The sequence below is a fragment of the Xyrauchen texanus genome, chromosome 33, assembly GCF_025860055.1.
Source record: "Xyrauchen texanus isolate HMW12.3.18 chromosome 33, RBS_HiC_50CHRs, whole genome shotgun sequence".
Taxonomy (NCBI): domain Eukaryota; kingdom Metazoa; phylum Chordata; class Actinopteri; order Cypriniformes; family Catostomidae; genus Xyrauchen; species Xyrauchen texanus.
Genome location: NC_068308.1, coordinates 28,648,639 through 28,720,727, shown reverse-complemented (window position 1 = coordinate 28,720,727; position 72,089 = coordinate 28,648,639). Strand labels below are relative to the sequence as shown.

At 37.0% G+C, this 72,089-nt stretch overlaps 2 protein-coding genes across 2 annotated transcripts in view; both read left to right on the top strand.

The window, feature by feature from the left end:
* LOC127626826 (ras-related protein Rab-40B) overlaps positions 1–811 on the top strand; it is a 16,692-nt gene extending 15,881 nt beyond the window's left edge. The window contains exon 6 of the mRNA XM_052102892.1: positions 1–811. This exon is cut by the window's left edge and continues 246 nt beyond it. Coding sequence (XP_051958852.1) covers positions 1–26 — 26 coding nt within the window. The 3' untranslated portion in view covers positions 27–811.
* A 27,031-nt stretch (positions 812–27,842) lies between these two features.
* Positions 27,843–66,170, top strand: LOC127626985 (glutamate receptor ionotropic, NMDA 2C-like). The gene is made up of 12 exons (XM_052103164.1): positions 27,843–28,265; positions 35,386–35,981; positions 40,373–40,487; positions 48,654–48,865; positions 55,193–55,361; positions 57,767–57,920; positions 58,431–58,556; positions 59,071–59,300; positions 60,753–60,913; positions 61,571–61,758; positions 62,676–62,908; positions 64,776–66,170. Exons 1-12 carry the CDS (start codon positions 27,843–27,845, stop codon positions 66,168–66,170), a joined length of 4,002 nt encoding a protein of 1,333 aa, XP_051959124.1.
* The last annotated feature ends 5,919 nt before the right edge of the window (positions 66,171–72,089 follow it).

Sequence of the window (72,089 nt, the reverse complement as noted above, 5' to 3'; positions counted from 1 at the left end):
CACGGACAAGCTGCAAGATTTCATAGTTCAATGCCGTTTCTGTACTTAGAAATACGCATTCAAAATGCAGTTTAAACAAGGAGCTAGTGTTCAAAGCCACCACAGTCTTACAATAAATATGAACAAGCTAGAGAATTGTGGCTTATGATGTCTTCGATCTATCAAGGTGATTGATCAGCCATGTTAGTTTGTTTAAAAAAGATGCTCTTGGCCATATCCAATAGCAACTGCTGAAAGAGACTGGGCAGACTGACAAGTGAGGATCTGTTTCTAAGTGTTGCCAAGCCTTTATAATGCTCTGCATTGTTTAAATATATGTACAGTTCAAGTTCTTTTGTCTTGTAAATGTATTGAAACTTGATGGTACTGCATTTTCTTGTGGTGGACTCTTTTGCTACCGAACTTGGACCAAGCCAACAGGAGAAACACAGGTGGCTTTTCTGCTTTGTAATCACTTTACTTTCAAAATGGACATTACTAATAATGCCAGCTTAATTTCTTTCACTACTTTTATTCACACATTTTTCAGGGGCAAAGAGAGAAAAGTCAAGGTTGAGACGCACAGCTCTTTTATTGTGTGTATATATAATTTGTTTTGTATGATACTACATTGCTAGAATTCTTAATTATTGTGATACACTTGATTGGTGACCAATATTGTAAGTTTATCTGGGAAACACACCAAAGACATTGAAGATTACAATGTGACTTAATTTGTCACATTGAAAACAAATACATTTCAGATTTACACTGCAAGCGAACACAAATTTCTAACATGCTGTCATATCTTGTATAAATAAAGATAAAACCATGTGATAAAACTGGTGTAATTGTCAGATATTCACCATATGTCCACTAGAGGGCATATATATATATATATATATATATATATATATATATATATATATATATATATATATATATATATATATATATATGCCCTCTAGTATATATATATATATAGTCCACTTTAAAGTCACAACTAGGTTTGCTTATAATAGTTTATTCATGTGGTGGAGTTATATAAGAGGCAGTGGTAAGTTTATAATCTGTAACAACTGAATTATATATACATACCCATATGTTTGCCATAGAAAATCATTTTGACTCTAAAACCAAACCAAAATTGTGTATGAAGTCGCAATGGAAGTCTATGGGGCAATGATTTCTGGAGGGTTAAAAGCAGACATGTGATGCTCATATTTAGTTAAAACACTAATATTCATTTGTCCGCACGAACAAATGTAAGCTGTATAGTTGTTCTATAAATCGTTGTTTTAGCGATGGGACATCAACAACAACAAAAAAAAGATGACGAGGGAGCATTTTACCTCACACTTGTGATGGTGATATTGTGTAAATAGTTATTTAATTATAGGGCAAAATTGGTCAACTTAGGCAAATACATTTGAGATAGCAAGATGCATTTTTTTTATATAAATTAAAATAATGCTTACTCAAAATAACTACTTCAGAAAATGGTAAACGATTTCTTCTTAATTTCAAACACATTTGGCATTTCATAACATCTCATGTATTCTATGATTAAAATAATTTCCATTTTGATTGGACAAGTTAATATGAGCCCACTTTATGACATTGAACATTCTTCATAACAAACCTATTTGCCCCACTTAAAGGGATAGTTCACCCCAAAAATGAAAATTCTCTCATCCAAGATGTGCATGTCTTTCTTTCTTCTGCTGAAAACAAACTAAGATTTTTAGAATAATATCTCAGCTCTGTCCATTCTCACAATGCAAGCAAATGTACCAAAAATTTGAAGCTTCAACGAGCGCATAAATGGACCGTAAAAGTAATCCATAAGAATTGATTTGTTAAATCTATATCTTCAGTAGAAATATGATAGGTGTGGGTGAGAAACAGATCAATATTTAAGTACGTTTTTATTATAAATTGTACTCCGTACCCAGTAGGTGGCGATATGCACAAATAATGCAAATCACCAAAAACCAAGAAGAAGAATGTGAATATGAAAGTGGAGATGGTTTGTACAAAGGGACTTAAATATTTTTAAATTACCCACACCTATCATATCACTTCTAAAGATATTGATTTGACAATTGGAGTCGTATGGATTACTTATACACTGCCTTTATGTGCTTTTGGTACCCATTCACTTGCATAGTATGGACCTACAGAGCAGAGATATTATTCTAAAAATCTTTGTTTGTGTTCAGCAGAAGAAAGTAAGTCATACACATCTGGGATGGCATGAGTAAATAATGAGAGCATTTTCATTTTTGGGTGAACTATCTCTTTAAGTAAACAATGTGTTTAATGTGGGCCTATAGCCCTTGCAACAGGGGGTCTTTTACCCCAAATGCTTTCCATTAATAATTGGACAGTTATTTAAAAACCTTTAATTTAATCACCTTGAACAAAACAAGAATAAATAAGTATTTTTTCTCAAAATAAATGTGATTATTTCAGTGATTCTCATTAGATACATGAATAAAAAACATTTTAAAAATGATTAAATATTAGATAAAATGTCCCAGAGGAAAGAGGTTCCACATTACACAGATCCATAGACACCATACAACCTGCAGAGGGCATACGTCTCACATCTAAGAGATTAGGGCAGTACCAGTATAATTTTTCAAAGCTTCTGAACAGTTTCAGTCTGTACAATCTGTTGTCGGTAACTCACCAGTGTTTGACTATTCTGTGAGGATGTAATTTGTTTTGTTCGAGATGTGTCCAATTCCATTTCCAATCCCAGGCATTTTCTTGTTCAAGCTGTATTGTCTTGTTGTTTCCTTACATTCAGTGGTTGCCTATTTGACATGTTTTCTCTCTAAAAATGTGTAGGCCATCCTCACACAGATGCAATTAATTTTCCATCTATTTTGCACAGTCATTTGTCAAAATGTTGTTATGCAATATGAAATGGAGTATCATGAGGGATGTACATGGTGTCTACTAATGACAGTGTCAGGCATGTTCAGGTATTGGCTTTATAACATCATATTGAGAGAGAATGATAAGGACATGCCTTTCTTCAAGGCATAGGGCGAATTACCCTTCCACTGTAAGACAAATGGCTGACCAGCAGGACTAATGGAAGGCTGAGAACAGGCATGTACACATGTATATGCTCTTATACAGTGACATATTGGATTAGTGGACCTGTCAGATGGGAGTTATGAGGGGCTTTCTTAATGCATGCGCAATAGAAAGCTCCCTATGGACTGGTCGTTGGCCTTCAATTGTGTCCTGCCTCATAGTAATAAGCTTAAACAGGGTCAACTGTCAAAAAGATGGAAAAGATATTAAATTATCTGTGCCAAGATGTATGTTGTGGTATAAACATGTATAGCAAGGACATTATTGTGACCCCACATAATGTACAAAAACACACAAAGGGAACACACACACACACACACACACACACACACACACACACACCTACTTCCTGCTATTAAAGGGATAGTTAATCCAAAAATAAAAGCATAATACTCATCATGTTTTCTGAGAATCAGTAAATTTTTTACCATAAATGTACACTTTTGCTTTCACAATATTCGTGCATATCGCCACCTACTGGTCGGGGCTGGTCAAATGTGGAGATTTATAGAAAATAATTACTTAAATATTGATCTGTTTCTCACCCACATTTATCATATCTAGGGCTGCCCCCGACCAAAGATTTTCCTAGTCGACTAGTAGTCGTTAGTTTAAGCCATTAGGGCATTTTAGGGGTCATCCTTTACCCTCTTGAAATGATCCCACTCTTTGGATTTTCTGCCCAAAATAATTAATTACCACATGGACCAGCCATGTAAAGCGATCATGTCTGTCTGTCACTGACTGCGTGGCTTTGCCACTTCCTGTGGAGTTTTTTATTCTGCGACCAACCGACCAATCAAAACATAGTCGACCAAGACTCTTCTCATCGACTCACATTTGGTCAACTATTAGGGAGCAGTACTAATCATATTGCTTCAGAAGATAGGGATATAACCAATGGAGACTTATGGATTACTTTTATTGTTCCTCTTCCATGATTTGTAAAGATTCAAAGTTGTATGGGCCCACAGAGTTGATATATTCTTCTAAAAGTCTTTGTGTTCTGCAACAGAAAGTAAGTCATAGACATGAGTAGATTATTTTTGCGGTTGTTGTTATAACGTCATGTTTTCAGGCCACGGGTCAATATCTATGTCCCCAGATTAAGTATATATGGAATCTATTAATACTACTCAAATGCATACATAAAGAACTTATTGTTTTACCGACTGAGAAGTGCGTCCTTCATCAAATACAGTACATACTCTGTCAGTACGCAATTACGGATGCAGGGAACTATCAAAACTTTGCTGTTTTTGTTTGTGCATCTCAATAAGCCATAGCAACATTGGCCCAAACAATGGTGTGAGTTTGGGGTAGGACTATCTGCTTTGCATAACCAATGGAAATCGGGAGGAGTATTTAGGATATCTGTTTGAAAGTGGTTAATTTCTTAAATTTTTAGTCATGCAAGTGGCACAAAAAATACACACCTTTAATGTTACATTTCCACACAAACTTCAAGATTCTTCTAACTGTAATGAAAGCTGGAATTGGCCATTATTTTAGTAACTGTGTTCTCACATGTTTAATAGATAATGTTTGCACTCCGATTAAATACTCATGGCAAGTTTCTCTCTTTCTATTAAATGGTACTTCAACATGGCTCATGTCAAAACCATAATTTGCCTCCTTTGATAAATACTAGGTCTAGTCTTGTTGTGATTATATCAGACAAATTTGCATAGCCCTTCACCCTGGGCTGTTACCCAAATGGTTAGATAAGACGTGCCTCACTGAGCCCCAGTGTTTGTGTACTCTATCTCTCACAATTCTCTGGCTGAGAGCATGTTGAATGAAAAAACAAACTGATAGTCCACAGGTGTGGTTGTGCATATGGAGTCAAAACTCATCCCACCTTGCAGACAGCATCTGGTCAGCACAAAAAGCCACTTAATATTTTATGATCATTAAGCTCATCCAGTTGTCTATTCCTCTGTCCTTCCAATCCCTGTGAAAACCTCTGTCCTTGTTAAAGTGAGATTATCAACTCTTTTACAGTTAGCTGTTAATAATTCATTTGCAATTAATTCACCTGCGCTTTAATGGACTTGTCAAACCATGTTAATGGTCTATTTTTGGAAACTAGATCACCAAGTAGTGCATGTGTACCTACAGAGTACAGAGCACTCATGACTTTGAAATATTTGAAGGGACAAAAGACACATGCATTCTTATTTTTCAGATCAGGGTTATACAAAACCCTGTTTGTTTCTTCATTTCATGGGGGATCTTGGTTTATTTGCATTACACACCATCTGAGGATTGGTTTAATATTCATCTTTCTGCAAATTTGAATATTGCTCTTCCCTCTTTTTTACAACCATCTCAGAACAGCAGTACGGTGTGTGCAAACTCTTTCACAAATGAGGATCATGTATTGTGTGCTTGTGGTCTCCAGAGAAACTTATAAAAGCTGAACCAGAATTGAAATAAGATGCCTCTCTCAGACAGAACAGCACTTGTCCTTGTTAAATGTGAACCCTTTCTTCACAAACCTACAAGTGCATAAACATAGTAATATTGTATATAATGTACAGTATATAAACTGTTTTGCCGCAGATCTGGAGTGCCCTTTAACAAATAAGAACAAAACAAAAACATGTGGGACAATTTTACATATTTTCTAATACTTACTAATGGAAATCAGGTAGGGCCAGAAGAAAAATGGTTTGTAGCTAAATGTAGCTACAAACTGTTATAATCTGATATAATACAAAATGATATGACATGATTTATTACACGTATTCAAGCAGTTCTGAGGGGAAATGTCAATTCCGTGGTGCTAAAAGCAAATGAAAGCTTCTGGTTTTTAAGGCTATTGCTCTATCAAGTTTTAAAGGAGACCTATTATGCCCCTTTTTACAAGATGTAATATAAGTCTCAAGTGTCCCCAGAATGTGTCTGTGAAGTTTCAGCTCAAAATACCCCACGGATCATTTATTATACCATGTTATAAATGCCTCTTTTTGGGTGGAATCAAAAACACGCTGATTTGGTGTGTGTCTCTTTAAATGCAAATGAGCTCCTGCTCCCCTCCCCCTTTCTGTAAGAGGGCTGTGCATTTACAGCTCTGCTTTGGAAATCAGAACCAATATGACTGAAAGTGTAAATACCGGAGATCAGGTTCAGCCATATATGTATGAATATATATATGTATATCTGGTCTCCGCGAACTACAATGAGAGACAATAACTACGTTTCCATCCAAGGATTTTTTACGCAAAAATTTTAGCACATCAAAATAAAGCTGATGGAAACACACATTATAGCTAAAATGTCACAAATGTCAACATAATATTTTTCCATTTAATTCAAATGCATAAACTCTTTATCGATACATCAAATGCCACGAAAAATGTTTTGGAAACACTTTTTGTCGATAAAATTGGCATTAACGCAAAATGTAGTGTCACATGACAGAGTTTGCCCCAATCGTTAGCCTTTGTTAATCATGACAACAGTATTGAAAGCCATTTTATTGTTTGATTATGGACTGATCTTTACGGCATATACTGTAGAGCCAATCTACAAATGTGACACTTCCAGGAGTGCCAACACAAATATCTTGTGCACACTGTTTGCGATTAATTTAATCGCAGTATCCATCCATTTATTTATTAAAGTTTCTTTTCCACACTATTCAAAATAATAGACAGCAGTCACGGAATTAGCCCACAAAACATAAACATATAATTTCTGTGCACAATGATGTTTTAAATTAATTAAAAAATTTAATTTTTTAAATTAATTTCTATTCATTTAATTTAATTAATAATTTAATTCCTGTTCTGTAGATGAATAAAGTCGGCTGAATGACGTTCTCAGAATGTTCTGCACTTTTTTCAAGACTATAAACTATCAGAACTATTTTTCCAATGCTGAGTTCGCTTTCAGAAAATGAGCTTTTGAACATGTTAAAACGTTTGTTTAAATTAACCCTCTTTAAAGAAAATATAAATTTGCATTTTGAAGCTAAAATACATTTTAGATGATAATCAAGTTCAGTTGGTCATTAAAAGTTGCTGGAGAAATATGCGGGGCATAATGCAGATGTTATGGTGATGCTTTTGATTAGACGATTGTTCAAAATATTGAATATCAGGAATGTATCTTAAATGTAGGGAAACGGTTCCTTTTTGATTGCAATTCCTCCTCTTCTGATTGCTTTTATTTGTTAATTAAAATGATAGTTAACTGGCTAATTTTAATGAATTGTCATTTTATGTAATGACAATTTTAATGGAAAATATTAGGGACATCTGGGAGGCGAATTAGCGATAAACACACATTTCTGAATGGAAATGGCTTCAGGGCAGATTTATTTTGCGCTAAACCAAACTTAATGCAACAAAGTGTTTTTTAAGGCATGACGTCATCACTCACACCTTTTTTATCGATAAAAGGCCATTTGAATGGAAACGGGCAGAAGGCATTTTCACTTTGTCGATAACAAAATAGCGCGAAAGGTGGATGAAAACTAGGCTGATGGTAACTTTGGCTGCAATAGCCATGGAATCAGCTAACAAGCATATTCAGAAAGGCGATTTGCAAACATTCACAAAATATAAAGTACGCTACTTACATCTTCAGGATATAAAGCTGGAACACGAACAGTTGGTACTGACTATGCTTGACAATCAAATGTTTTGAAAATCCTGCTTTATATTGACACTCATTCATAAAGCAGTTCCGGTGTAAAATGATTTGCACAAACATACACACATTTTTGTATGTTTTGGGGAACATTTCCTTCAAAAACTAAACTTGTCCACTGTGTCTTCAGTGGCTGTGATGCCGGGAGTACATGAAGACTCTTATGTTCACTTTTACAGCCAACAACAGATCATTTATGACGCCTACGAAGCTGAGACATCATTCTTCTCACTGTATTTGGTCCGGCTCGGAGAAAATTGCAGACTGTGTGTAGATCACTCAGGTGAGGAGGATGGAGTCCGTCACCAGTCGTGGGCGAGGCCTTTTATAATTGTGACGTCATTTTAGAGCAGAAATTAAAACCGTTCATTTTGACACACTGTTGATTAATAGAAATATAAGAAATAGGAGTGGGTGTGCTGAGGGACTCCAGCCAGGTCTCCTAAGCAACCACATTGGCCCGGTTGCTAGGGTGGGTAGAGTCACATGGGGTAACCTCCTCATGGACGCTATAATGTGGTTCGCTCTCGGTGGGGCACATGATAAGGTGTGTGTGGATGCCACAGAGAATAGTGTGAAGCCTCCACATGTCTCTGCGGTAATGTGCTCAACAAGCCACGTGATAAGATGCGTGGACTAGGGCTGCACGATTTGGGGAAAATGTCATATTGCGATTATTGAGGTTAATATTGCGATTGCGATTTCGATATAATAAACAAATTGTATCATGAGTCAACTTGCTTGGTTATCAAGGAAAATGCAAAAATAGATTACTTATAATGCTGAAATGTGTATTTTTCAACTCAAACATACAAACTAGCAACAACAACAACTATAACTGCAGTGTTTTCAAATTAAAATATTAAAAAAAATAATAATAATAAGCATTACTGCAAACTTGTTATTTTCTCAATATTATACATAAATAAAATAGAACAATAAATAAGAACATACACATTTTCATGAAAATAAGATTGACCAAACAAACAGGGACATTTAAGCAGGATGTACTTTGTATAAACTTTTTTGCTAAATTATATTGCATGGGGTTCCTTTTATGTCTCATGGCAGTTCTGAGATTAAATATCCACTGTGTAGCGCTAGAAGCAAGTAAAATGTTGGTGCTACTATGACACTTTATTTGACGATTTGTGTGCTCTTCAGGACTCATAACACAGTTTCTGCATCGCAAATGCAACACTCTATCAGTTGAGTTACTGCGCAATTGATTGCATTCGAACAGGCTTTTAAATGTAGTGGATTCTGAAATGCAAATGTTAAAATATATTTCCTTACAAGTCATGCACTATAGTAAAAGTGTTTGATGTCATGAGATAGCATTGTATGAGGAACAGGGCGAAAAGTACGTGTTTATGAACTGATAATCTGCCGGTTTTCTTGTGATTTGTGTGAAAAGGAATACAAGTCGTTTTGTTGCACCTCTAGTGTTAATTTCACCAGGAAACTGCCATGATTCGTACAACGAGCCACGTAAAAATGATTTAACAAAAATGTACTGTATATATTTAGAAGATTTTATAGAACCAGGGTTTCTTGAAATGGGAAAACAGGAACTTAATTAAAGTAAGTCACTCAAAAATTTTATTTTTTGGTAAAGCATGAAATGTTTAATGTGTTAATTTGTCATGCAATACATATTTCTATTTTCAGTCTAATGCACTATAGCTGTCCTCTCTCCTCTAGACCAGCACGGACTACACCACCCAGCCCCTGGCTGTCTGACATCCTTCGTGAACATCGGACTGTTCTCAGGGCAGCTGAGAGGAGATGGCGGAAATCTAAAGATCCAGCTGATCTAGGTAAATATCAGCTTCTGCTCGCAACTTTTTCAAATAACGTTAAAACTGCAAAAACTTCATATTACCAGACCAAAATCAACAGCACCACAGACACTCGTAGCTTGTTTAGAACATTTAACACACTTCTCTGCCCTCCCCTCCACCACCTGACACATCACTGACAGCAGATATATTCGCCACATTTTTTACTGATAAGGTTACAGCCATCAGCAATACATTCACAGCACCACACCCTGTCAAACACCTGGCTCCTGTATGCAACCCTTCTTTCACTATGTTCTCTCCTTTAACTGACACTGAGGTCTCTAAACTCCTCCTCTCCAACCACCCCACAACCTGTTCCCTTGACCCCATTCCATCACACCTTCTCCAGGCCATCTCTCCGTCCATCCTACCGGCACTTACACACATAATTAACACATCCCTTCTTGCAGGCACTTTTCCCACTACATTTAAGCAGGCTCGAGTAACCCCACTGCTGAAAAAACCTGCACTTAACCCCACACAGATAGAACACTACAGACCAGTCTCTCTCATCCCATTCATGGCAAAAACACTTGAAAGGGCAGTTTTCAATCAGATCTCCGCCTATCTCTCACAGAACAAGCTGCTGGATGACAATCAGTCGGGCTTCAAAAGTGGACACTCCACTGAGACTGCCCTGCTGTCTGTCATCGAGTCGCTGAGACTGGCGAGAGCTGAATCGAGATCATCCGTTCTGATTTTGCTGGACCTTTCTGCTGCCTTTGACACAGTCAACCATCAGATCCTACTCTCCACCCTCTCTAAACTGGGTATCACTGGAACTGTGCTTGACTGGTTCAACTCTTATCTCTCAGAAAGGTCCTTTGAGGTAGCATGGAGAGGGAAGTATCCAAGCCACACCAGTTACTTACTGGGGTACCTCAGGGATCAGTGCTTGGGCCACTTCTCTTCTCCATATACACAACATCACTGGGACCCATCATCCAGTCACATGGTTTCTCTTACCACTGCTACGCTGATGACACGCAACTCTACTTGTCTTTCCAGCCCAACGACACCACAGTGACCGTTCGAATCGCTGCCTGTCTGGCAGACATCTCGGCCTGGATGAAGGAACACCACCTTCAACTCAACCCTGCCAAGACAGAACTCCTTGTCTTTCCAGCCAACCCTGCTGTTGAACACAACATCACCGTGCAGCTGGGTCCAACTACAGTTTCGCCTTCCAAAACGGTCAGAAATCTAGGGGTAACCATTGATGATGAGCTAAATTTCACAGACCACATTTCAAAACTGCAAGATCTTGTAGATTTACACTCTACAATATCAGGAAGATAAGACCCTTCCTCTCTGTACATGCCACACAACTGCTCGTTCAGTCCCTTGTCATAACTAGACTGGACTACTGTAATGCTCTCATTGCAGGCCTTCCTGCATGTGCTATTAGACCTCTCCAAATGATCCAGAATGCAGCAGCATGTCTGGTCTTTAATGAACCTAAGAGAGCACATGTTACACCACTCTTTGTCTCTCTCCACTGGCTGCCGGTTCATGCACGTATTAAATTCAAGGCCCTGATGCTGGCATATAAAACAGTCACTGGGTCTGCTCCAGCATACCTAAAAACATTTATGCAGAGCTACGTTCCCACCAGAAGCCTGCGGTCGGCTAAGGAACGTCGCCTTGTCGTACCAAAACAAAGAGGCACCAAAACACTTTCCCGGACTTTCAGTTTCATCATACCACGGTGGTGGAATGACCTTCCCAACTCAATCCGGAAGCTAACTCACTCTCTATCTTCAAAAAACGGCTAAAAACACATCTTTTCCAAAAGCACTTAACCGGTCAATAAAAAAATAAAAAATAAAATAAAAATAAAATATATATATATATTTACATTTCTTGTTGCACTTAAATCTGTTTTGTATACTATTATGATGATAGTGAAACTTTGTAATATGGCACTTTTTGTACCACTGTCTCCCTAAGATGATTCGCTGATGTTCTTCCTCTTTTGTAAGTCGCTTTGGATAAAAGCGTCTGCCAAATGAATAAATGTAAATGTAAATGTAAATGTCTATAGCTGTCAAAGAACATTATGCATCAGGTACTATTTTGTCAGGCATATGTTTGAATTCAGTTGCTGCGCTTGAACAAATGGTACATCATGTGTTGTGAGTGACTTCCAATGTATTGAATGCACAATAGGTTTTTGCACAGTTTAGCTTGAGCATATTTAATTAAATAGTCACACTGGTTTCCACTCCTGTCAGTATGCCTCATCACCTGGCACACTTGAAAATAGTACCACAGTATTTCAAGTTTCTTAAAAGCTGCTATGTGCACAAACCAATTCATGGAGTTCCTTTTGAGTAGACGTAAAATGAAAGGAGTCAGAAAATCTTTCAAGCCGGCTCAAAGAACTGGGAGCAGTGTGTAGTTTATTGCACTGATTTAACAATCATTATTAATAGTTTCAAAGTAATGCATTTTTTTGTGAATCTTCTGAATTACAGTAGTGATGAGACATTTGGAAACGTTCTTTATTCAAAGATGGAAGTTTTAATTTGCAGTGTCAGCTGAACAAAACTAGGCTAGATTTTTTTTCTTCATATTTCTAATTAAATTACATTTGATCATAAAATTAACTTTTCACTTTGATCTATCATTTAATTTAAAGTTTAGAAAGAACCTCTTCTATTTAAGCATTTTGTTCTTTAAAAATATAGACACAAACACAAACCTAGTGAAACCTATATTAAATCACCCACACTGTGGGTATCAGACAACGTTCCCACGAGAAAAATATGTTAATAAATATACTAATAATCAAAAAAAAAAAAAAAAAGGTTTTGGGGTAGGTGTAGTGTTAGGGGATGGAACATATAATTAGTTCAGCATATAAAGTAAAGTCCGGCAATGGAAAGTCTGACCATGATAGAAAAAACAACTGTGTGTGTGTGTTTGTGTGTGTGTGTGTGTGTGTGTGTGTGTGAGCGTGTATTTATCACTTTGTGGGGACCAAATGTCCCCATAAGGATAGTAAAACCCGAAATTTTTGACCTTGTGGGGACATTTTGTCGGTCCCCATGAAGAAAACAGCTTATAAATCATACTAAATTATGTTTTTTGAAAATGTAAAAATGCAGAAAGTTTTCTGTGAGGGTTAGGTTTAGGGATAGGGTTAGGGTCATGGGATAGAATATATAGTTTGTACAGTATAAAAACCATTATGTCTATGGAAAGTCCCCATAAAACATGGAAACACTACAAGCGTGTGTGTGTGTGTGTGTGTGTGTGTGTGTGTGTGTGTGTGTGTGTGTGTGTGTGTGTGTGTGTGTGTGTGTGTGTGTGTGTGTGTGTGTTGATTTCACAAATGTCTTGAGAACGTGGATAGATTTGATAATACACTTCCGAATAAAAAGGACAAAATTGCATTCATGACTAACTCAGATCTAAAGGACAGGCAAAGCTGAAGGATGTGGAAGGACAACTAGAGGTGTCAGAGACCGAGAGAGAGACAGAGAGAGAGAGAGAGAGATAGAGAGAGAGAGACAACAGGACAAGACAGCTTGAAGTATCCTGCATGTCATGCTTTGCTCATCTCAAAAAGAATGACAAGAAAGCAGAAAGCTTGAAATGAACAGACAAAGTTTAAATTGCAGGAGGATAAGGACAATAACGTTCAGAAAGACAAATATAGATACAAAAATAACAGAGGTAGAGAGAACAAACAGGACAGGAGAGTGAAGTAAAGAACAGACAGTTTGAAAAAAATGTGTGGAGAGAAAGGTCTCAGGAAGGAGAGAAAGAGAGAGAATAAAAGCACGAGGGGGGTAGAAAGGAGAGGGGAGGATAAATCTATACAGCATCATGATTAGGTATCAAAAGCTTATTCTGTGGTCTGCAGAGCAGGAGGCAGATCATATCAAACAGATGAGGAGCTCAGGACATCTGCTCTACAAACTGGACACATGCCATTCCTGAATATTCATTTATGTATTTGTTTTGGATTTCTCTCATGAATGTCTCAGTCCACAAACTTTTTTGATATCGAACTAAATCCAAAAATTTACCAGAGTGGCACCTGTGGATATAAAAGATACTGAAGAAGCAAGCATCTTAATGGACTTCCTTCTCAAAATCAGGAGACTCCACCTCCACAGAAGGAAAGGTCAGACACACAGCTCCAGTCTTCCATTCAAATATATTTTAATCAGCTCTGCTATCTCCCCAGCATCCTCCTCATTTTATCATGATTATTCCCAAAGGTTGGAGAACTAGGTTGGTTGCAATGGAGCGAGCAGAGGCTATGGATGAGCGGTTTGATTGAGGGTGAAGGATCCATGCCAGAATCCTCTCACATACACAGCATCTGTCCACACTTACTCGTTCTACTGGACTCACATACTAACACGTTTATAAGCTCAGACTTACTTTGAAGGGGACTTTGGCACATATCTGTCCTCTTGTTGGTTAGGATAGGTAAACAAGACCCATGTGAGATACAAGATTAATAGAGTAAGATATACACACACATGCAGGGAAGGAGTCATCACACGCTCTTCAACGCAACTCCCCACCTGCTCTCACACCTTTCCTTAGTCAGAGATCACAACTGCAATTCTCCAGCTGCCTCTCATCGCAAGCAAAGCTGCTAACAGCTGCTTTCTACGCTTTTTTTGGACACTTGTCTCTCTATTTTCTCACTAATTCCCTCCATCGCTTTCCTCACTTTGTCACTGACACCATCTACAGTTTGACCCTCTTTGCCAGGAAGAGAGAGAGAGGGAGAAAAAAAGATGGCATCAACGCAGCAGTGTCTTCATCTGCCACACAAGTAGACTTGCACAATTGGTGAGAGAGAGAGAGAGAGAGAGAGAGAGAGAGAGAGAGAGAGAGAGAGAGAGAGAGAGAGAGAGAGTGAAAAGGCCAAAAGGAAGTGAGAGGACAAAGAGGGAAGAGGAAATCAGCACAGCTGAAGAATGTACTGCTTGGGGTCGGGCTCGGATGCATCCTGCCGGTACAGGTAAGGAAACTTCCTTTCATTGAATCAATCTGCCTGTGTGTTGTAACTAACTCTGTGGGAAAAGTGGATTCGCATTCACTGGACCTATGTGCTCTGGTTCAGTGATATGTGTCCACAGAGAGCGGTTTCATGTTTGTGGGCTCAGTGAAAATGCCTGTGGGGCAAAAGCTTCCATAGTTAACAGGTGGAATGCTGCTCTCTCTCGTGGATGCTGGCTCGCGTAGTGCAGAGTCAGTCCTCGAAAGCGTAACAGGCAGAGTGAATGGTGTTCTGGAGATCTAAATGCTTTCTGACACATGGAGTCCAGACACATACCTGCAGCGGGACTTTTTGTCATTGGGAATGTCAGAAGCATGCATAGTATATAAGCTCACTGTCTGAATCTCTGTCTGACTGACACGCTGGTGTTATTTCCATGCAATTAAAACAGGAGAGAGAGGAAAACTGCGGTTATGTAGTATTTGTGGCAAATGGGATAACAAAAGTCTTAGTAAATTCTTGTATAGTCTGTAAATGATGGTATAGGGGGATATATTTAGATTTTAATCAAGCAATAATTTCACTGGCAATTAAACATCAGAGATACATTGATACAGAGATACAGAACAGTAGACTGTCTCAAGAGGAAATCTGCCCAAGGTCAAAGAAGGAAAATTTTGTCTCTTGCTTTTGTAAATCATCTTTATGTTTTCCTTATGATTTATTTCACTCTCAAATGGAATTTAAGTCACTGTAATATATGTGTATGATTGTGAATGTGTATTTATGTGTGAGAGAGAGTGATTAACATATTTATGTGCGTATGCCTATACCAAGTTTAATTTATAATTTTATACTATTGATTTATTTATTCATCCATTTAAAATTGTCATAATAACATAAACAGATTAAAAGTGATAATGATGTAATGAAAGTACATAAATTCATAGACATGTTAATACACAAGTGTCTCATTCTCAGATAATCCTTTAATATGTATGCTGTTTGTGTATGTTTGTGTATTCCTGTGTCTCAAAAGATAATTAGAGCCCCCTAGACAGGTCTTACATGTTATTGTGATTTATTATGACAGACACTCCAGCCCCTTCTTAGCATTCATAAGACTGAAACACTGATTGTTGCTAAAAACCTGATCAGTTAATGTCCAGTCACAATTGATTGCATTATGACTAATTCATCATAATTAAAGCCAGATTCTGCACCACACAGGTTGCAAACATTGGCAATGGCAATACTATTCCATTGAGGCTGCTGTTCTATATTATAATGTGAATCATTGTCATTATGTCATAATCTGTTTTTGTTTAATAGCAGAATAATTGAAACCTGTGACACTTGATGAGATTGATGAGATTGAACAGATGAGATTGTTTTCAAAGAGTAGCTAATAGCAAAGAACAGACAGAACTATCACAGCTGAGATCTGATACATACAGGTTTGTTGGGAAACATAATTTGTGCTCTGACCATGACATAACACAGCTCTCTTACCTTGGATCACTGTTAAAAACGTATAGAGCACACTGCAGTTTTTTGTTGAATACTAAATATGCACTGACCATGTGATCTGTGTTTAAAGGAGTCGCACTATGGCCACACAGTAACTATGAGTCTTTGCTTTTAATTCTAATCTTGTGGTTCTCAACTGGTTTTGCTTTGGGGCTGAGATTTTACTTTTGAAATTAAGATTTGGTCACCAACATAGGACCAAAATTTTTTCACAAAAGTGAATTAAAATATAGTGTATTAATGTTTCTATTAACTGCATAGCATAGGCTCAACAATATGATAAACAAGATATAGGCTGAATTAGAAAATTGCATTTTTGGTAATTGCCTAAACAGCAGAATTGTGATTTGTTTGACCCTACATAGTTTTGTTCATGGTTTTCAAGGGTGAGAGCATGTCAAATAACCTGTACGTGACTGCATCTGCCTAATTTTACTATGAATTTGCAGCAAAAAAGTGTGTTTGGACCAAAACAAGTGTTTTGTTACTTCCTTTTAGGAATTGATAAGCCAATTTATTTTTCTGTCCTAACTATGCATTATTGTTTGGTTGGTTGCATTTTATTATTTGAATCTAGCATTGTTTTTTTCTGATGTACGTGACCTATCAGGACAGACCTTCGATTCATTTTTGGGTCACAACTTTTTTGGTTGAGAATCATCGTTTTAAACAAAGAATATGTGCTTATTCAGTGTACCTAAACAATCTATAATAAGCTTTACGTGTGGTGACACTCAAATCAATTGATGTGCTTCTTTCTATTAAAATAGACAAAGACTGTGTTTTTATGTGTGTGGTCGTGCGTATCCGTGTATGTGCATCTATGGTTTGGTGGGTTTGTTGTCAGCAAGCATGTGGTTGCTCACACAGTGGCTAAAGCAGTCTATAACATCTGGACGGTGGGATCCTGTCGTAACCTTTGTGTCCGAAGCTTAAAAGTGAGACTTAACATGATCCTGCTCTTCGCCTATGAGATTGAAGACCAATGCAATCCCATATCTGACATGACGGAAAGTAGGCAGATCATTCATCGAAAGCTACAGTGAGTCTAGGAATTTGCTTTGTGCGAGTTAACATCACTCGAGTGAGAAAATCTTTAAATAGCAGCAAAAGCATAACTCTGAATGAGATTCAGCCTTAGAACGTGCTAAAACTCATTTGTGGTAGCATTTTACCTCAGAGACACATACGTTGACTGAACGCACAAGATGTTAATTCAGTGCTAATGTAGCACGCCAACTTCCGTAATTTTCCCTCCATCTGGTCACTGAGTAAGAAACTCCATGTATGTTTAACAGCTCTTGATTGTCATTTTAGATTGCCACAGATGTCATTCATCTAATTTGACCATAAATTAAATTCAATAAATGCAGCAAATGTTCATTTTTATAGTTGGAGTAGAGCCCAATCTATAACCTTTCAAAGTTCTGCCATGGATGGGACATAAACCTTAAAAACTTATATTTTTATGTATTGATAATGAATTTAAATGATTTGCATTAAAAAATGCAACTTTGAATAGATTTTTAACAGAGCTTTTTAGCAGTAAGAATGCAATAAATAACCTTGTTTACTTTGCAGTTTTTGACATGACTGACATAAATAGTGTGGAAGATATTTTGTCTTTCAATTACACAACTTTTTCTGTTTCTTTTTCTGCCATTAAAACTATATTTTTGTTTATGGTCCAAACTGAATTGCTCATCTGGAGGTTGTAGTTAGAAATGCAAAATATACTAAAAGCTATTGTGCTTTAATCATCTTCACCCATCAGATAGCACGTGGACAGCTGGCACCCACAGCTGGTGTTTTACTTTGAAAATATTTCTATCTGCGATTATCTACATTGTAGGTGAAGATTAAATTTGGTGATGATTCGTGTTTGTGTGTAATGCTGCTGTGAATCCAGGGAAGTGCCTTTCAGTTGTTTAACAGAATGCAGGCTCCCCCTGTGGATTTATCTAAGACTTGTGCAATAACTATTATGATAAATATTGTCTCTTTCCATAATGTCACAACAGAATGCAGAAAGCTTAAAGGGAAAGTTCAACCAAAAATTCAAATTAAGTAATTATTCACTCAACCTCTGTGGAGAATACTGGCGGAACAAAGGATGAGTTTAGTTGAATGTCCAAGCTGCTCTCTTCCACACAATGAATTCATAAAGGACCACAATTGAATAAAAGTGGACTCATCCACTATATTCCAAGCCTTCTGAAGACTTGCCTAACAAGAATGGTCACAGTTCACTTTGACAGAATGGAAAAGAGAAACTTGGAAATTTTGCTATGAATAACTTATTTTTAACTTTTGTGTTCCACAGAAGGACATAAGTCATACAGATTTGAAAAGTAAATGATGACAGAATTTTCATTTTTGGGTAAACTATTCCTGTAAGACATTTTTGGTCCCACTTTATCCACCTTTTTCCTGACTTCTCTATGTGCAGCGCCACTACGGTCAGAGACTTCCTCTCGGATGCTCTGAACTTCTACTTAATTGTTGTTATCATCTAGGCAAACGTTACTAGTAATGTCGAGCAGCAGAGGCTCTGAAGGAATATGTGCCGTTCAAGGGTGTTATACTTGCCCATTTTTTTTTAAACATTGACAGAGAATTCCAAATGCTGTCTGCCATTTTGGCAAATAACAAAGATGAATAACATTTAAACCGAGCTCCTCATTTATCTATTTTAATCATCTTCACGAGGTTTGTATCTCATGTCACACTGTGAGTGTATGTGACAGCATTTTCTCAGCAGTCTGTGTGAGAAGGCGGCCCTTGTTAATGCAGATATAATGCAAAGGTACATCCCTCAAATCTGAAGATATTTAAATTGAAACTATTATGGCCATACGTCCCCTTTTCATGGACATGTCCTCTTTTTCGAACCTTAAAAAGTGTCCGGTCGGGATTTCTAGATTCCCTAAATGTCTGGGATTTGGCTATTTTCATATTGAAGGGCTTAACAAGCAACCCAATGAAGTGTAGAGCATCATAAACGTAGATTCTCTCTCTCTCTCTCTCTCTCTCTCTCTGCATGCTGTATGTCTGTCTCTCTAGCTCTCTCTCTCTCTTTCACTAACACACATATAGGGCATGTGCAGAGAGCGCTGGAGCCCAGTGGAGTAACTTTACCAAGCAATGTGTGTGATTCATGTTAAGTAAACGCAGACTGTTACGCTATTCTTTTTTTATTATTGATATTTCAGTGCTTGGTAATGTAAATAAGCTTTGATCTGGTAGTATCTGTAAATCTGTAGCAGAATGCATAATGGGTAGTTTCGCTGCCTGTGAAAATTGTGCATATTAGGTGTCTTTAACTACTATGAACCAACATTAAAATACATACAATACAACGTACCTATTGTGTAACTACATGTTGTTTTAAGATTCACATTTGCTGCTATTGTTGTAAAGGTATGGGTAAGATTAGGGGTAGGGTTTGGATTTAGATTAGGGTCAGATTTGGGTTAGGGTTAGGTTTAAAATTAGGGGTAAGGCTAGCAGTGTAACCACAGATGTAATTAAATGCAGGTACTATAAATGTAAGTACAATGCAACAACACATATGTAAATAAAAAAACACATCGTATCAAATGCTTAAGTACAAAGTAGTTAAAGACACCTTATATAATGTTTGTCTGCATTTTCTTTTTGAATTTATGCAAGGGTTTATATTCAATGCAATGATGGCATAAAACAGAATGAATGGTCGCTGTTATTTGCTTGTAATTTCCTTTGTTGCTTTGTTTGATTACGGTATAATAAGAACACATGCACTAGCTATATCTGGTGATTGCCCATAGGATCTATGGTCAAACAAATATCAAAGTGTCGCATTTAAAAGAGATCTGAGGACTTTAAAAAGACATGAGAAGACCTCCATCAACAGCAGATCTAACAGACTGAAACGGGAGTGCGAATATATTAACATGCAGCTTGTGTACTTGTACGTCAGTGTGTGTGTTCCATTTGCTGTCATCAAAGCAAGGCTGCAGGTGTTTCACTGCTGTTCAGGGTGTCACATGCAGAAGGCCAGCAAACACACACACTAAACCAGTGGGTTTCAGCTGATTTTGGACATTTGTATACTAGAAATCAAGTGATGACTACAAGTGGGAGAAAAATGTATAGTTCAAAGTAGCGTAGAATTTTACCTCACAATGCTGTAAAGCACCAAGTAACAATGGTTTTAGTTACATTTAATTAAGTAACATTTTGTATTAACAGCAGAAGTTCTGTTCATTTTGCAATCCTAACTCTGCATGATTACTCTATATGGATAGATTAAACATTTTATTATTTGCTATTTCACTGCCTGTGTCTATCAGATTAGACCTGCTGTGACCCACCAGCTGAGAAAAACAGCTTTAAGCAACTAAAGGCATCCAGTATAGATGTATATTTTATAAATGTAAGACATTTCTTTTTTACTCTCTTTCTCAATCTCTTTCACTCATGCTCCCAAGAATCTTGTACAGATGTTGCTTTGTTAACACTAACACTTGAGTAAGTGCGAGGATTTCATTGAGTTATGAGCATACCAATATGCTCATTGACGCTTTGCCAGTATTGAGTTGAGTTTCAACAGTGTCTTTTTAATGAGGATAAGACAGAGGAACCAGAGAGAGAGAGAGAGAGAGAGAACAGACATCGTGAAGGCTTTAACTCTCTTGAAGTGTCTCGGGTTTCTCTTGGCAAGTCTTCTGTTTTGTTTTGTTGTTTTTGCGATTAGAATGCATATCTCTGCTCCTACTTCACCATCTGTCTTCCACTAGACCAGAAAGTACTTGTGATCCCACATTTAGTGCAGAGCGCTACTAATGAAGAAGACTGTGGCAAAACAATACAGTAAAATGCATTAATAACGGACAAACTAAGCTTCATACAGAGGCTCTGTTCTGAAACTAATTGAGCTGTAGGCATTTTAAAGGAAAAGTTCACCCAAAAAGGAAAGTTCTGTCATAATATACTAACCCTCATGTCAATCAAAACTCGTATTTCTTATTTAGAACACAAAAGTAGAATTGTTCATGAATATCCAGGTCTTTCTTTTTAATACAATGGCAGTTTCTAGTGACTCACTTTAAAGCTTGAAAATTTACCCAAATATATCATAAAAAGTCTTCTGAAGGCATGTGATTTTGATGAGAAACAAAAATCTCGATGTCTGTTGTGCGTTCTTTAGGGTATGAGAAGTTTTTGTTAGTCATTTTGATAAGTTACATTACAAAGTTATTTTTTAAGTAACTGTTTTTAGCTGTGAACATGCAAGCCACTGTGACCGAACTTCTCTCATAGCTAGATTGGTCGAGTTCCAACTCTGGATCAGATGTCTCGTTCATGGAGAAGGATTTATACATCATCTCATTATACATTGAGACAAGCTCCGTGGAAAAAAATCCATCTAAAATGGCAGGTGAATTGAGAGAAAATGTTAATTATAAACAATGCATTGGCCAATAATTACTCCCAAACAGCATCAACAATAACAAAAGTTTTTTTCTAATTAAAAATGTTACCCAATATTTATATACAAATATTTGTGTCATGTATTTACAGTATGCCCTAGGGAGGTGTTTCAGGCACGTCCAGCTGGGAGGAGGCCTCGGGGAAGACCCAGGACTAGGTGGAGAGATTACATCTCCACACTGGCCTGGGAATGCCTCGGGGTCCCCCAGTCAGAACTGGTTAATGTGGCTCGGGATAGGGAAGTTTGGGGCCCCTTGCTGGAGCTGCTGATCCCTTGACCCGACTTCGGATAAGCGGTTGAAGATGGATGGATTGTATTTACAGTATATGCTTATTAGTGAATAGCCTTGATAGCAAACTCCATTCAAATCAGTTCAGTCATGCCAACTCTCTGAAAGATTTAGCATGTGAATGTTGGTATGACATAGGATATTGGTCTTGGCGGACTAGATCTGCTACACTGCTGCTGCCGAGCAAGTACAGAATTAAAAAACACATATATACGGTGTTATCATGTGGACATGCTGTTGCTGCTGCTCCACAATGAGACAAGATGTAAGACATGCTGCATCAAGCATGTGTTACATGCTGCTCCACAAATAGACATAAACAATCCCCATATAGCAGATCTAGGCAGGTGGAAGCTGGGGAGGTTTCAGAGAAAAACTCACAGAGCGCTGCAGAGACACCAGCATAATGCAAATGTGAGCCATTAAATAAAACACAAGGAGTGAGACGCAAGATGATTGGCTACCCAATAACAAGTAAGTGAACCAATCGCCAACTCCATGCAAGCTGACTGGCTTACTATTTCACATGTGAGCGAGCCGGCTGGCTAACAGATATCAAGTCAATAAGTCAAAGAACTTATCAGCTTGCAACACACAGAGTTCCATGGCTGAACTATGGTCATTTCTGTCTTGCCAACTCTCAGAAAGAATTAGCATGTGAGTGTGGGTAAGACATATTGATAGGATATTGGTCTTGACAGACTAGATCTGCTACACTGCTACTGCTGCAGAGCAAGAATTGAGACTTGCTACTGCGAGAAATACACATACATACTGAGTTAACATGTAGACATGCTGCTGCTGCACAAATGGACATAAACAATCCCCCAACAAAGCAGGGAAGCTGCACACGCGCATAACACATAAACACAAACCCCCCACCAAGCAGATCTGTCACCAAGACATATGTACTGTTGCTGCTCCCAAGAGCCATGTGCATGCTTGAGTCTAGGCCACAGACCAAATGGCATAATGCTAATGAACAAAATTTCTAAGTGCCGGCCTGCTTTGCTGAATAGCTTAAACGCTAGTGACCCAACTCATAATGTGTACCTGAGCTAGGAAAGTCCAAAGATTATTTAACTAGTGACTTAAACAGCTATGTGTGGAATTATTTAATCTAATGACCTAAGATAGTGATGTGTGCCTGCCAGATTTGGCTACGGATTACCTTATTAAGACACACTACTATATGTCATGGCCAAAGAAGAACCCCTAGCACACATCCTGAGCGAATTGTATTTTCAGAGAAAAAACTCACAGCGCACTGCAGATAAACCAGCTTAAAGCTGCACTACGTAACTTTGTGCTCTCAAGCGACATCTGTGGTTAAAACTTAAAATTACAAAACTTAAAAAATTTGTGGTCAAATTGTCAGTCTATTCTGGCACTGCTCTTCTGGCGGATGAATCTCCCAATTTGAGCTTAACTGGACATTGCCAGTGTGTTATCATGACTGAGCCAAAGTCATAATGTGCTATTTTTATGTTGATATTATGTTATACGATTAAACATTTGAAAAGGAAATATTACTTGCTTTTATGAAGATAAACAACACTCTTATTTACACATTTGAATGAATTTGACACTTAAATCGCTTTTCTGACACTACTCTCAAAGCAATTTTAAATAGCAAACGGGGACTCTCCTCAGCCACCACCAGTATATCTTAATATGATTATTCAAGTGTTTTATCTACTATTAATGTTTGAATTGTACACCATGTTAAATTTAAGAGGTGATATGGCTGATGAGAGTTCAATAGAACACTTTATATAGTATATTGTCCAGCCTCATTTACTACAATATCATGTGCAATGCACACAATAACACTGCAAACTAAAAACATAAAATGAGGATTCAATAATGATGGGGATAAAATATACTTTATTAAATGTAAAAACAATATGCAATATTAAATATGCAGTTACAAGAAGTCAATTTATAAGTCATAAATATTAAACATGTCACAGTAACTTCAACAGACAGCATAGATTTATCACGATCAGTTAACATACGAGTAATGTTCGACTCATAGAAGCATGACAAGCAATATAAACTTCAACAACCCTACCAGAAAACATTTCCAAGCATTATAGCATGTAAACAACTTCGACAAACAGATAATAGATAATCATCCATCTAGACTGCAATGATGCTGTCCTGAACTGTGTGCTTGTTACTGAACTGAATTGAACAGTATAGTACGTTTCTCCAGCTGGAACATGAGACAGCTGGTTCTTCTTTCCTGTATGTGCGGACATGATATAATGACGCAAAGATGAACGTCATAGGCCAACAATTTTGCACCAAATCGAACCCGACAGCTCAAAATACAAATTATTTTTATAGGCTTACCATAGTGAATCAGGTAAGCTAAGGACATTGTTTTGAACACTGATTGTATATGTACTCAATCAATAATGGCAGTTTGTTCATTTTTAATAAAAAAAATCATACATAGTGCAGCTTTAACTCCAAAACTGAGCCATTAAATAAAACACAAGGATAAAGAGACTTAGAGAGACTAATTGACTACACGATAACAAGTCATAGAACTAATCAGCCTATACCATGCAAGCTGACTGGCTTAACATATCACATGTGTGCGAGCCGACAGGCTAACAGATAACAGATCAAATAAATCAGCTTGAGCCACATCGAGTTGCATGGCTGAACTTTGGTCATTTGTGAGTCAAGTCTATTCTGCACTTTGCAAGAGAAGTGCTATTTGTGTGACATATTGAGTTGATGCCTATCCACATTTTTCTTGAACTTGGAAGTGTTCCATTATTCATAATGGAAGCCTGTTTTCATTGTCTGGTTTCCAGTTTTTTTACTTACATCGGTGAATATTTATAGCAGATAATGTGATGTTTAGCATATTAATTTTCAATAAAAAAAAACATGTGCCGATACTTTACAGAGTTACGATGACCCAGAGTAGGTAAATGACATTAAGCGATGCCCAGAGTTTAATTATGTTGATTTTATTAACTGCATCAAGTTGAGGCTGAACTTATGTTTACTCCAAGTAACACTTCAAATGGTTGTTGTTCTGGATAACTCCTTTCGGTAAATTTTATGTTTATGAAGTTCTATGATGTGTAGGATGATACCTTAGAAAAGCTGCCAATGTATGCAGTAAACAGCAAGGTAACTCATTAGGTTTTAGTGCAAAGCCAAAGTATTCCATTGCAGTTAGTTTGGTTAGCGGTCATATTTACTTAGGATATTTATGATATATCCTAAAGAAAATCATAGCTATCACAATGTAAGTATTAATTGTATCATTAAAAATAATTACAACGCATGGCCCAACAGCTAGCTTTGATAGTTTAATAGGCTGTGGTGTCACAGTTGTAAGATGCTGGCATGGATGGATGGGCCTAACCTTTAAGATTCTAATTCAACTGCATCTCATCAGATTTTGATTTAGTTTGCAGTTGAAAAGCAAATCCTCCTCCTGTGTTGAGACAGTTTTATTTGCGTGTACAGTAACACACTTAAAAGTGTGGTGGTTGCCTAATGGTTACGGTTGTGCTCTGCAAGCTCAAATGTTGCTGGCTAATTTCCAACAGGGTGTGACCCAGAAACTGAAGAGTTGCTAAGATCACAATCCTGCACTATCACCATGGTTACCAGCAATGCACTTGACTCTAAGTCCAACGGGGCTGTCTCTAAATTTACCTTAAAATAACTTTTCACCCAAAAATTAAAATTCTGTCATCATTTTGTCACCCTCATGTTGTCCAAACCACTATGACTTTCATTCATATAAAACACAAAATTAGATGTTTGCCAGTCACATACGCAAAATTAAAGGCTTATAACACAAAAAAAACAAAAAAAAAAACAAATGAGGGTCAAGTGTTCAGTATCATTTTAAAGAAAACTTTTTTAATGATATTGATTCTGATAAATTCGGAGACGTTCAGCCTAAGAAACAGCTGAAAAATCACAAAGAAACTTGAGGAACGTTTTTCTTATTTTTCTTGAAATTGTATATCTCAGGGTGTAAATAATGTAGCTCCAAAAAACTCCTTTTCTTTGTCCTCAATCATGTCACAGAACTGATTTTTTGTATTGATATTACAATGCAATCAAAAGTTATAGCATTACAAAAAGTAATTTATCCTAGTGTAAAAAAAAAAAAAGCATCTCCAAGTTTCCAAAAGCCTCTCCAAAAAAATAAAAACATTACTATACATAATAACTAATTACACATGCAAATACAACAATCACTAAAGGTATGCTTTCTCTCCAAAGCATGCAGGCATGGGCAACGAGATCTCATTCAATTCCATTCTGTGTCATTTGAGCCATAATTGTGTCTGTTTCATGTACTTGGCGCAGTCACCTGGTGGCAATATGTAATTAGAGTGAACAATCCTCTCTGCCCATATATGGATGACTTCCACCTCTGGTTGAAGTGATCTGAATCTTTATATGATTGGTTTAGCGTTCCATAATGCTGGACAACATACTACATAATTTCCGTTGAAGTCATCTGATCCAGGAAAGCTAATGTGTTTTAGCCAGATAGCACATTATGTGTTGTGTTTTATGTTCTGTTTATTTTTTGTGAAGTTGTAAGTGAAAACTCTGCATATAAACAACACCTAGTACATGTAAGATGTCTGTCAAAGACATATACTTAGCTGTTACTCAATATATTTTCTGTGAGTAAAACAAATAGGTTGCTTGTATTCAACTCTTTGAGAGCTTTCCAACGACATATGACACCTGGATATTTCATCAGTTCAATTTTTTTACAGATTATAATAATATGTACAGTGAACAATTATTAATAAATTATCAAAACAGAACACATCTAATTTTTCTTTAAATTTCAAAACACTTGTTTAGTTTTTGTCATACTGCCTACATGCATTGTAATGTACAGATTTAAAATGATACCAATTTTGTATTGGTCAAGACTTTAGTTAATATCTTGATAATAATTTTTTTTCATGGCCAATACGAGCTTAAAGGGTTAAACAAGAAGTCCTTAGGTTTTTTTTTTTCTAACTAAAGGTGAGTTTGTCAATGAACAGCATAATCTGTGTGTTGAGGGATTAAGGACCTGCCCCTGTAAAGTGTCGAGTGCTGAGTTTAGTTTTCAAAAACTTCTGCTGGATTCATTGTACATCTCCCACTTGGCCTGCTGATGACCTGTTGTGTTACACAGACTGCGCACACACTGTGACCAGAACACATGTAATCCAGGATTATAAGTGACAGAAATAGCCATTCAAACCATGTGAATGCATCATATCCATTTTACACAAAGGATTAAAATATTAAAATATACACCTAAATATGCTTGTATGTATATTTATGTTACATGAGAAAAACTATTTCATGTTGCATGTATAAAATATGTTTGTTATCTTTAAGATAAACAGTAAGATAAAAAAGAAACAAGATCATGTACATTATGTATGTAACATAACAGCAATATAATTTTTATAAAAAATGAACAATTTCAGCTTTTTTCTTTTTGTTCTATAAAGGTCACATTAAAACTGATTTGAGACCTTTTACCATGCCTTTGTCATTTATTTTTGGTACGTTTCAATATATATATATATATTGAAAATCTATTTCATAAAGAGGTTCATAGTGCTAAAAGTGCCCAGATTTGAAGATACACATACAGTATATGACATATTGACTTCATGCATAACTTCATACATCCACTAAATATAAACATGACACCAGTTGCTTAAAAGTAATTGCAAATTGTCTTTAAAAGTCAAGTTAGTTCTGAGAAAAGTTCCAGCATTATTTATTTACTGATGTGACTTGGTTTGATATTTTGCTTTGTAATGCAGTGACTTTCAGGCATTTTTAAGTTTGACTTGAGTGCCCAAAGTGTCCAGATAATTTTTAGGACCACTGTATATGCCAAACATGTAACAATAATTCGGAAATTATTAAATGAGTGCTCTCTTTCTCCTTTTTAGGCTGTAGGAGGCTGAAATGGCCACTCCTCGAGGGTGTTGTGGTCCCTCTTTTCAACTCCTGCTCTTTCTCCATCTCCTACTCAATGTAATGACTCACTGCTGGGGACGTCCATTCTTCGGCCCTCCCTCAGTCAATGTGGCTGTGGTTTTCAGTGGCACAGCCCACCAGGGCGAGATCAAGGGCCGTCTTAGTCCAGAGAACTTTCTTGACATGCCGCTAGAAGTGAACCCGATCACCGTGCTGGTGAATGACACTAACCCAAGGGCTTTACTCACACGTCTCTGTCAGACAATGGCTTCAGAGAGCCTTCACGGTGTGGTGTTTGAAGATGACGTGGACTCAGAAGCTGTGGCTCAAATCTTAGACTTTACCTCCTCCCAGACGTCTATCCCCATTGTTGGCATCAGTGGAGGCTCTGCTGTAGTCATCCTTCATAAAGTGAGTTTTTGAAAAGGTTGTAGTTCTTAAGGATCTGTCAGAAAACGAGAAAAGGAGATAACAAACCTGATATAGTGTCAGTGTACCTAGAAAAGTTAAATACTGTACACTGAAAGGGATAGTTCACCCAAAATTTTAATTTTGTAATAGTTTACTGACCCTCATGTCTTTTGAAACATTAACAACATTTAACAAAATGTCAAAGCTGTTCTCTTCTATACAATGAAAGTAGATGGGGACTAGAGGCTGTCAAGCTAAAAAAAAGGACAAAAAAAGCATCATTAAAGAATTATAAAATAGTCTACATGACTTATGCGCCATATTCAAAATCTTCTGAAGCCATATGATAGCTTTTTGTACAAATGTAAGGAGTTAAAATTTTAAGTAACAGACTGAAATTTAAGTAGTTATTCACTGAAATTCTCGTGTTGAAAATCGTTCTTGACAGCCATGGTCACATACACATTCACTGTATGGAAAAGAGCAACTTCGACAATCTGCTATAAATAACTCCTTTTGTGTTCCACAGAAGAACAGAAGTTATTTAGATTTAAAAAGAGGGTTGGTAAATGATGACTGAATTTTTATTTTTGATGAAACTATTATTTTAAGTTTTAAATGATTGTCCTAGATAAAAATAATAATAAAAAAACTTAAATTTCATTTAATTCTATTTATTTTGTTATTTATTTTGCCAAATAAAGAAAACTGCATTCATTGTGTGTGCCAGTATACCACTTATGGTTAATTATCATTAGCAAATCGTCTGTGCATTAAGCAAAAAAATTTTGTTTTCCAAGGGTCCTTATAAAATCCTGTGGTCCTTATAAAATCCTGATTATTTCACATTATCTGTGAAATAATCAGAAACAATCTTCTCACCACTCCTATTTGAAACACAGCGAGTCTGAAATAACTTCTGTGAGGTCGAGAAACGTTAGCATGTGCATGTGATTTGTGCCTGTATTTTTCTTGTAAGCACACTGCACTGATATGCTATTGAACAGTGTGAAAATCAATAGGTTTTATGATGTATAACCAGTACCCAACAGTTGTGTTCTATTTTCTATTTTATTGAATTGTGCAATCTTCTGAATAACATAAAAAATATTGTCAAATTGCAGTTGTTCAATGTACTATCCCCTTTAAGTTTAGCAAGCAAAAATGTGTGGTCCTATTGTTTTGGTACTCTTAGCGTACATTCAGTGGATTTTACAATATGGAATATGGACCTATAATCTGTGTTTGTCTTCTGATGCTGAAAGAAGTTTAGTAAAACATTTTTAAGACAAGACAACAATCATTATGCAAATGGAGTGGTAGAAGATGTATATCTTTAAATGAGATATACAATAGCCCTGGATTTAATGGGACAGATGAGTATCTTCAATACCAGATAGAGAGGAGGACTCATTTCTGCCCAGCTGTCATTTTTCAAATGCCTTTCAGACTCCCAAGTTGTGCGAATTGATGAAGGGTGATAAGATGTAAAAGTGGAACAGAAAGGAAAAAAATATGTGTCTTCAATGTCAGGTTATTGTGTAAGAATTTTATTAAAATGAAGCATTCTGGCACTGAAGGATTTTTCACTGAAGGAGTCTAACAGACAGCAGAGCATAAAAAACTATGAAACTAAATGTCCAATTTGCCAAATAAATTTAACAGACCAATGACCATGGTGTTATTATTATGAAAGAGCACTTAAAGATCCTCTAAAAAGAGACACTAAAAAGTGTCCTTATATTATAATTTCCTGAAGTTTTTTAAACTCTAGCTTTTATATATATATATTTAAGCAATATCACACGAGCAAGCGTGCAATATGGCCCTACATCAGCACTGCTGTGATTCGGCCGCAGGCCGAGTGCTGTTGGTAATCACAGCAGTGCTGATATAGGGCCATATTGCATGATTGCGAGTGTGATATTGCTTATATACAACAGTTCAATGAACAAGTCAATAAAAAAAATTATTGAAAAACCAAGTACAGTCATAAAAACGCATTTGTGCATGGAACTAATTTCTTACTCGACGGATCAGAATCTACCGAAGGATAGACGGATGGATGTGTGTGTGTGTGTGTGTCTGTGTGTGTGTGATAGAGAGAGAGAGAGAGAGAGAGAGAGAGTGAAGAGAGAGAGCGAGAGCGTGTGCGATCACCTGTTGCCATACAAAGACAGAGATGCTGTCAGCTTTCTGAAGGTCAGCTTTCTCAGTGGAAAATAGAAGTCCAAGCGGGGGTATTCCTCCCTATTTCACGGTAACCGGTGCGCAAGAGTCATTCACTATAGAAACAGCGATGTCCTCCGCAATTTTAAACAGTATATATCCAATGTGGAACCTTGAGATCTGTAATAAATCAGTTGTGTCTCTAAACTGTGATGAGCCTTAATCCTGAAATTTAAAGCTGTTTAAAGCTGTTTAAAGCTATTTCCTAGCTTTGGTAATGTATTAGTAATACCAGCGATTACGGTGCGCTGTTTTATGTAAACAATAACTAAAGGATTCACTTTATGTCACCAACTGGCTCATATTACACACAAAAATGATCTTTTGCCACCACCTGCCAGCTAATATATGTAATTTCAAAAATAAAGACAGTAACTACTAAAGGATCTGCACTGCTCTTACACTTTAGTTTAGAACATCATGAACATCAGCAGAGTGATACACACACACAGAGAAGCGTCCGAGTGCTGATGGTTTCAGACCATGGTATATACCACAGTTAGTTCCGGTCCTAGAATATATATATATATATATATATATATATATATATATATATATATATATATATATACAGTATATATATATATACATACATATTCCAAACCCATGTGCTGTTAATTATTTATTTATTTATTTAATTTTTTTGTGGGATATGGAAAGTATTTTTTTAAAGATTCTTTAAACAGTTCTATCTAAAAAAAGAGGGTTTCCATAAAAATACTCTATACAATTTGTGCAGTATATACTGCCAAATTGTATAGAGTACTTTTATGGAAACCCTCTTTAGACTTGGAGACTCAGAGTGCACACAACGTCTATTACCGTAACAATACCATGGTAGCCCTTGGAGGATCAAGTCATTTGCAAACAAAAACATATTTGACTGCTTAGGCATGACTCTGAAATGCTCTTACTGAGTTGCTGGAGAGCTAAGCCTAGGAAACTCCTCTCCATACATTTTCCCTGTACACTGTGAATTATAGCGGGAACCCCAGGCCGCAACCAGCTCCCATGCCTCTTGCGGTTAATGGGCCAGTGTCCATGCCTGCCATGGTGAACGAGCCAGTGCTCACGGCTCCTCCTTCCACGACTCCATCCCTTGAGCCTCTCCCGGCTCTGCCTTCCACAGCTTCGCCCCTCGAAGGCTCTCCTGGCTCCGCCCGCAATCCCTGGATCTCCAACTCCTACGGTTCAGCCTGCACCTCCACCGGTTCCTCCTCTTGAGACCCAAATCCTCCATCCTCCTGTGGCTCCGTCCCCGCACCCATTTCCACCATTGGGATCTCAAGGCTTTGTGCCCTCTGTGTCTCCCTCGGCTGTGCCCTCTGAATCTTCTACGACTCCACCATCTACCCTAGAAACTCCAACTTCTTTCAGCCTGCTTCACTATGGTCTCCACCTCCTAACCTTCCAACCCCTACTGTAGTTGCTCCATTTCCAGATCCTCCCATGGCTCCTGCTCCGATGTCTCCACCTCCAGTGACCGAATCACCTTCCGGGCTTCCTGGCCCGGTCCCTGCCCTGTGGCCGTCTTCCAGGCCTCCTGACCCAGTCCCTGCCCTGTGGCCACCTCCTAGGCCTCCTGACCCAGTCCCTGCCCTGTGGCCACCCCCCAGGCCCCCGGATCCATTCCCAGCCCTGAAGCCGCCTCCCAGGCCTCTTGATCGTCTTCCTTGGATCCTTCCTCACCTTCTGCATTACCCAACCCTCCTCATCCATCTTTGGGGCACCAGAAGTCGCCCTTTAAAGGTCACAGTTATTCACCGTTCTGTTCCATGGACTCTTATTTTGAAATATTTTTCATATGTCTTCAGTTTTCTCCAACTACATTTCCCATAATGCACTGCCCTCTTCACTGCAATCTGTTCCCAATCCTCCTCACCTGTTCTCCATTCCCTCTGCACACGATTGTATAAATACCCTCCTGTTTTATGCATTCCTTGTCAGTTCTTGAATTGCCACATTGCATTGTTATGTTGAGTTTGTTACTTAGAAGTATTCCACTCCAGCATATTTGTTATTTAGTAGTATTCCACTCCAGCGTATTTCCTAGACTGATTTCTTGTATGATACTTCCAATCCAGCGTTTTCTATTAAAAGTCTAAAGTTACTCTAGTGTCTTCTCTCTCCCACTCCATGAACACCAGCGTTACAGCCTGATATTCACAGGCCCTTTCTCTCTCCACAAGGTTGCCTACTTTAACCACAGAAGTTATTTGATGGACACTGGATTAGTTTGTCAGAGAAGGGGAAAGCTCTAATCAGAAAGGAGTCTTGGGAGAATGTCCCTCGGCTCTTGACACTCCCGGACCTCCACACCCATTTTTCTCACTTTGGAACTTAATTGGACACCACCTCCTCCTGTAACTTTGAGCCATTTCATGCTGTGTAGTGATAGTACATGTAGTTTGCAGTGTAGGGCATTAGGATGCTTTACACTGATTCACAACTGAGCACAGTGTGAATTTAACTGATGTGAGATTAAAACAATACTAACTAAACATTTACTTCCATGACAGTTTGATGCAGTGTGATGCAAATTTTTTTAACCCATTTAGATTAGTATTTTTATGTAAAGAGTAAACATGAATAATACAACTACAAAACACAGTGTAAGCATAATATGCATGATACAAGCACATATTGTCCAAATTAAAACATCATCTAAATAGTGGGTCACAGATATTTACTATGCTTTTGCTTAAAGGGTTTGTTCACCAAAAATGTGATTATATCATAATTAAATCACCTTCATTTTGTTCCAAACCTTCTTTCTTACTCAAGAGGAAAATATTTTATAAATATTGGTGGTGCTTTGCCCTGCGATGGACTGGCGACCTGTCCAGGGTGTCCCCCGCCTTTCGCCCAATGTTAGCTGGGATAGGCTCCAGCCCCCCGCGACCCTGTACACAGGATAAGCGGTTGACGATGGATGGATGGATGGATGGTGGTGCTTTTTTTTCTCCATATAATGAAAATGAATGATGACTGAGGATGTGATTCCCTAACATTTTTACTGATATTTCCATTTGTGTAAAGTATAGCTGCAGGCAGAAGTTCTCCAAATATGGGCAGAATCTCCAAAAGAGAGTTGAGTTACTCAAGAAGAGGTGGGGTTACTCCAAAGGGTGTTGCGCCAACTCCAAAAGGGGGCGTCACTGAAATTCATGGTTAGGTTTAGGGAAATGTTAGGTTAGGGGCTCGACTATATCTTTGCTGACAGTTTGGAGCTCCCACCCCTTTTTGGAGCAATCCCTGCAGCTATACCCTTCTCTTTTGTGTTCCACAGAACTCAAAACAATGAGATATTGCTTCTTAAGCACCTCTATCCCCTTTAAGTGCATTTTTGCACATTTCTCTATGTGCGTTTAATTTGTGCTCATTTTTCCAGTGAGCCCATCACACCGGTATGATATTAAACATCTGCACGGACAAACATGTATTAGGTGTCATGTGTAAATCTATTCAATAGGATTACAGAAAGAGGAATAATGGTTGAAAGTCAGGCAATAAATCAAGTCTACTATGTGTGTCTGGCACAGATAGGATCAATAGTCTAGTGAATTGCCTTTGCATTGTAAATCCAATTTTCGTATCTCACACTTTGGAATGTGTTGAAGGTTAATGTTACTTATCGATACATGTTATTGTATCACACTGTATGTTATTGTTATTATCTCATACAATGGTATGAGAAAGTCCCATGTTCAATGATTGAGCTATTATGGATCTCCTGTATGCGTTCAGCAACCCATAACCTAAAATAACTCAAATACAGAAATATTATAGTGCTTTCTGAGTTATGGTTCCTATCAGAGGCTCATTTATTGGCCAATTTAAAAAATATCATAAGTGAAAATGTATTTAAATAATAATTATTTTTTTTGCTTAAACCTTTTATGACCTTGCCCAAATAAAGAGTCATCTTACATGTTCTCACCTTAAGCATAATTTACCATTTTCACAGACTGATGACACATTTGATGACTTATTTAGTAGCCTTTTTTGTATTTTAATTTGTTTTTATTTAAATTTATAACATTAAACTTTGTATTATTTAACCCTGTATTATGTTTTTAAAAAACAAGTTTCTGACTGCTATAATCCACCTCTCTCTATTCTTATCTTCTTTTGGAAAGCTGTGAAAGAATAATAGTGTTTTATTTTTCTTTTATTGTTAGAGCAAATGGGTAAGCTAAAATTATATTTGCTGCGGTCTTCCATTTAATGATATATAAGTTTACCTGCTATCGTTTACTTTTGCATTCCAAACACAGATATGTCTATTTGTTTAACAACTTGCATGTAAATCAATGTCTGATTTGTGAACAAACCATTCTTTTGAGTTGAATCTTTCCAATGAGTCGATTGATCCAATTGACCCAGTTCACATAAACAGTCTGAACAATTAGTTCAAGAATGAAAGCACCAGTACCCATTTATTGTAGTTGCTTGGAAAAGAGCAACTAGCACATTCTCCCAAATTTCTTCTTTTGTGTTCCACAGACAAAAGAAAGCAAACAGATTTAAATTGCTCTTAAATTGCTCTCTTTCACAGTATGAATTCATAGTTTTACATTTTACCTCAATTTGTATTTGTTTCTGGTAAATTAGCTCACATGTATATAGGCTCATTTCCTTTATCTAATGATCTTGATGAGGTGGCCTGAACTCATTTTGGTAAGTCCAGTTACTATAGTGAGTGGTGCTCAGATAGTCCAGTTAATTGTCATGATGAAGGGTGCTTAGATTTCTGCTTATGTGTATATCACATAAAATGTCTTGCTATTCTGATGTGATAACTTTATTTTACCCACATGAATTACTATAGTACTTTAAAAAGTTATAAAACAATAGACATTTATGATAATTATATGCCTTGATTCTCCAGGCTGAAGGATCTAACTTTCTACAAATGGGCGCTTCTATAGAGCAGCAGATAAATGGAATGTTCAAAGTGATGGAGGAGTACAACTGGGGTAACTTTGTGGTGATCACCAGTTTGTATCCTGGCTACGAGAACTTTGTGGACTACATCCGGTCCTTCACTGACACTAGCTACTTCCTGTGGGAGCTGCAGGATGTGCTGAGCTTCGAGATGTCAGTTGGGGCCAACGACATCCGTACACGCAGAATGTTACAGCAGGTGGACGCACAGGTATACCTGGTGTACTGCTCACACGAGGAGGCTCAGTACTTGTTCAGGATGGCATCTGATGTTGGGCTGCTGGGGCCTGGATACATCTGGGTCATTCCCAGCCTGGCTGTGGGGAACCCTGAAGTGCCCCCTCCTGACAGTTTTCCAGTGGGGGTCATCAGTATTATCACAGATCGCTGGAGGAAAACATTACGTCAACGGGTTCGGGAAGGTGTGGCGGTCATTGTAAAAGGGGTTTACAGTTTTCACAAGCACAGAGGATTTATTCCGGATGGTCACAGTGACTGCATTAGTCCTGCTAAACCAAATGCCAACAATTCTCTCTTCAGGTAAGCCAACATTTTTTAAGTGAAAGAATAAAAAAAAATTGTCTGACCTCTCTCCTTAATTTGGTTTATTGATTTATTGACCACATCAAGATCATACCTTAAAAAGAATACTATGTGTCCAAAATGCAGTGAGCTGCCTCACTTTCTACTGCAGGAAAGGCAGAATCCTAACTTAGATGGAACCTCAAAACTAACTGATTTGGAGCACACTCAAAGGCAGCAACTCTACAAGCTATAAAAAAACACATAATTTGGGAGACTTGACTTGTCCCACCCTAAAATATCATTAAAATATGTGTATTGTAAATAATATAATGATATATTCTAAAAATAATTGTTTAAGAAATAAAATAATACAAATGCAAACAGGGCAACAACAAAAAATCCTTGGTGTCCCCTTCAAAAATTGCTCTTGAGAATTGTTATGTTTATTGTCCCCCCCCAACATTTTGATGAAATTTTCGCCCCTGGGTAGGCCCTATGCTTACACATACATGGAATTTGTCTTGGTGACTGGAGCTTCCAGTGCACATCAATACAATACAGCAACAAGACAGAGATAATAATAAAATATTATTCTAATTTGTTTTTACAAAATAGAATCAAATTAAAATGTTATAGAAAATAAAGTATATATTTAGAATACACAATAAAAAAAACAAAATGTTTTTTGAGACATTGACTCCAATAGAGTTTGACGTTAGCATATTGCTAAGATAACAATCAGCCTGTCTGTCAAAAACAGGGCACCTTTCCGGAATCTTTGAAATTTGTGCTTTGCATTGTTATTTTGTTATTAAAAACTACAAAACAGAAAATGACCATATTTATATATTGTTATTGATAGTTTCCAGTATTGAATGAAATAATTAAATAATATGTTCATAATCATCATTTGTCTTGCTTTGTACTGCTTCTTTTTTTTTTTTTTACTGGGCTCGTCCCAGGCCCTGTGATATGGGGACCCACTTAAACACTGCCCAGTTTCGTGGCTGTTGCTCACCTTTATAATTTGTCCTGGGCCATGTGAATTTAAGGTGCTGACCTGGTCATAGTATACACTTTGGAATATCTGGAGTAATCTGGCTGCTAATAATTTTTGATGAAGCTGTCATATATTTAGTCCTCCCTTGGCTAACATTGCCCTATTTTATTGTCCATCTTGATCACAAATTCAGTTAAACAGGAAAATGTGGGTGGAAAATTGAAAAATTCTCAAAATCCTGGCTTTTTAAATTATTGCCATTTATTTGGTCACTGGAGATCTTAAAATAAATAGCTTTTTTCTCATCTTTTCCAGACAAAACAGTATGTTCTTGTGATCTCCCTCCCTTGTAATGAGAATGGGAGATTCTTCAGATATCCTTGTTAAATTGGTTGTTCACCTGGGAGTCACCATCCTCATTAAAGAGTGTTCCAATTGCTTCTCTGAGCTTTCTGTGATCAAGCGTATCAGAGACACATGAATGACTGGTTCCCCAATCTGACATGTTCCCAGACTTCTGTCTGTCTGTCAGAATACAGTTTAAATATCTTTAAAGTAATATCATGAGGAATCAAATTTTCTTTGTTCTTTTTAGATAAAAGAGCTTGACAGACTATACATTGTGGAACTTTCAGAACTCAAAACTTCCTCTCCAGTCCAAAAAGAGCCTTTATTGAAAATGAGCAGCAAAAACATTTCTTTCTAAAAAGAAATCTCTGTTTACACCTGGTATTAAGATGGTTCGGTTGATCTGATCACAAGTGGTCAGTAAAGACACATTGCAGTTTAGCTATAGCTGGTCGCCATAACACAAAATCATTGGTTAGAAGGTTATTTCCTTTTAAAGCCACACATAACCTGCAAAATTTAAAACACTTGTTTTATTGCAATGGTGATTGGCAGGTGAGTAGTCTTTTGCTAGTCTTTGCCGACCTTGCCATCAGGGCCACGAAGGCCACAGCGCAGTCACTTGGGCAGGAGATGGCCACACTTGTGGTTCAGGAAAGTCATCTGTGGCTGAACTTGGTCGAGATGCACGAGACGGAGGAGACTCTTAAGGGAGACCCCTAGCATCGCTTCTTAGACACAACGTATCTTTCCCTCCATCAGGGAACGGAGGTTGCATCCGTAACCTAGACGTTTTATAAGGTAGCAAGTAAAAAAATATAATAATTCTCCCATAAATGTTACATCAATAGACCTAGAGGACATTCTGAAATTAGATGGTCAAGTTGTTCTATTATCCTTATATTTGGTTGTAGGTAGTCATCGTTAAATCCTAGCTCATGTTCAGCTCCCTTGCCTGTTTCTATAAGTGAACAATTCATTTAGTAAAAAGTTTTACTTAAGAAAGAGGATTAAAATGAGACTGAATGAATACTGTAGATGTATTAGTGTTTGTAGCCTATGATTTATATTTATTTGAGGAAATATATTAAATGATTCTTTTTGGAATGTCCTCCTTTCTTTACCTAATAGTCTTCTGACTCATTTCAGATATTAATCAAATCCATGGCAATTGCACAATCATTTCGAATTCAGAACAACTTTTTAGGATGCTTTCCCATTAAAGAAATTTGAAGAAATGTTTTGAAGACATAATTTGTTTGGTTCCCCTTCTGTCACTCACTCCACATTGTGTCGATGTAGTGACACTAATGGTCGATCTTGAGAGCCCCGATCACCTCGTATCTATGAGAAAAGGCCAATGAAAATTGGCGAGTGGAATTTGCATGCCACTCCCCCGGACATACGTGAGCTGGAATGCAGGATTCATTCAAATTTGTTCTTTGGAGCCAAGCGATTGTACTATCAGTGATATGAATACTACTGCTGTTTCACTCACCTCCTCATGGCCAACTTGACGTCTGTTTCAGGGCCTGCTAGCTGGATGAGTCTTCGATTGGCGATGTTGGTCTCTGAGGACTCGGCTGGGCTGCCACCTTCGGGTCTGGCCACCCAGTCTGAGGCCGATGCAATGCTTGCCCGGGCCACCGTGAGTTTTGGGTTGGACTGGAACACTCCAGCCTCCCTGAGCAATCACAGCTCAATGATTGGTTCCTAGGTTCAGGGCATCGCTCCCAACCATGCCTCCCCATTCTTCCTGGAGGTGCATGAAGAACTCACGAGGTCGTGAATGTTGTGAACTTTCGCTACCTCTGCTATGCAATTCAGTTCGCCAGGTGGCTGCCCCAGTTCTGTGGTGTCCTCTTCACTTCAATGCAGGGTAAAAATGCCACCATCCTGCCTGCAGAGATCGCGACCCTTCTTCACAAAGGTGCGATAGAGCCTGTCCCTCCAGCCGAGATGGGGAAAGGGTTCTACAGCCCTTACTTCATCGTGCAAAAGAAAGGCGGTGGGTTGAGGCCAATCTTGGACCCACCCGGTGGGTCTCACACAGACTCACGTTCAAGATGCTGACAATGAAACACATTTTGACGTGCGTCCAGCATCAAGATTGGTTTGTGGCGGTAGATCTGAAGGAAGTTTACTTTCATGTCTCGTTCTACCTCGACACAGAGCCTACCTACGGTTTGCTTTCAATGGCCAGACATATTAGTACAAGGTCCTCCCCTTCTGCCTGTCCCCTCGCATCTTCATGAAAGTCGCAGAGGCAGCTGTTGCCCCATTCAGGGAAGTGGCCTCAATGACTGGCTGATTCTAGCACAATCTCAAGTATTGCTGTGCGTTCACAGGGATTTGGTGCTCAGGGACCTCAGCCGTCTAGGGCTTTGGGTCAACTGGGAAAAGAGCAAGCTCTTCCCGGTTCAGAGCGTCTCTTTTCTCGGCATGTAGTTAGACTCGGTCTCAATGATACCGCGCCTCACAAGCGAGTTTGAGCCCCCTTGCGGGTTCGAGCACACTATACAAGGAGTTTGGCATCCTCGTGGGCACTGGCTGATGGCACCTCTCTAGCAGACATCTGCAGAGCAGCAGGCTGGGCAACACCCAATACCTTCGCAAGATTTTACAATCTCCAGGTTGAGCAAAAATTGCACTTTTACCCCCAGTCAAGTTTACGAAGTCGTGGACCCTGGATGTTCTTCCTCCCTAGACCTATGGTTCACAAACTCGGTGGAGGTGTTCGCAGCCAGCCCCACTACGGGGTCTAATATGCCCTGCACTGGTATAGGTGCTCCACAAGAAACCCCTGTGACGTATATTAGGGAACGGAGGTTACGACAGTAACTAAGACGTTAGTGTGAAAGCAGTTTTTTAAACTTAGGTATGCACATAACTGCACTTGAGTTGCTTGAAAGGTGAACTAGTATATGTTTATGTGGACTTTGGAACAGTTCATTGTTGGTTTTAAAGCTTCTTTAACAGAACGTATGTTGTCTTTGCAGTCAGGTTATGCACGCAGATCATAACAGAGCTTGTGTTATCTGATTGGTTTGTTCAACAGGCATATGCTAAATGTTTCATGGGAACACAAGGACATCTCCTTCAACTCTGATGGCTATCTCACCAATCCTTCCATGGTGATCATTGCAATGGATCAAGAGAGACACTGGGACAAGGTAAATCTTATTATTGGAAGTGATACGAACAATAATAATGTCAATATATTTCAGATATCACTGCGCAAAACATGGAAACAGTCTCCCAAGTGGCAGCCTCTATGATTTTAATATATTCCTAATTGAAGTAAAAGGTTGGCATTCACATCGATTTCTAGAACACCTATTTAAATTTACATTTACATTTATGCATTTGGCAGATGCTTTTATCCAAAGCGATTTACAGTGCAATTATTACAGGGACAATCCCCCCGTAGCAACCTGGAGTTAAGTGCCTTGCTCAAGTGCCTTGTCTGTGACCTTCTGATTAACAGCCCTGTGCTTTAGCCACTACGCCACCACCACTCTCATTTAAATAATGCTACAGATAATTTATCTACTCAGCAAGTACAAGCTGTTATATTTTACTTTAGTACTTTCAAATAAGATACAAGAATACTTTATTAAACTGTTAAACTATATCAATTGCCTTACCTTGAAGAAAATGGCTATATGCTTTGATGATAGAAATTATGTTTCCATTTTTATCATGATAAACATATCTAAATTTCTTGACAAATTCATAACTTAAAAACAACAAACTTCTTGCTACAGCCATAATTGTTTTCATGAAATTAAATTTTAAACATGCATATATGTTTTATATGTTTATATATGCATACATGTGTATATACCGTGTGTAGATACATACACTATATGTACTATGTACTGGTTTATACATAGTATGTATAATTGTTAGCTAATATAGCTGTTTATGTATTATTGAAAAGTTGCAACATTTCAAAAACTTTGACTTTTTAGATTTTATTAATCACAGATTTTCACACAAATACAGCAGGGATTAAAAACCTGCTTTACAGACTCTTATAATGCAGTAGAGTACTGTTCACACCAGGCACTGATGCAATTACACTTGGCATCATTCTTTCCTCCTCACATGGCTAGCCCTGCAGCTCTTTGGCCTTTGTGATAGGGACATGTGTAGGCAGCCTGGCAATGTGTAAACACCACCTGACTACAAAAAGAGATTAGAGGAAAATAGAAAAATAAAACTGACATCCAAATTCACATCCGGTTCTCACACCCTCCTCTAGGTGGATAAGAGGATAAGGATATTAGAGAATGTGTGTTGTCATCTCAGGCCACAATAAAAACATTTTTTTCTAATCGTTTGTGGTATGATCTTCAACACTGAGTAAAGGCAATCAGATTCTCAGTTTTAAAGGTGTAATGTGTATTTTTTTTTTTTTGTGTCAAACTATTTTCTCATATTACAGCTTAATATACACTATAAGTAAGCCAATCAAATTGATTGCCCTAAATATTGTAGACAACATAGCTCTGTGACGCTTTAGTTTATCTGTTTTAGCATCCCCACCAGCTTGACCCAGGAACATTGACTCAACCAATGGTGTAAATTTGGGATGGGACTATATGTTATCCTATCCAATGGAAGATGAGGGGAGAGTTCAGTAAATCTGTTTAAAAGCAGTCATTAGTTTTGCATTCCATTGTGGTGACGCTAGTGGCACAGACATTACACACTTCACCTTTCGACATGTATTGCCATTGGCAACCCATTTTACTTCCGTAATTTGACATATTTCTGAGTGATATAAGATATTCAATAAGAAAACATAGGACAGGGCTTGATGTTATCCATCAAGAGTTAATTGGGTCATGAAATATGGGTGTTACATAACACAACGAAGCCAGAACTGAATAGGAGCTCGCTAAAACCATGCCTAAATATTGTAGCTATTTACCTATTGCTTACCATTATCCAATAGCCTGCATCCTAATTGATGTCAGTGGAAAAGGAAAGTAATTTAAGAGAAAGAGCAACCTATTTTATATGAGTAATTTTATCAGTCATTATAAGTAATGGTAAAGTAATTATAAGCCATTTTGATTTAAGTTTATGTTTTCTTTAGAGCACATGAATATGAATTTAGATTGGCCGTTTTTTCACATTACTTTAAATGTGAACAGTCTGCCATCCAATCCCAAAAAAAGTTTTGATAGTTTTAGTAGATGAAGCTTTTACTTTTCTTTTGAAATTAGCCTTTAGTTTAAACTCCTGCCTTTGGCTAAAGGAATAGAGCGTAACAGTGACCGCCCACTTTTTCAGCCTTCTGGGTTCTGGAAGTATTTTCCCCATTTATTTCTTCCATAGACTTTTTATAAAATCCTTCATGAAAGAGTTGTATGCCATAAACATATAAAGATAAAGGTACAAGGCTGTGTACTTATCATCTTTCATGAGGACACAGACTAGAATCCCATTGAGCATTGCAAAGGATGTCATTGAATAAAAGACGTTGGGAATATATAAAACTATTGATTATAGGTTGTTGATTAGAAGTATAGAAGCAATATATTTGACGTTTATTGCTAAATAGTCCGATATGTACATATATATATATATATAAGTAGTTTAGGGGGAAGAGAGACCAACTTGATTACATCATTCACAGTGTGTCATGGGAGTGGGCAGTCGCTCAGATGTGCGTTTCACTGGTTTCGCTGGCCACTTATCTCTGATTGGTGGCTCTTTCTCTGCTGTACCATAGATAATCTAGTTGTTTTACCATAAATTCAGATATCAAACATGATTTTTAAACAATAAAGTTGAAATAACACAGATGGATGGCTTCAAATTAAGCATACACCATCGATGAACAACCTCGTAGCTCATGATTGGTCTGTCTTTAAAGGTTTATAAATTATCTTTGAAAATCAATTAGTCTATTAGATAAATGAATGGGATTTTTTATTAATGGATCCAGATTGTTGCACTCTAAAGTTCACCCAAAAATGAAAATTCTCTCATTAACTCACCCTCATGCCATCCCAGATGTGTATGACTTTTTTTCTTCTGCATTTACAGACAGCGTAAAAGTAATCCATAAGGCTCCTGTGGTTAAATCCATATCTTCAGATGTGATAAGATAGGTGTGGGTGAGAAACAGATCTTTTTTTTACTATAAATTCTCCTACCTGCCTAGTTGTGATATACACAAATAATGCGAATCTCCAAAAACAAAAGAAGAATGTGAAAGTAAAAGTGGGGATTAATCATAAAAAAGGAATTTAATATTGATGTTTCTCACCCGCACATATCAAGTCATTTCTGAAGATATGGATTTAAACACTGGAGTCTTATGGATTACTTTTAGGCTGCCTTTATATGTTTTTGGAGCTTCAAAAGTTTGTACCCATTCACTTGCATTGTGAGGACCTACAGAGCTGAAATATTCTTCTAAAAATCTTTGTTTGTGTTCAGCAGAAGAAAAAAGTGATACATCTGGCATGGCATGAGAATGAGTAAATGATGAAAGAATTAGCATTTTTGGGTGAACTATCCCTTTAACAGCTCACCTGACCACCCACTGTGTGACATAACAGTTTATCTGTATCTGGTCACCTTGCTCTGATGCCCCTCTTATGCTTCGATTGACACTCTCTGCAGCCTCACTTTCTCATGCTGTGCATGGGTTGCTGATGTTGTATGCTGAAGTCATAAGCAAAATGAATCATTGCTTCCCTATTTTAAAGCACAGTCCTTTTGTACCGTGGTTGTATCTCAAAGACAGACAAAGCAAACATGATGCAAATCAATGTAGAAAAAAACACAGCTTTTGAAAACTGTCCTCGTTTGTCTGTGGAATTAGTTGATGATGAATAAAAAAATAAAAAATAAAAAAGATTTGAGCATTTTCTGAAGAAAATTAGAAGGTTTTTTGTGGATGCAAAATTTGCCATCACAATCCTATGGTGTTGTGTGTGGTTGCCAGGGCATTGCTATGCGGTTGCTATGGTGCTATATGTTCATTGCTATGCGGTTCTTGGTGGTTGCTTACTGGCTCAAGTCAAAAGAGCCTACTCCCAAGTCAATTTGACATGCTGGTTCCTAAAATGGGTCTCTGGTCTATGGGATTTTTTCACCTGTTTATCGTCTGCCAGGTGTAATATTGCACCTCTCCTCAACAAGCTGAATTATTTTAGGTATCATTCACAAATGGTGCAGGGTTACACAGCAACTTTCAAAGGGATAGTTCACCCCCAAATGTATTTATTTTTTCTTAATTTATTCATGTCATGTTATTCCAAACCCATATTCATACTTTTTTGAAGCACAAATGGAGATGTTTGGCAGAACAACAGCCTTAGTCTGTTTTACGTACAGTATTTCAAGTCCAACAGGTTTGAAAAGACATGAGGATACATAAATTACAACATCATTTTCATTTTTGGTTGAACAAACCCTTTAATACTGAATGTGAGGGGTTTATTAAAGGCTCTTATCCCAATATGGGCCTTAGCCGGCACCACTAATTAACTCATTTACTAATTTAATTTAATCAGCTTGAAAGCTCAATAGAAAAATATGCTATTGTAGAAATACATGAAATTTTGTTTGCTTTCGATTTAGTGTTTGGACAGATATTGGCTTTTGAAAATCTCAGCAAGTATTTTAGGTATAGTACCACAGCTGGAAAATGAAATAGGCTAATCCAAATAACAGATAGAAATTTGGTTTGAGCTTCAGAGCAAGAATAAAATAGCCTGCTATAATAGTCATTATATTCTGCTGAATTACTGTACCACTCACTTTTCGATATACAGCCTAATTCAGTTTCTGGTCTGAAAGTGCTTTTGTCTAGTATAGACAAAAAGAACTGCTTGTCTTTGTCTGGAATCTTTCCTTAGACATAACAAACAATTTCCACTACATAGTCCTGTTTTAATCACAGCTGTTAAACTTTATATGGCTGCCACTATACAGATTCACAAATTACATTTTGTCTTCTAGTCATCATTGTTAATGATCAGATGAGACACATCAAATGTGATGCCACAAGACTGTCATGTTACCCACACCTGGAGCCTGGAGATTGAATATATTTGTTCTGCTGAAGTTTATGAATGATCCTTCAAAAAATCCTTATTGCAGAGGCTTATCACGCTCCTTTCCCCTCACAGCTAATACCATAAGCAAACATGGATTATAAATCCTAATCCGAAAAGCCTCCTCTGCATTTGCACAAGGCTGTATAACAGCTGCTGTACAATTAGTGGTAACACTTTCCTGATCTTTTCCATCTTTTGTCTTCAAAATATATGGAACCATGAAAAAATTATTTTCTCAATCTGTATTCTTCCCTTGTTTTCCTATAAAGATATCTAAACATCCTTAAAACAAGATGCATTTACTTGCTAACCAAAATGAGACACAAGATATTAAGTCTTGTTTTCATAGAAATTTAAAGTGAGATATATGCTTAAAACAAGAAAAAAAATGGCAATGGTGTAAAAAAAAAAAAGTAATTCTATGGAAAAACAAATGTATTTTTCCTACTTTATTGGCAAATAGTTTGAATCTTGTTTTAAGCATACACTTCACTACATTTTGTAAGATTTCTCTGAAATTAAGACTTAATATCATCGTATTTTAAAGGGATAGTTCACCAAAAATGAAAACACTCTCATTATTTACTCACCCTGATGCCATCCCAGATGTTTATGACTTTCTTTCTTCTGCTGAACACAAAAATGATTTTTAGTAGAATATTTCAGCTCTCTAGGTCCATAGAGTGCAAGTAAATGGTGACCAGACCTCCAAAAATCACACAAAGGCAGCATAAACGTAATCCATACGACTCTATCTACTGTATGTCTTCTGATGCGATGCAATCACTTTTGGGTGAGAAAAAGATCAATATTTCAATCATTTTGTACTTCAATATAACTTTCACTTTCAGAATGTGATATGTATGGTAAATACTGTATGGATTTATTCTCACCCCACACCTATTATATCACTTCTGAAGATATGGATTTTACATCTGGATTCATGTGGATTACTTTTATGCTGCCTTTATGTGCTTTTTGGACCTTCGAAGTTCTGGCAACCATTCACTTGCATTATATAGATCTACAGAGTGGAGATATTCATCTAAAAATCTTTTGTATTCAGCAGAAGAAAGAAATTCATTCACATCTGGGATGGCATGAGGGTGAGTAAATTATGAAAGAATTTTAATTTTGGGGGGAACTATCCCTTTAAGGATGTGTGTGTATTTTTACAGGAAAACAAGACAAAAATAATTATTAAAATGTATATATACAGTATATATAAATATATATGTTATTGCAGTGAAATACACATGTCAGGATATATGCACTCCAAAACATACTTTTCTCTACCAGTATTTTGTCTTGTTTTCCAGAAGAAGAAAAAAAAATATGTAAACATCTATACAATGAGATTACCCGAGGAACATTTTTATTAAAAAGGCTTGTTTTCAGACACAAAGCTATTTGCCAATGGGGTAAGAAAAATATACTTATTTCAAAGTATATTCTCTGAAAATGTTAAAGTCTTTTGAAATGTTGCTTCACAAGTAAATTTATTTTGGAACTTATGGATGTTTAGATATTTTTATTGGAAAGCAAGACTAAACACTGATTTAGGAAATGATCGTTTGCAGTGTGCTCTGTTACATAACCAGCAGCAAGGGACATGAATTCAAGAAGTACCCAGGTAATAACAACCCTAGCTAATGGACTGCACAGACCACTTAGCTATTAGTAGAGTGAGGAGTTTATGTTTTCCGCTCTGGTACCTTTAAAACAGTGTCATACCCAAACAACTCTTGAGACAGGAAACAGGTTCGTACTCCCATTCCCAAGGTATCTCTGTGTGACGCATGGATTCTTGGGAAAGTTTAGTGGAGACAGAGATGAAACCAGCTCTCCATAGTCTCTTAAGCTGAGCTGGACCAGTGGGTTGAGCTGTCTCTGGATAATAGGGCTTTTCCACAGTCTACAAACAGCTCTGTAAAGATTTCCCATGGGCCTCTGAGCCCTGGGAGATTTACAGCTTTGTGCAACACCTTCATTACTGAAGCAGTATAAATTCTAACCATTATTACAAATTCATTTAAAGTTCAGGGAAAAACACAAAATAAGAGCAATAAAGTAGAATAACATGACAAAGCTTTGGGATATTTGATTATACATCACACTGATTGTAGGGCATACGAATAATGCATTGTATTGAATAGCACATGATAAATACAACATACCCTTGAGGAAGACACCATGAATTGCATTTTGGAACATTTTCCTTTATCATTTCTGTCATTTGCATGGATGGTTATGTGCATGTGTGGGTGTGTGTACGTATCTATAGCTAAGGGGAAGATTTTTCCTCAAAAGTAAGCTAAATCAGACAAAACCTCCTTTTGGAGACATCTGCATCTAAAGTAATAATGTATTATTACTATTCTTTTAATGATAAAAGTGCAAAAAATGTATCTTTTAGGGGTATATTTGGGATCAGGGTTATATCAAATCAATATAAGTGTATGGTATGTCACCACTGACTATTTAGATGTGTTTTTGTTTTGTTTTGTTTTGTTTTCAGGATTTACTGACATTAAGGGTTCCAGACTTTAAAGCGGCCTAGTAAACATACTATATAAAGTCTTAATGAAAATGTAAAACTGCAGAAAGGTTTGTGGGTTAGAAAATACCATTAGCTCAGTGTAAAAACAATAGAAGTCAATAGATCAAATACAGCCTGGCCAAAGATAAAAGTTGCCGTTTGGATTTAAATAAGCAGATAAGAGTCTATGATTGAATCATTATTGCAGTGATTAATATGTTTTAGCTGGAACCATACTTTTAACCCTAACTGATGCAATGTGTTGCTTCTCATTTCTTAAACAACCATGTTGGAAGACGTATCCCGTAGTCGTAGAAAAGATGTTAGTGTGTTTCAGAAGGGGCAAGGAGATTGATTAAATCACTAGAATTGGGTTCAAAACTGTCCAACACATTATTAAAACCTGGAAGGATAGTGGTGAACCGTCAGCTTCATGCAAGAAATGTGATCGGAAAGAAATCTTAAATGATTATGATCGGAGATCACTAAAATGCTTGGTGAAGTCGCATCTTAAAAAAGATCGACAGTAGAACTCACAGCTATGTTTAATAGTGAAAGTAAGAGCATTTGCACATGCACAATGCGATGTGAACTTACAGGCTTGGGACTAAACAGCTGTGTGGCAACAAGAAAGCCACTGTTTGCAAGTTGTAATCCTATATTTTAATCTTCACTCTTAAACCTCCCTTGAATCTTGTTCAAACCCTCCATAGGTAGGCAGTTACCAGGGAGGAATTCTGCAGATGCGTTACCCTGTATGGCCCCGTTACGGTAGCTTCCTGGAGCCCGTGTCTGACAACCGGCACCTGACTGTGGCCACGTTGGAGGAGAGGCCCTTCGTCATTGTGGAGCATGTGGATCCTGCCACAGGCACTTGTGTGCGTAACACTGTGCCCTGCCGTCGCCAGTCCAACAGAACTGAGAGGTGAGTTCTCACTATCTTTTCTCATGTACACCTGAATGTGAGTCTTGAACGCATGAAGGTCAACATCCTTGACTGCTCTTTACCAAGTTATTTCTCAAAGGGGGTTGTTTATGAGACAAATATTTGGAAAATTCCATTAAGAGCTCATCTTCTCTCTGCTGCACATGCAAACCTACTAATTTAATTACACTGATCCTAAAAATGAATGGTTTCTTATTAAGGGAGCAAAAAAGAGTGTCCACTGAATAGATTATACCCACAAAAACGATAATAGCCATCCATTAATTGTTATAACATAAGCAGCAGCAACCATTTCACATTATAGAATGAGTCACTGTGCAAATCCAAACAAGATATTTTTAACTGAAAAATGATTTTTTACCTATGATATTTAAACTTTGGGTGAAAACATTTAAAAAAATTTATTAATTTCATCCTAAAGGAATATGTCGCCCAAAATGTTGAATTCTGCTATGATTTACTCAACAAATCCATTTGTTTTGTTTTTTCTTTACTGTGGGACTCAGAAGGTGAATATTGATGATTAGCTTGCACACTCTTCACTCTTTCAGATAATGAATGTGAATGAGAAGTAGAGCTGTCAAGCTAAAAAAACACATAAAAGTTGTCCAAACAACTTGTGCACTATACTTTCAAGTCTCCTAAAGCCATATGATTTAAAGAGAATTTTCCTCTTTTAGTAAAGAATCTCAACCGCATTCAACTGATGTACCTGTGTGTTACATATAATATATGGCAGCTTTTGCAAATGTTAGATAGCAGAGCTGGAAAAAAAAAGTGGAGCTGGAAAAATGAACAAGTTAAAGCATATTATTAATTAAAATATGTTAATGTGTTAATCTTTCTTTATCGTGATTAATGCATTTACCTTTAATAAAGCATAAACCAGCATAAATACTGGTCGGACCAGGGCGGAACCATTGCTATGTGTCCACCCGGAGTCATAACACTGACGCACACACCAGAACACACACACACAACAGAGATTCCGTGTGATGAAGAAAGGACCTGTTAATGTTATTTGTTGAACAAAACAAGCCCTAGATGGGGTTTGTGACAGAAATACACTACCAATCAAAAGTTTTGAAACACTTATTCTTTACTATATATATATATATATATATTTTTTTTCACATATTAGAATAATAGTAAAGTCATCAAAACTATGGAATAACATAAATGGAACAATGGGAATTATGTTGTGACTAAACAAAATCCAAAATATATAAAAACATATATTTTAGCATCTTCAAAGTAGTCATCCTTTGCTTAGAATTTGCAGACATGTACTCTTGACATTTTCTCAACCAACTTCTTGAGGTATCACCCTGGGATGCTTTTAAACAGTATTGAAGGAGTTCCCATCTATGTTGGGCACTTATTGGCTGCTTTTCTTTATTATTTGATCGAAGTCATCTATTTAAAAAAAAATAAAAATATTATAAAATGTTAGTTTTATCATGAAATAAATTAATATGGTGGAACATTTATATTTTTGTCTACAAAATTAATTTCAAAAATGTAATCATACGCCTTCAGATCAAAAAAGTTTTAAGATCATGAGAAACATTTCAGTCAAATGTTTCAAAACTTTTGACCGGTAGTGTAAGTACTTTACAGCCCCTGTTATGTGTCAATTAATTTCCACAGAAGCACGTCAATCTTTTACTATCACAAAAACGCTGTCTGCAGCATTTTCATTGGGAGTTCAAAGAGGTGCTTGATGCTGATATTGATGCCCTGACACAAATCATAAACACAGCTTTACGATTGCTGTAGCAAAGTGGATAGCCACAGCTTATTAATATTGTGGAGGAGTTTGAGAGATTTTCTGCCCATTACAATGAATATGCAACCTATGAAAGGGCTAGTTTTTTTAATTAGTCATCCTCCTACTTAGACCTATGTTTAATGTTACTTGAAACTGTTTTATTTTAGTGCATTTATATCTTTATACTGTGGAAGGTTTGAAAAATGTTAAAGGAAAAGTTCACCCAAAAATGTAAATTCTCTCATTATTCACTTACCTTGATGCCATCCCAGATGTCTTCCTTCAGCAGAACACAAATTAAGATTTTTAGAAGAAGATTTTTGGCATCAGGGTAAGTGAATAATTAGAGAATTTTCATTTTTGGGTGAACTATTCCTTTAATAAAGGAGTAAGTGTTACATATTATTTATTTTTTCTGCCCTTAAAAGCCAATAATGCATTTTGACAGGAAAAAAAGGATATTTAGTCAAATTTCACTACTTTCGAAACCTACAATTAATCCTAATTTAATAACTATGAAAATTTATGTGACTAATCATGATTAAAACGTGTAATGGACTGACAGCAGAAAAAAAAAAAAAAAAAAAAACCATAATACATTTTAGACAAGACTGACAAACACCCCTATTTAGCAATATGCCTTAGAAGTCACTTAACATATTCAACGTCTTACACTTTAATTTCAATTAAAATGTTACATTTGTGAGTTCTCTAAGAAATAAACCTCATTTAATTATTATATAAATAATTTAGTAATCTACTCCATAAAGAAACAAAGATGCACACAGATCCCCCAACCCCTCAAAACAAAATGGTTTTATAGTTATTTTATTTTACATTTTTTCAACATTTAAACCTTTAAATGAAAAAAAAAAACTTAAAGGAAAAGAGTGTAAAAAAAAACAGCAAATAAAGATTCTCACTTGGAATTTTAAAGGGCTAAAAAAATGGAAATGAAATACAACTTAAGCACCTTGTAGATTCCCAAATCCCGCTCTGAAATGTATTCCTCTTGTGAAGGCCACCAAGTCTCATCTGCATTTACCAGAGGGCCTTAATAACTTAAAAAGCAGCTCATTGGATTGAAGACCTTAGTCTACCCTAAACCTATTATTAGAAATTGTTTTGCTCATTCCAGCAATTAATTCCCCAGCCCCCTCTTGCCCTAGGCATAAACTCATAAAATCTTCAACCCCCTTATCCGACCTGTGCCTATGAGTGAAATTCCTCGACAGGAACAAGAAAATAGTGGCATTCCAAAAGTCTTTTGTTCCTGAAAGATAACTGAAAGCAGCTTCAGTGAATTCTGCAGCTCTAAAGGTAATACATGGTGAGTGAGGAGCATGATGCACCCAGAGAGAGAGAGAGATGACAGACTCATTATGGCACCATGCTGAGGGGAGAGAGTGTAAATAAATCATAAAGCAGAGTAATCACCCCTCGGGGAGCATGTGATGGCTGAGGGGGAAACAATGATCAATAATTGTAATGGTGACGTTCTGCTCTGGGCCATTCACACACCTTCATGCTAATTGGCACTGGTGCTCATAAAGTTCAGCAAAAGTGTGACAACTGTTTTTAATTGGACCTGTGATAACAATGGGCATTTGATATGAGAGAATTAAGCTCAATTGACAGCATTTGTGGAATAATGTTGATTAGAATGAAAATTAATTGTAACACTTATATCGAAAATCTGGGTTACTGTGAGGCACTTGTAATGGAAGTGAATGAGGCCAATCCATAAATTTTAAAATACTCAAAATTTTCAAAAGTATAGCCACAAGAAGTAAACAATATGCATGTTAACATGATTTTAGTGTGATAAAATTGCATGCTAACCTTTTCTGTGTGAAGTTATATCCTTTGTTGCCATGACGACATAATGGCATAAACCCGGTAATCCTGCAAAAACAATGATTTAAACAACTTTACAGCTCAAATAATACACACATTTTAACAGGTTGAATGAATGTAAGAGCTTTTATAAAATTATAGATTTCTGCCTTTAAACCCTTAAAAAATATGCCCATATGCGAGTGCCTCACTTTAACCTTTATTTTTGCTTATTTTAAAGAAGGTATGAGTTGAATTTAATTGTTGTGGTAATTAACATTTGCCACATACAAATGAAAGTTGTCCTACTTCAAAATGTGCTACATGACAATGCAATACATGGGATGAGCCATTGTACATCTCTTATCCATCTGTAATGGTTTCCATTATGACAGTACACCTATGATAACCGAGATCCATATTACTCGCTTTATTTTAATTAACTTGGTTTAAAGGAGAAATAATTGATTGGCACTCCCTTGACAGGGAGGTTTGTGTCCCAATGTCCATTATCCCAGAAAACAGACTGGTGCACTTTGACACCAACTTCCTCTTCATCACTATCCCTTGTGCTTTGCGTGTGTGTGTTTGTTTGACTGATTTAAACATCTCACCCTCAATTCACAGCCCACTTAACCCAAAGTGCCAGGGCCGTGTGCAGGTGTTGAGACAGGGTAGCAGAGAAACCAGCTTGTTTATGTTACGTCCAGACTATTTGGAGTCTCTCATCTTTGCAAACACTTCATTTGTCTTTCTTTGTTATGGTTGCTGCCAGTGTGGCGCACGCTGCCTTGCCATTCCTCCATCCAAGTTCACTCCGCCTACAGCTCATTACTCTGGAGGTCTAGGGGAGGTTAGAGGTGATGTATCATTATTGCTCTCTGAGTTTCTCTGCTGAGTGCCGCCAGCATCTAACGGCTAATGGAGGCCATCACTTTGTTTTGGATGTGTGTTTTTTATGAAAGCATACAACCAAGGTTTATTTATTTATTTATTTTAGTCTTGGTTTTGGGCTACAAGGTTTTTAAATTGAAGCAGTTTGGAGAGAAGTACAACTGTTTGTTTTCTTTTCCTACAATTTATCTACTAGCAATTGCATATTGATATGAGTAAACATTATTATGTTGTCTTTTTTTATAAATGATGTTGAAATTAAATTACATTTTGCGATTTAAATTTAAAATGGGTCTTCTGTTAGTTCAACCCAAAACTTTAATTCTGTTATAATTTACATCTTTTCCAAACCTTTATGGTTTCCTTTCTCCTACTGACCATAAAAAGAGATGTTAAGCAGGATGTTCACAATGCTCTTTACTGTACAATTAAAGTGAAGGTGTCCAGGAGGTTTCAAGCTCCAGTAATGACCAAAAAAACATAAAAATATGTTTGTGTGCTATATTACACGTCTTTTGAAGTCATACGATAGCTTTGCATGAGGAACAGATACAAATTTGGTGAATGACAACTTGAACTTTGGCTATCAAAGCTATTAAATTACATACGGAATAGCAGCATGGTACAGGAATTTGTCAACACAGTTAAAAACAAAACATTGCCGCCTTGTGCAGACTGCTATGAAAATAATAGGATGGATAGAAAACAGATCCATTCAAGTTTTTTAGCAACTGGTATTGAGGCAGACCCAAGGAATTATATATGACCAGTCACATTTTTTGAATGAGGAATTCAGTATTTTCCCCTCTGGGAGATGATATAGAATCCCTATTAGTAGGACAAATCGTTTTAGGAATTAATTTGTGCCTACCTCAATCAGACTTTTAAATAAGACCATTTGAAACTTATATTTTAATGGTGTTTAGTGTTTTTTATATTTGATTTGTATTGTGTTGTATTGGGACGTTGTAACTATTTAATATTTTTTTGAGTGTGTCTTAACGTGTGTGTTATGGCTGTGGTGTATGTAGTCCAAAACAAATTTCCCACAAGGGACAATAAAGTATACTCAACTCAGCTAAATGGCTTCAGAAGACTTTAAATATAGCATGTCAAATGGACTACTTACAGTATACAGTGCTTTACTATGGTTTTTGCAGCTTGACAGTTCCAGGAAACAATTCTCTGTATTCTTAGTATGGAAAAAAGCATCTAAACATCTCCTTTTGTGTTCCACATAAGAGAAAAAATCATACAGGTTTGTGAAGACATAAGGGTGAGAAAATTATGACAGAATTAAAAGTTCCCAGTGAACTTATTCCTTTAAGAATGAATTGGCTGGTGCTGTGGTTGGAACTTCTATTTTATTGACTTGAAGATGTATGACATGCAGGTCAGTAAAAGAGAAAAGCCCTTAGATGTGTAATGGCATTTTACCTCTGTAAGTGAAGTCTTTTAATGTTCTTCTTGTCCATTATTGGCTCTTAATCCTATTATGGCAAGCACAAGTCATTTTCTCTCTCCATTTGCATGTCTGTATTAGTCTAGTCAGTTACCAGCCACAATTAATTAGCCTTTCTGTCAGTAATCTCTCTTTTAGATCTGTGTCACAACAAATGTTTTGCCCTTGAATCATACGCGCTGATCCACTTAGCAAATGTTTAATCAGAGTGTGTGAAACGAATGTCTAAATCCCCCTTACATGGGGATAAATAATGGTAGAATTTTCTTTTTTAGGTCAATTATTCCTTTATCCTTGACTAATTAAATTTGTTGTAAATGTTTGACCATTTTTCTTTGTGCAGTTTAACCGGTCACAATGAGCCTTACATCAAACTCTGCTGCAAAGGCTTCTGCATAGACATCCTGAAGAAGCTCTCACGAACCATCAAATTTTCATACGACCTTTATCTGGTAACCAATGGGAAACATGGAAAGATGGTTCGTGGTGTCTGGAATGGGATGATTGGAGAGGTATGAAATGGCACATTCTCTCAATCTCTCTTTTTTCTCACATAAATGCACTCACACTTCAAACAAGGGAATTCATGGAGGAAAACTGGCTTTAAAATGCACTCTCGACACTTTCCATCCTATGATCTCCTGCTGTGTGTACTGTCACTTAAGCCAGTGGTTAAGTGTCTTCCACAGCTGTTGATCACTTGCATCTGATCGCACGCTGATGAGTTTAAAGATAGCAAACCCTTGCTCCCATACAGTACAGGGCATAAATGCTTTTCGCACCAGCTGAGTAGTTCATTAAATTAGATAAATAATTATTATTTAATAGTAAGACATTCAAGTTTGACATCTGTGTGATGTGAGGAATTGCCATTTATGAGGTTGATTGAGGGTGGTTGCAAAACAAATCTGTCAACCCTGATTTGTGATGTAACATGTTTTGTGATGACAGACCTAGGGGTTCATGTCCTTTTCCATTCCTACATTTTTAATCCAAAGCTAATAATAGCCAGAGTGGTTTCCATTCCCCTTTTTGATTTGTAACTTGTAGCCCCTAAAAAATGTCAAAATAATAATAATAATAATTTTTAGACCAAATGATTTATTCTAAAATTGTATGTCCACATACAGACAGTGGGACAAAGTTGTGAATTTTGAAATAATACCAAGCAATTGAAATGTTTTTATCAAATTGTTTATTATGTTTCCAGGAATGTTGGTTATTCATGTTTTTAAGACATTACATCAGAAATGAGCATAAATAATTTTGATTCAAAGTAACGTCCTGTATCATCAAATCACTGCGAACCATGTTAAAATACAAATTTGCATGAAAAAATCAGAATCTATGTACTGAGTACCATTTCTCAATGTCTGCCAAACATGTTGAGTGGACCAAACATCATCTGCAGCCTGAAACTGTACTTTTGACCAGATGTTAGGAATTAATGCACTTTGCTGCATAGAAAATCTATAGAATACTCCCTTGCTCCCTAATTAGGGAATTACGTAACCTCCAGTGTGCTGTCTGTCTGCACTGGTCTTAGAACAGTTTGAAATGCAAATAATTTTTATCCTAACTCTATACAACAAAATTTTCCAGTTTTTGGATTTTTCCACTGATTCTAAATGTGATAATGCACAGTGAATATAGGATATTTTCAGAAAAATTTGTCTATATTCCACATACATGGCCATTGTGTTTAATAGCTTGCCGTATTGCGAAAACATTTATGAATTTTTTTTTCATAAAAAATGGCATATCGGAGGAAATTAGAGACTCGTTTGACTTAAACAGGTTTTAATGTGAAACCTTAATGAGGGTTCTTCCCAGATGTAGTTTTGTTGCCGTTTCTCCAAATGACAAACCTAGCTGTGATCGGTGCCATGTTGTTTTGTCACATGATTCATTTGTCAAAAGTTGAACTCTTTTATGACTGACTAGAGTCTCCTAAAATGATATTAGTTTGTTCAAATACAATCAAATTCTGCATAGCCTATAGCGAAGCCAAAACACAATGTCCAAGAATGTAGACACAGGGTCTCAGGATGTTAAGTATTATTTTTGGAAATGTGTAATGACCATGCAGCAACATCTTCTTATCGAATAAAAATATATCCACCTTAAGCGAGCACATACATTTTTTATGTGCATTTTGGAGATTTTATTTTTATCTTGGTGTTTTCATCTGGTATTTTTTAAACGATAACCTCAAATTTGCATTAAGATATATGAATGGAAAACCAGCTATTTTCTTTCAGACCTTCAAAGTACAAAGTACATATTTTGCTGGTAATCATGAGTAAAAAATACTATTAAAAAGCTAAAAAAGCTAATTAATTTGTGCTCCTACAACTCTTACTTAACTTACATTAAACAGGCAATGAAATATGTTTCAGTGCAAAATGTAATTGGCTACAACTTTGTTCATTTGGACCTGGAAAGAGCTAACACTAACCCTTCAATCACATCATTTCCGTTATAACGCAATACTTTTTAATGACAACTATCGCTGAAATTGAATGAGTTTAACTTGAGGTGGAACATGGTCGACAATCAGTATATAAACTACACTGAAATGCCTAATTTAACCATAAATACTCAAATTTAAAATGTGACCATTTTGGGTAACAGGTTTCAGTTTAAAATATGTTGTGTCTGAGAGGCATAATAAGAGGTTTACAGGTTTACAGGTTTACATGCAAAAATTGTGCATGCACATTATTTTAATGGGGGAAAAAAATCCCATCTCTTGAAATCATCTGCCTTTTTTAATTCTAAGAAAAACATTTTCATTTTACATTAAAATACTTACTGTTAGAATAGAATGTTAAAACATTTTACACCTCAGAGTTCAGTAATATGGCATGGTTAGAATGGGTAATGACATGGCTGCCCATTTTTCTCCTTGTTCAAGGTCTTCTACCATCGAGCGGACATGGCTATTGGCTCTCTTACCATCAATGAGGAGCGGTCAGAGATTGTTGACTTTTCAGTGCCGTTCGTGGAGACTGGAATCAGTGTTATGGTGGCCAGAAGCAATGGAACAGTCTCACCCTCTGCATTTCTAGGTGAGAAATTTTCATTAGTTGTCCATTTCCAAGCCACTCTCACACAGACTGTTAGATATGCTTCCAGACAGTCTAGAATATTTGAATATTTTAAAACTTAGAGTAAAGAGAATAATACCTAGACAGGAAAAACTTTTTCTACTGAATCTCTAACTGTGCCCTGCTGAAAAAATAGCTTAAACCAGCATAAAATGGTTCGCTGGTTTTAGCTGGTCTGATTCTGCTGCGTTTTTGAGTCCAGCTGGACCATCTTAAACCAGCTAAGGCCAACAACCTTAGGCTGGTTTATACAATTTTTTTAGCAGGGTGCACACAAGCATAGAGAATGAAGCATTTTGTCTCTGCTAAACAATGTGTTCATTATTCACACTAATTGAATAGAATCTGACAAACACAAACATAAATAATGTACATGACTGCATCAACAATAGTGATTTTCGTGTTGTTATGAGTATAAGAATTTCTTCTCCATCTGAATGTATGTATTGCTTCATATTCTCTGTCTTTCAGAGCCTTACAGTCCAGCCGTGTGGGTTATGATGTTCGTAATGTGCCTGACTGTTGTGGCAGTCACTGTCTTCGTCTTTGAGTACTTCAGTCCTGTTGGATACAACCGGAGCCTTGTCAGTGCCAAAGGTCAGCCTTGGTTTTTTAAGCAGTCTTTACTCTATCAGGCACCAAGCTCTGGGAAAGAAAGAATAGTAGTGGGACTAGTCTAATCAATCCACATGAACCGAGCTGACAGGGTGTGTACTTGTCTCCGAGTGTAAAAGGTCATTTTTCGGAGGTTTAATTAAAGTTTGTCGCTTTGCTAATTTGACTTTGATTGATTGCTTGCCTTTTCTGTAGCACACACGAACCACATTCAGTACTGATGTCAAGGTGGAACTTGAAAAGCAAGTCCTACCAATTGTTCACAGCATTTAATAATTTCGCACATGTGTCCTTATCTGTGACTAATTAAATTCCAATATCCAACAGAACATCTGTTATATAGGGTGCATATTTGTTGTGCTTGGTATTGTCAGCATTAACCACAACTGCTTAGCTTAACATATCACACATTATGAACTTTACATTTTCATTTTCATTATATTTTATCAAAATAATGTATGGTTCCTCATATTCTTTCTCGCTTATTCTTTTATAGCCCCTGGAGGTCCCACCTTCACCATCGGGAAGTCTGTCTGGCTCCTGTGGGGAATTGTTTTCAACAACTCTGTTCCAATTGAAAACCCCAAAGGCACAACCAGCAAAATTATGGTCCTGGTCTGGGCTTTCTTTGCTGTCATCTTTCTCGCTAGCTACACTGCCAATTTAGCTGCCTTCATGATCCAAGAGCAGTACATTGACACTGTGTCTGGACTTAGTGACAAAAAGGTGAGACAGATGTGTGTATTGTAAATTAGGTGTATAACAGTTGACAGTAAAGGCCTTGCCACATCAAGTAGTAATTTTTGGCATGATAAACATTCACAAAACAATTTTACAATGAAACAAATTTCTATGAAACACACCAAGTCTGAATTATCATACTATAATGATCTGAAAACATTTTATTCAGAGGCCAAACTTTTTTAATTTATTTTTCAAGTAGTTCATACAGGTATCAAAACTTTTTAGAAGGCAAAGTTAATTCAGCAGAAGTTTCATAGCAATATTAATAAACTGGCACCTTTCAGAGTTAACTGTCACTAATGTCTCACGATGAGTGATATTTGGGTTCATTATTTTGTTTAAGAAAACCATAAGCCACAGAACTCCATTAGCAAATTATGCAAATTAGAAATTAACTTTACCTGAGGGAGCAACAGCAATAGATTAATCACTCATAGATAAAACGAAAAAACAAAACAATAAGCGCTTGGAGCCAGACTAATGGGTTTGCTTTTTGCGAGCAGCAATACATTTAATCAATAAGGTGCGGGAGGCTGTGCTATACTGTGAATATCGTCACATCCAAAGGTATTGTTTGGCATGACATGCAGCATTCACAATATAGCATTCCCTTCAAGTGCCTTATTGCTTTGATTAAATGTAATAAATAATAAATATGTAATGTAAATACACAATAACTACACATAACACTGCAAAAAAACTTTATATATTAAAAAAATTCTTGCCAATGGGGTAAGAATAATCAACTTAATTTGAAGAGAAAACAAGTATATTTTTCTTACTCCACTGGAAATTCTATATTTTTTCTTATTTTAAGCATACAATTCACAATATCCTTCTTAAGTAAATGTATCTTATTTTAGAGGTATTTTTAGACAACAGTACTGATTAAAGAAATAGGTAACACATTATAATTATGGTCCGTCATTAATAGGTAACTATGCAGGAATTAATGCAGGACAAATTAGTAGTTCTACAGTAACACTTTAGTTACTACTATTAACTAACATGGAAACATGGTTAAACCAATCATTATGTAATAGCGAACTGATGAGGTAGTTCACTGTTAGTTAATCAATAATTACTGAATTCAGTTTTCCTCATTGAGAACTATCAATTAACTATGGCTAATTTAAAATAACTACTAATTATTTACTAATCAAAACATTAACATTAAATGCAGGAACTTTAAATGTATGTACATAATAAATACATTGTAGCAAATGCTTAAATAAATAGTAGATAAAGACACCTAACATAAAGTTGGTCCATGTAATTTTACAAAGCTTGTTTAATTTTCTTTTTGAAGGTCAATACCTACCAGGCATTAGGTGACTGTACAGCTGTGTTGATCTACAGCTGTATTATTAAGGTTAATCCACAACCTGGCTCAGCCAAACAAATGAAATGTAAAAATGTGTCCTTTTGTTTCAGTTTCAAAAACCACAGGAACATTATCCTCCTTTTCGCTTCGGGACTGTCCCAAACGGCAGCACTGAGAGGAACATTCGAAGCAATTACCCCGACATGCACACCCACATGATAAAATACAACCAGAAGGGAGTGGAGGAAGCACTCAACAGCCTTAAAACAGGGTGGGCTTCAACAACTTTTTGTCTGTTTGTGTATACGCTCTTAGCTATATTTTTAGGAAAGTTAGATACATCTGGGAAACCCTGCCTTTTTGGGACACTTTTGGACATCCTTAATTGTAAAATAGATTAATAAATAAAGCAAATACAGATTTTTACATTTTTCATACGCAACATTTTTATTTGAGTAGTGGTGATAGGTGGTGGATTAGGGTGAGTCTGTAATAATTATAATTAACTTTATATTGCAACAATGGAAGTCTATAGTATGCCCACATTTGAATAGCTAAATGCATGTTTATGTGCGTAAGAGCTCTGATCCCTTACCAAAAAGGACTGTGTTGCTACCATGGTACACCTAATCTAATGTGCTTTAAATAATTTGGTGCAATATGAAAAAACCAACAACAACATAAAAGTACCTTGATACTTTATTGTTTGTGATTGGTCATTGGCATCATTTAGAAACTATTTGGTCAAACATTTGGTCTGAAGGTCAGTGAAACTGGCGGGGAAACAGTCAAGCATAAATAATGTATTTTCCACCATCCATCAAGGGAAATAGAAGTTGTTATTAACAAAATGCAAATTATTTACTTGACATAATTACGTGTAATTATTAAACCATTTGCCTTGGACTCATTTCTCTTCTCTGTGTAGGAAGCTGGACGCCTTCATATATGATGCAGCAGTTCTTAATTATATGGCTGGCAAGGACGAGGGCTGCAAACTGGTCACCATTGGTAGTGGGAAGGTGTTTGCTACAACGGGCTACGGCATTGCCCTGCAGAAGGACTCCCATTGGAAGCGCCCCATAGACCTGGCTCTACTCCAGTTCCTGGGAGACGGTAAATCGCTGTTAGGGGCCCGGAACTTGTCCACACTTAATATCCTCTACCCCAGTATGGAAGCTATCACATAAAGCCTTATTACTTAATGTGTTGAGAATTGAGAGGTTATGTCAATGCAAACTACAGACATCAGAAAACCTCTGCTAATTAAGATGGAACCTCAAAGGTGACTGATTTTGGAACGCTGTACGTAGATAGCAACTCCACAAATTGACAATTTTCACATTTCCGTGTTTGGAATGGGAAAGTAAACTATAGCGGGTTAAACTTCTATAGAGGTACATGGGAGACCATAGAAATTATTATTTTTGCACTTCCATTTGCTCTAACAGCAAAAGAAAAGAGAGATGGATTACAACAGTCAGAAGAGAAAATATATTTGAAACCCATCGCAGCAGTGTTGACTAGTTTTTTTAAAGTGAATCCTAGGGTAATTAAAATATAAAACTTTAAAAATAATAATATAAATATAAAAAATTGTTAGATTTACCCTGCTAAATTAAGATGAAATATGTGAACACAGCCTGTGAAAAGAATCCACAGCATTCTGAATTGGAGACTCGATTCCAACTGAGTTTGAATTTAACATTTTGTTATGTCAAAAACATGTACTATTAAAGATGAAAATACAAATAGCCCATTTTTAATTTGATTAAACTATTTTTATTAATACCTTTAAGTATATTTAGAGCTTAAATATTATCTGTGTAATTTATAAAACATGTAAAGTATTAAAAATTTCATAGGTAGTGAACATACAGTATGATGGCTTGTAATGCTGTCTAGGCAGGCAGATGACTAGGTTACTGTATGTATGTTTTTCTTTAAATATCCACTTGTTTCTGTCATCATTGTATAGTTTGTGGCAGCCACTGTTTCTGGTACTATTCCTGACCCCATTTCCTTTCATGCAGGGGACACACAGAGACTGGAGACAGTATGGCTGTCTGGAATATGCCAGAATGAGAAAAATGAGGTCATGAGCTCCAAACTGGACATAGACAACATGGCAGGTGTTTTCTACATGTTGCTAGTGGCCATGGGCCTCAGCCTACTGGTCTTTGCTTGGGAACATCTACTCTACTGGAAACTCAGGCACTCTGTACACAAGTCTGACCACTTAGATTTTCTGCTGGCCATTAGCAGGGTAAGACAGCATTGCTAAATTACATTCCAAAGCAGTCCTTTGTGTTTTAAATCCTTTTGTTCAGACAATGTGTTTATTATAATACTGTAAAGGGGTAAAATGGGCCAGGAGGAGGCGGGCACTGGCTGAACATTGAAAATCGTTTTTAATGAAAACTTAAAAAGACGTAAACATAAACACACATGGCAGCTGCGGGTGGCTTTCTCTTTCGAACTGCCGCATCCGGCTCAGCTTTATCGCTCTCCTTGGCTGATTAGCCCGATTGGGGGCCGGCCGTGTGCACTCACGGCCCAGCCTCCGCCCTTGCCCTCCTCCTCGTCACAAATAAACTGTATAATACTTAAAGTAATATTCCGATTTCAATACAAGCTAAGCTCAATCAACAGTATGTGTGGTATAATGTTGATTACCACAATCATAATGTTGATTATTTAGACTTGTCCCTCATTTTCTTAAAAAAATAAAAATAAAATAAATCTGGGTTATAGTGAGACACTTACAATGGAAGTGAGGGGACCTATACATAACATTTTCCACAAAATGTAAACAATGTGTTAACATGATTTTATTGTGATAAAATCGCTTGCTAACCTTTTCTCTGAAGAGTTGTATCCAATTGAATAACTCAGTTGCCATGACGACCTAACACTGTAAACCCTAAAACGACCACAAAAATGACAAATTAAACAACTTCACATCTCAAATAACACATGAGTATAAAAGTGCTTTTATAAAATTACTGTAACCTCGATTTTTTTATAAATTCAGTTTTGTGGAAATCGACATTGTGCCACAAATGCTGTCGACTGAGTTAAACATGCATTGAACCTGGAATATTTCTATAAGGTTATTCTACACTCACTGAGCACTTTATTGTGAACTCTATGGTCCTCAAAAGTGGCTGAAGTGGTCTTCTCTGTTGTAGCCCATCCACCTCAAGGTTCGATATGTTGTGCATTCTGAAATGATATTCTTAGTTACCATAGCCTTTCGGTCAGCTCAAACAGTCGCTCACTGGATGTTTTTTGTTTCTAACACCATTCTGAGTAAACTGTAGAGACTGAATATCCCAGAAGATCAGCAGACACAGAAATACTCAAACCAGCCCATCTAGTACCAACAATAATGCCATGGTCGAAATCAATGAGATCACATTTTTCCCCAATGTGATGGTTAATGGGAACATTAACTGAAACTCATGACCTGTATTTTAATGATTTTATGCATTGCACTGCTGCCACACAATTGGCTGATTAGATAATTGCATGAATAAGTAGGGTCTTAATAAATAAAGTGTTCATTGAGTGTATACTCATTGGGCAAAAAAGTATTCTATTAGTCTTCCTAAAAATAATGACAAAATGCAATGACATTTTTGATCTGCTAAGGTATTCTACTATCTATCTTGACCTAGTAGAACTATGCTAGCTGGAGAGCATTGATGAATGGTTTACCTACTGGTGTGTTGTCCACCTGAAAGTTGACAACCTTCTGCAAAAATGGCACAAACATTACAAAAAAGGATTTTTCCCCCGAAATTCAAAATGTGAGGGCAAAATATGCCCTCTTTCTGACACTGGTATAAACGCACAAAGGGAGCAAATTCGTTCAGGAGAAAAAATGGTGGTTTCTTTCATTTTATAAATAAGGCTTTTATAATTATAAACCTTTTGTTATCACATTATTTTGGTAAACATGATCAAATAATTGACCATAAGGGAGCACATTAAACATTGACTGGAAACAATAAACATATCCTTCTCTGTTACTAAAACATCATTTGGTATATTAATCATTATAATGGACAGAATTATAGCTGTGACACAAATTAATCCAATTTAATTCATTATATTGCTTTATCTTTCAGGGCATATACAGCTGCTTTAATGGTGTTGAAGATATTGGCAGAGCTGCCAGCATACAAAATCCAGACATTACCGTCAATTATGCACAGGCCAACATGCTGAAAATGCTGCAAACAGCCAAGGATATCGTATCATCTGCCAAGGTGGAGAACTCTTTGGATAATGCCACAAAGACCATTGAGAACTGGAGCCGACACAGTGGCACGCTGCCAGCACGTATTCCACAGGTGATCACGACTGAAAAAGTTCCCGGTCACTTCTCTTACATTACAAACGTTACAGAGATACCTCATATGCAGCATTCCATAACTGCTCCTTTCACACAACAACATAGCAAAACCACAAGTTCACCAGCACCACCAATGGGAAACCACAGAGTCCTAACACGCCCCACTCCTCTCCGGTACACTCTGCCCACCAGAACCAGGGGTTTGTATGATGGGATGCTCCCAGTATCCTGTCTAAGCACTCCTCATATAGCCATGCATGATCCTCATTTTGATCTGGACCATCCTGGTTCTTCCTTTATTCCATATAGAGACCTACAATTGCCAGACATCTACACTGAGCACCACAAGTCTTGTCATGATTTCGCCAATGGTGTCAGGCAGAAAAAGAGACCATATAGTTTCATCATGGAGTCCATGGATCTAAGGGGGCTTCATGATTATAAAGACCAAAGAACGTGTCATGCAGATGCAAATAATTTAGCAGAAAACCACCCGTCATCCTCCTTCAGGGACAATCCTTTCATACCAGCTGACACAGCATGCAATTCCTGCATCAAAACGTACAATGACCCAACACTGGATGACATACCTTTGATAGGGAAAGGGAAGCTTCAACGTAGACCATCGTTCCTGAAATCCACTTGGGGCCCCGACAGAGTCCGGTTCCCAGGTGAAAGGCCTTCAGCCACAGCCTCCTCACGAGTAACTATACCTGATCTGTTCCCTTGTGTGGATGTACACGGACGGGTGAGAAATGCTCAGTGTTGTACCCAACCAATGGATCACAACTACCTTTACCCCTTCAGGCGACCCTCAAGAAAAGGTCAGAAGCTGAGACACACACAGTCGACCAGGCTTCCCTCCTACAAGGAGGCGGTTTACCACACTTCAGCAGCTGTTAGGAGGGCCTCCAGCATGGTGTACAGACCGTACCCCTACCCTGAGCTGCCAGTCTACCAGAGCCCACTGCCATATGGACCAGCTGAATTGTGCAACATCTTCCCCTGCATGGGACATCTCAGTAACAATGTATATGGAGGGCACAGGGCATCCACACACCTACAAGATGACCATCTAGTGCCTGTCCTAGGCAGCAGGGTGGTTCATAGCAGCCCCATTGTGCCCATGACATGGGGCAGAATTTCCAGCCTGGAGTCAGAGGTGTGAACTAAGCCTTCCATATGCCAAACCGTATTTTCAGCTCGATGACCAACAAGCTTCTACTGACCAATAAAATGACTTGGCCTTTTAAGGAATAGTTCAACCAAAATGTATCATTCTCTCATCATTTACTTATCCGCATACTGCAAATCCATTTAACTTGCTGCCATCTGTGGAGCACAAACAAAGATTTTTTTGAAGATTGTATTAGGTGTTTTTTTCTGATGGGGATCAAAACTATCAAGCTACAAAAACTGTAAAGGTCCAAAACCATAAAAAATAGATCAAAATGTATGTCCTTATTCAAACAAATCTTGTCATCGCACTCTCCTTGAGAGAAGCTCGTTCACAGCACACTTCCTTGCACTTTATCCATGTGTGGTGTTCACAAATCAGACACAGTGCTGGCAGGTTCACGATTTTTACACCTAAGCTGTAGTCATGCTGTAGAGTCAGTCCAAACTGAATTTCAAATAAAAACAACTTAAAAAGTGAGTTACGAATCATGACAAATTATTTTTGAGCCCCACAACTTTCAGCCATCCGAATTTCTCACTGTGGAGGGCAGCCGTGGGCTGTGCAGAAGTCTAGGCCTTCAGTGTGATTCATGCAATTAAGAAAACACAGTTTCACAATGAATAAGATGCCGTATGCCATATATTACGTGGCTGTCAACTAGTAATACCAACTGACTTTTTAAAAACACGTCCACACACAAAAGCCAGAACTTGAAACTTAAAGCATTTAAGCTTAATGCTCAAGCATGCCTAATTTTAACTGCAGCATGACTGTTTTGTGAAATGAATCATAATGTTTCAGTTGAATCTACCAAGGAGGTCTATAATACCTGGAAAAATATATCGAATCATTTTTGCGATTTCAATTTCGCTTGCAACAAATTTTGTATCGTCAGGGTACACGTTTATGTTGCATTCCATTCAAGTTTGATGTGGGATATTCCTACTTGATATCTCTGACCATAAATGCATTCCATTCCCCGATATTCAGAACTGCAATGCTCCTGTTAGCTTAGCAGGGGTTTGACTCTCATTAGAGATGTCTCCTAGCAACCCAACTGATAAACAATGAGGCAGCGCTAGCATTTATGCAGCAGGTGCATGATTATCAAAAGAGATTATAATGTTTTATACATTAAATGTCACAAGCTTTAATATCATGTAATGTGGAAACAAACTAATTTATCAATATTAATTAATAAAGTGACTGTTCATTACATTGTATATCTCCCTGAGTCTCAACATGTTTGTGTGACATCATGCCCCTGCATCTCGGCAAAATCGGAGTTGAGAATTTCTACACAAGCCTACAAGTTGCAATTCTGACTTCAAGATGCATTCCATTGCACTTTTCCTGTTAGGAAGTTGTAAAATCTAACTTTGAATGGAACGCAGCACTACTTTTCAAAACTTTTCAACACTGAATGCTCAAGCAGCCTAACTTACAATTAGAAAACTCATGATGTTGCTATAACAATGCAAAAAGCACTTTCCAATTTACTTGGAGTGAAAATCAGTCCTCCTTTCCTGTTTAATAAATTAAGCAATCACACTGTCATGCAGAACATCTCGTGTTTTTAAATCCATAAGGATCTCTTTCTAATGGCGATAGTGGCAGTGATGACAATCTTGCACTCTTCGCTTTCAAATTATGTACATCACTTAAAGCATGATTGCATCACTAAAGTCCGGCTAGAAGGCCTCAACTGGGACATATCCTAAAGATCACACTCTCCAAGAACAAATAAATGATGAATCTGACAATCTGATTTAGTTGTTCATTAATTTGCACTGTTGAGGGATTCTGTGGAAATTCTGAAGGCCTGAGGGGGTTGAGCTCAGACTCACCCGCTGCTTCGGCAAACGAGCTCGTCTTCGGGCATGCAATTTGTGAAACAGCTGTCACACTTTGCTTTTAAGCATCAAGGAATAAATTCTGACTGGAAAAACTTTTCGTTTTTCTCTATTTGTTTGTAGATGAATTAAGAGTGGCAAGCAATTCAAAATACATTTAATCACTGGTTGGTTTCACACTAGCTTAAAATCCGCCCACGCCTTAGAATTTCGCTCTGAAAAGGTAAAAGTGACATCTTTAGAGGGGAATAGAGCATGTCACATTGTATAGTCTGTAAAGATTACAATTTTGGTCTGTTTCTCACCCAAAGCTATCGTATCACTTCAGAAGATGTGGACTATACCACTCGAATCAGATGGATTACTTTTATGCAACCTTGTAATCCCCATTAACATTGTATGTAAAAAACACTTTAGGCATTTGTTTAAACTCCGCAGAAGAAAGAAAGTCATATGGGTGTGTAAAGGCATGAGGGTGAGTAAATGATGAGAGAATAATTTATGAGTGAACTATCTTTTTATCACAAGCAAAAACAGGCATTGCTTTTGGTTGTTTTCTTTTGTTTTGATTTGTTTTATAATGAATTCATTTATTTTTCAAAGTGCAATAATGTTATAATTTATAGAAGAAATATTATAGAAGAAATATCAAAATGCCGGCTTAAACTTTGAATGAATAAATGAATGAATGAATGAATGAATGAACATGTAGATTTGTAAATGATTAATATTTCTTATCTGTCCAGTTCACAAAATGTGATATATTGATATATGTATTGGACTGGGTGACATATTTTTTAAGATTGTAGTAGATAAGTCCAACTCTAAACTATATGAAGTGTTCTTTTAATGTTGACGCATATTTGGTATTAAACACTATGTAATTCTCTATGATACTGAATTTTGTAAACACTTCAAACATGTTTTTTAATTACAGGGCTACATGAGTGGATTTTTCAGGCTCTATAACTTTCTCTATATCTTGTTCAGTCTCTTTCAATCTCTCTCTCTCTCTCTCTCTCTCTCTCTCTCTCTCTCTCTCTCTCACTCTCTCTTTCTCTTTACTGTGAGTGGACTTTTGAAGAAGAGCAAATTGAATGGTACTCTAATATTAGCATCATCAAGGAACTTCACACTTTAATAAATCACAAAGGACCATCATTGAGTCCTTTGTAACTGCTGTCTTTAGATGGCTGATGGATATAACTCTTTGAACATTGCTTTTTAAATGCAGAGCCACAGCATATTTAAGATCTAGTCAAGTCAGATTTTAAAGGGGATTGGCTGTTTGCTACTGAGACACAAATGGAACAAATAATAATATTACTTTTAAAGGATAGTTCGCCCAAAAATGGAATTCTGCCATTCTGCCACTGTGACCTTATTCACAGTAGTTCCATCTTTAATTCTTTATTGGGATGAGAATGAGGCTGTGAGGGACAGAGTTACAGTCTCTTAAATGTGTTGTACTGTTGATTAAATAGTTTTGGATTGTTTTTAAAAAATAAATCAGTAGAGAAAAAACTCCTATTATATATATAAAAAAAAGATATAAAGGCAACATAAAGATAAACCACCCCAATTGCATTGAATGTACATATTCACAAATAACACCCATCAAAATATCTTCAATTGTGTTCCACAGAAGAAAGAAAATCATATGAGTTTGAGATAGCAGGGTGAGTAAATGATGAGAGAATAACAATTTTGGGTGAACTAATCCTTTAACTGTTGGTCTGTTCCTAGCACAAAGTTGTCATATGACATCAGAAGATGCCTTTTGGTGAGTCATATGCCTTTTGGTGAGTAAATGACAGAATGTTCATTCTGGGGTGAACTATTCCTTAAATAAATCTAATGATATTTAACTAAAGCTAAGATAATATCCAAAAAAATGACAATTTTATTGATGACCATAAGATCAGGTTTAGGTTTCTGGTTTGCTGGTGGAAATGGACGAATGGAACCAATAAGCTTGTTTGACCTGCATACTGAACCTCACATACCCACAAGGAAATCTGTGTCTGTCTGTGCCTCAAAATAAACTTGTGATGCTCCAGAGTGTGAAAGAGAGAGAGAAGTATGGGACAATGTATTGGGAAAGAGAGAAAGGAAGAGAAACCACAAGGAAATGAGAAACCACACTTCCCTCAGCTGGGATTTCAGCTACAATTTCTGAATGTTTATGAGCTCATGTGGCATTTGAGATTGTCATAAGAGTCTCATTAAAGCAACTCTGTGGAGTGATTATACAGGAGGATGTGTAACCAAAAAGTGTCCTTTACTCCAGGATTACATTATGTCAGCTGTCTCCACCACACGATGTACTTGTGACACCCAAGGTGACTTGGCTGTGGTAATTATGCTGTAAGGCTTTTGTTATCTCATGATAAGGAGCCCTCTTTTCAAGCAGCGAGTGAGGAGCATTGGAGAATCCAAACATTGTGAAATTTAAATTTTTTCATCTTGAGCTGTTTTCTTTGTTATTGCTGTAATACAGTTTATAGCACAGCTACAGTGATTTAATCTTCAGTACTGCCAGCGTTCACTGCTAGATTTACGTACCATGGAATAATTGTACTTTTTCATAATGTTTCTGCCAGTTCTGTGACATCAAAGTAGAAGGCTGATGCAGAATGATACACGTTTCATTTTTATAAAAACAAAGGCACAAGGAGAGGCGGGCTAAAGCTATCATCATCCCAGCAAAGTCTTATTTCTCTGTGTTCCTGAAAAGTGTATTATTGAATGATCTTGCAAGTTGATAAATGATTCAATACATGCATATAAAAGCATCAAGGGAGGCTGGGGGTTGTCCTCTGGAAGAAATAAGCAGCCATATATCAACGCCACAGGTAGCTATGGTGAAAAATGAAATGCATTAAATAGTCAAGGGGGCTTTGTCTCAAACAGCAATGAGAAAGATGCAATGGAATGACATGGCAGATATGTGTTTTCAAAACATTAATAATTTACATTTTAATAATTTATTTGAATGTGTCTGTTCATTTTAAGTATCCTAGTTGCTTGGGGTGCAGCCCTTTGGATTAGCCTAGGCATCTTATTTCCACTCACATGGTAATAAAGATGGTCTTTTAAAGATTTTTTGATAAACCTATGGGCATAGATTTGGGAATGAACAGTATTGAATAATCCCTACAAATATTTATAGTGACTTTTAGCATAATATAAGTATGATATATTTAATGTATTCATTTGTGAAATGAAAGGCTTTTGGTTACCTTTAAAAATGGTATTATTAGTTAAGGCCGAAACATACAGTACTTTACAAAAGTACGTGAACGCAGACACTTATAGCTACGCAAGCTCAATTTTGTGCATTATTGGGTTTCAAAATTGTCCGAGCGCAATTCATAACACAATGGCATACACACTGCATTCTTAATGATGCTGCAAGGGGAGTTATAGCCGACATTAGTGTGAACTGTCTGCTTCTATAGTGAGTTTTTTGCTTTCAAGCCAACTACTGTTATGACACAGCAAATGTTTGAAGAAAATATTTCTGAGCAAGTAAGTTGAAGTCAATTTATTTATAGCAACTTACCTGGGATGCGTTTCCAGTACATCTACGTAATTCACTGCTTAACCATAGTACGAAGTGTAACCCAGATACAAATTAGTACATTTGCAGTCTATATTAAAGTAAATTGTTCTAAAACTATTAAAGAAACACAAAATATAAATCTATTTAATTACATATTTAATTAAATACGTATGTGAGTGGACAGCAAATAAAACGAAATCTTGTGATAATGTACAAGTTTATTTTAATATGTAAATCATATATTTTATTATTCATATAGTGATATGTAAATTATTGCAGCAGATTTCAACTAATGAGAATTGGGAATAGCACTGGAGATGTTAGGCCTCCAATCAGGAAAACAGGCCGCAGCATTAACTCCGCCTGTGAGCAACGCAGATTGGAAAAATACAGAGACGCAGATCAAGAGAAAAAGACGGAAATAGAACATAGAGAGGAGAAAGTGTTTTAGAAGATTAATTGTGAAATATTTACAAGAAGTCTTAGAGT

Excerpts from the sequence above, each read along its gene's own strand:
- LOC127626985 (XM_052103164.1), top strand. The coding sequence starts at position 27,843 with ATGGCCACTCCTCGAGGGTGTTGTGGTCCCTCTTTTCAACTCCTGCTC. Across the intron at positions 40,488-48,653 it reads AAGAGAGACACTGGGACAAG|GTAGGCAGTTACCAGGGAGG; the intron begins GTAAATCTTATT and ends AACCCTCCATAG. Across the intron at positions 57,921-58,430 it reads CTCACCCTCTGCATTTCTAG|AGCCTTACAGTCCAGCCGTG; the intron begins GTGAGAAATTTT and ends TCTGTCTTTCAG.